The sequence below is a fragment of the Neovison vison genome, chromosome 6, assembly GCF_020171115.1.
Source record: "Neovison vison isolate M4711 chromosome 6, ASM_NN_V1, whole genome shotgun sequence".
Taxonomy (NCBI): domain Eukaryota; kingdom Metazoa; phylum Chordata; class Mammalia; order Carnivora; family Mustelidae; genus Neogale; species Neogale vison.
Genome location: NC_058096.1, coordinates 76,415,519 through 76,487,607, shown reverse-complemented (window position 1 = coordinate 76,487,607; position 72,089 = coordinate 76,415,519). Strand labels below are relative to the sequence as shown.

The window sequence follows — 72,089 nt, the reverse complement described above, 5'->3', positions numbered from 1 at the left end:
ACAATGGAGGAGGCTATGCATGTGTGGGGGCAGGAGATATATGAGAAATCTCTGAACCTACAGTTCAGTTTTGCTGTGAACCTAAAACTACTCTAAAAAAAGTTAAAAAAAAAAAAAATCCTCCTTTCCTCAGCAGCTGCCAACCCAATACCATAACAGTCTTGTTATGGTCAGGCACTATCACTTCCTCCTCCAGGGAGCGGGAGGATGTCCATAAACTAAGTAGACTTTACATCAGATGAAATTCCAGTAGCTTCTACACAAGGCTAGTTTCATGGCTGTGAGTCCATTTCAGAGGACTCAGTGCTTAGCAGGGCCTGCTGACTGGCTGGCTCAGTCAGTTGAGCATGTGAACTCTTGATCTTGGGGTCATGAGTTTGTCCCATCTTGGGGATAGAATTCACTTTTAAAAAGGGGGGAGGAGGTCTGTATTCGGCTTATTAACTGCCATCACCATCTTGAAATTCTTCTTTTTGAACAAGGAACTCCACATTTTTATTTTGCACTGGGGCCATTCCTTCTATGCCCAAGGTGTATCGCATCCCTACCTTCATCATTACCAAACTATTTAAATTCCTTGAGAAAGTCTTTCACTGTCAGTGTTCAAATGCGATGTCTGCCTAGGTTTTATGGTCCAAACATATGATTTCAATCAGGGGCTTGGGGGAGGAAGCACAAGCCAGGGACTTCAGGTTCCTTAAGTGGGTACCAGATGTCAAAGGATGTGGGGAAGGAGGCAAAAACAGAAACAAAAAACAGGCTGGGGGACGCCTGGGTGGCTCAGTTGGTTGGACGACTGCCTTCGGCTCAGGTCATGATCCGGGAGTCCTGGGATCGAGTCCCACATCAGGCTCCCAGCTCCTCGGGGAGTCTGCTTCTCCCTCTGACCTTCTCCTCGCTCATGCTCTCTCTCACTGTCTCTCTCTCAAATAAATAAATAAAATCTTAAAAAAAAAACAAAAAACAAAAAAAAAAACAGGCTGGGCACAATAAAAGATTCTCTCTGGTGATATCACAATTCTAGGACTTGACTTGTTTAGCTTCAAATGAACATGGAAAACAAAACTGTGCCTAGGAGTAAGTTTGCCTTAGTGGAAATGTAAGCAACTCTGCTTTGCTAGTCTTTTAGGACTCTAAAAATACAGCTCCATTTTCTTTGAAAAAAGAACTAAATTCCTAAGAGATTTCTGAAGGTATTCCCAAGTCACATCAGGCTTGATCTGCAACTATCTCGGGGTAACATAGTACCTATTTTCTCTTCCAGGTGTGCTCACCGTCCCTCCATTCCTCCCCAGCTCAAATAAGCAACTGAGAGGTTGCCTGGGTGTGATGACTCTGACCCAATTCCAATGTCTTTCCCTCACTTCTCCCTTGCTTTCCGTCTTCCTCTGTGTATCTCCTGTATATCTTTTTGTCTGTAACTCCTTTTTCTTTTCTTACTGCTTCCATTTTTTGCTTAGTGATCTTAGGAAAAGGAATCTCCTTTCTTTCCTTCATTTGTAAACACCAAATTACCTCAGTTGTAATTAAAGTATAGTGGAAATTTGTATCAAGGAAAAGAGAAGATATGTTTGCATGTATTCAGTAAAGAATGAGTATCTAAAGCACACAAAAATGACCAAAATCATCCTTAGTAATAGCCTAAAAAATATTTTTCTTCATTTAAATCTTTTTTTTTTAAAAGTAGCATACAAAATTTCTAAAGGAATTCTCATTCTATTTGTATATGTTTCTTATTCTGGTGCTAGTTTTTAAAAATTAATTTTTAAGTTGCCTTAAAAAAAAAAAAATGTAGGGTGCCTGGGTGGCTCAGTTAAGCATTTGCCTGCAGCTCAGGTCATGATCTCAGGGTCCTAGGATCAAGTCCCACATCAGACTCTTTGCTCAGCAGGAGAGTCTGCTTCTCCCTCTCCCTTTGCCCCTCCCCCCAGCTTGCTCTCTCTCTCTCTAATAAATAAAATCTTTTTTAAAAAATGTATACATATTTCTTCCATTTAATACTTCATGGGCTCACCTCAGCACTAATAACTAGTTACATTATTACCTCTCTAGGAAAACACATTCCATTTTGTAAATATTTGACCTATAAGTAACCTCCTGGGACATGATTCATTTGCAGCCAATAGATAACTGACAGAATCAGGAGAAAGGTAGAAATAAGTTTGATGGCAAGGGGATAAAGAAGATTAATTCAAGGAACTCGGCAATAAAAAAAAGAAAAAACAGCAAACCAGCCTATTAGACTGGCAACTTTTAAGTGAGTGAGCATATTTTTCAGTTTATGTTGTAAGATTTCTAATTCTTTAATTTCCTTATACAACGCTCTGATTTTGGAGCCCTCTAGTGGCCATATTAAGAATTGTTTAGGTAAAACCAAAGGCTTTGAATTTTCAAATTCACTTAAAATATGATTCTATATGTTATAAACACTTTTAGAAGTGCACTTTTCTGACTCCTGATTTAAGACAGCAAAAATAGGACATGCATTTGGCTCTGTCCTGTCTCAGGATCTCAGAGAAATGCCAGGAAAGTGGTGGTACAAGCAGTACACCTATAGTAATGCTGGGATGAAGGCAGTAGGCTAGAAACTGCAAAAACTCTAGAAAACAGAAAGTAGATAGAGTCATACTAATGGGCTCACCTATCATCTCAACAACATGCCAAGAAAAAGATGAAGTGAAGATAGGAGCTTGTCAAGCCCCAGAGAGGTTTCATTAAGCTTTCACTGTAAATAGTTCCCCCAAACTGCAACAGCATTTCCATGCCTGACTCCTAACCTCACTGACTCCAAAGCTGCCCGAGAGGTCCCCGTAAAGGTGTAACACTGCTGGGTCCTGTGGCTGAGCCCTCGTGTGATGGGGTTACACACAGTCTCAGCAGGACTATGGCTGTCAATGGATTGTACCTATAGGGACACAACTAAGGAGCCAAGATTAAAATGCTTACGATTTACTTTCAGGGAAACCCAACATCTTCCTTTTTTTCATGTTTCACAGACTTTCTGATGTAAAATTTCTTTTGGAATTTATGCATATTAACTTTTACTTGCCAAGGGGTATAAATTCTGGAAGTATTTCATTCAAAAAAGGAATTAGCAGTTTATCTGCAGCAGGTTGGTAGCCCATAAACTCCTTTTCATTAACCTTTTGAACAATAAAGGTTTAAATGGTTCAATCCTTATCAAAATCAATCTGACCATTGTCTTATTTCTTTAAAAAAAAAAAAGGTTTAGTTGTTGAGATGCCAGTTTGCAGTCATTCATGAGATTCACTCAAGTAACTCAATCATACTTTGGTATGGTCTCAGAGTGACAGCAGTACCCAATATCAAAACAGATCAAATAAAAACCCCAAACAGGTGAGGTTGGTGAGGGAAAAAACAATAAAGGGAACATTTACATTTTTAAAAAAGATTTTATTTTTTTGAGAGAGAGTGAGGGAGAGAGAGAGAGACAGAGAGAGAAAGCACAGAGAGAAGAGAAAGACTCCTTGCTGAGCAGGAAGCCTGACATGGGTCTCGATTCCAGGACCCTGAGACCATCATCTGAGTGTAAGGCAGATGTTTAACCAGCTGAGCCATGAGGCACCCTGGGAACATTTAAATTTTTAAATATGATGTGACCCAGCAATTCTACGTTTGGGCATTTATATAGTGGGTAATATAAGAAACAAAATAATGATATACTGTATTATGATAATTTAAATGTTAGTTCGTACTCTTGTAAAGTGGAAGGTAGCAAACTTTGTCTGTAAAGGGCTAGAGAAGAAAAGTGTTGGACTTTGCAAGCCACATAGTCTGTTGTGACTACTCAACTGCAGTTGTAGCGTGAAAGCAGGTATGGCTGTCTTCCGATAAACTTTAAAAACACAGAAAGCTGAATTTCATATATTTTCATGTGTCACCAGATACTCTTTTGATTTCTCAAACATTTAAAATTGCAAAAACTAGGCCCCTTGGGTGGCTCAGTTGGTTAAGTGTCTATCTTCAGTTCAGATAATGACCCCAGGTTCCTGGTATCCAGTCCCATGTTGGGCTCCCTGCTCAGCAGGAAGCCTACTTCTCCCCCTGCTTGTGCTCTTTCTTTCTCTGACAAATACATAAAATCTTTTTTTTTAAAGTGCAAAAACTACACTGTGCTACACAGAAAGTAGCCCAAGGGCTGTCACTGCTAAGCTCTGCTCTCCAGCACCATTTTTTAAAAGGCTGCATGGCATTCCATCCTAATAAGAATTGTCACTGTTTTAAACATCACACATATTTACAGACATTTACTTTCCTCGCATGCTACTTCAGACATCAGGAGATATATTCTGAAGAGTAAATTAATTCCACCCAATCTCCGTAACACTGAGTAATCTTAGAAATGAAAGGTGTATTGTTGTTATATATTGAACTGCAAGAAGACAATTTCTTACTCTGAAGTCATCTCAGTTGATGATTTTTAAACTGTACAAAACTATAATCTTTCTTATATAAAATAATTAATTATAACAAATAAGGCTAACATTCCTTTTGACCACCCTCTACCCTAGTCAATGTCACCCATTTAGTGTACAATCTCATCAAACTTTTTCTGTTAGGTTTACATATTTAAATGTACCCATGGAAACTTCAGTGTTAGTTTGAAAATATTCCGTATCTTATTTTTTGGCAACATACATGGCATTAAAAAGAAATAAAGATTTATTTATTTATTCATTTGACAGACAGAGATCACAAGCAGGCAGAGAGAGAGGAGGAAGCAGGCTCCCCAGTAAGCCGAGAGCCCGATGCAGGGCTTGATCTCAGGACCCTGAACCTGGGCCCAAGGCAGAGGCTTTACCCCACTGAGCCACTCAGGTGCCCCACACATATCATTTTTGACACAAATGATCATCTCTTTTTTCTTTCCTAAGAAAAGAATTCCTTTTTTTTTCAAACAGTAGAGTTGGGTTTTGGTTTTTTTCTCTTCCCTCACTGGGAAACTTGCTTAACTCATAAAAGATAAGGAGAGCCTTTGTGTCTACTTAAGTGCCTCTCCTCAAGACTATAATGTCCTTAGAGGTGATTCTGGTAAATACCAAAAACGTTTTTGAGATAAGTAAGCAAGGGAGATTTTTATGAGAATCTGGGATTTATAGATTTTCTTTTATAATGAATATAGCAATGTATTTAAAATTTCATTCTCAAGCAGACTTTCATCACTTTATCCTCTTTTTTCTATCACCATACTCTTTCTCCGAGAGGATAATATGTTTAAAATAAAAAAATATGTAGTCAAAGAAATCAGTGATTTTTATATTGACATATGCTCAGAAAGAGTTGAATAGATTAAATGATTACAGAAATACAGATAATTCTAAAAATATAAGCTGAAGAATTTTGGTAGGAGCAGTTAGCCTGGAAAAATTTAAACGCATTTGACTAAAACAAAAGTCAACGGTACTATCTTTGAGATAAACATTTTAAAGATAATGTTTACTGTAAATTATTGCTATAAATATGTAATTAATTTTTTAAAAATCGTTAGGCTGCCAGGCCAAAAAATAACTATACTATCTTAGGATGCACTATTTAATATTTTATTAAAAAACAATTTTTAAAAAAGATTTTATTATTTATTTGAGAGAGAGTGAGTGAGAAAGAGAGCACAAGTCAGAGTGTAGAGGCAAAGAGAGAAGCAGACTCCCCACTGAGCAGGGAACCTCATGTCAGGCTCAATCCCAGGACCTGAGATCATGACCTGAGCTGAAGGCAGACACTTAACCAACTGAGCCACCCAGGTGACCCAGTAAAACAATTTTTAAGGTAACACATTGTAAAGGTAATCTATCTGCTTAAGTTTCTATTATCAGAAATGAACTGATATTGAAAGCAATTATATGTGTGCAAATGCACACACACACACACACTTCCATCACACATATACTCTACACACAAAACATTTAAAATACCACAATTTTTTTCTATTTTGTTTTTTTTCTTTTTAAATTTAAATTCAATGGACATATAATGTATTATTAGTTTCCTATATAATACCCAGTGCTTCTTAGATCACATGTCCTCTTTAATGTCCATCATCCAGTTACCCCATCCGTGCACCCTTCTCCCCTCCAGCAATCATCAGTATGTTTACTATGATTAAGAGTCTCTTGTGGTTTGCATCCCTCTCTGCTTTTGCCTTATTTTTTTTTTTCTCTCTTCCCCTATGAGCCTGTTTTGTTTCTTAAATTCCACATATCAGTGAGGTCATACAATAATTGTCTTTCTCTGATTGACTTATTCTGCTTAGCATAATACCCTCTAGTTCCATCCATGTGGTTACAAGTGGCAAGATTTCATTTTTTATGTCTCAGTAGTATTCCATTGTGTGTGTCTATATATACACCACATCTTCTTTATCCATTCATCTGTCAAGTGGACATCTGGGCTCCTTCCATAGTTTGGCTATTGTGGACATTGCTGCTACAAACATTGGGGTGCAGGTGCCCCTTCAGATCACTACATTTGTATCTCTAGGATAAATCCCCAATAGTGCAATTGCTGGGTGGTAGGGCAGCTCTATTTTCAACTTTTTGAGGAACCTCTATACTGCACCAGCTTCCATTCCTACTAACAGTGTAAGAGGGTTCCCCTCTCTTTGCATCCTTGCCAACATGTCGTTTCCTGACTTGTTAATTTTAGCCATTCTGACCAGTGTGATGTGGTACCTCATTGTGGTTTTGATTGTACTTCCCTGATGCTGAGTGATGTGGAACGTATTTTCGTATGTCTGCTGACCATTTGCATACCTTCTTCCCATTTCTTGATGTATTATTTGTTCTTCAGGTATTGGGTTTATAGATTTTGGATACTAACCCTTTATCTCCTTAGACATTTGCATATATCTTTTCCCATTCTGTTGGTTGTATTTTGGTTTAGTCAACTGTTTCCTTAGCTGTGCAAAAGCTTTTTATCTTGATGAATAGCTCATTTTTGCCTGTTTCCCTTGCTTTTGGAGTTGTGTCTAGCAAGAAGTTGCTGCAGTCAAGGTCACAGAGGAGGCTGCCTGTGTTCTCTAGGATTCAGTGGATTCCTGTCTCACACTGAAGTCTTTCACCCATTTTGAGTCTATTTTTGTGTGTGGTGTAAGGAAATTTCATTCTTCTGCATGTGGCTGTCCAATTTTCCTGACAGAATCTGTTGGAAAATACTTTTTACCACTGGACATTCTTTCTACTTTGTCGAAGATTGGTTGACCACAGGGTTGAGGGTCCATTTCTGGGCTCTCTATTCTGTCCCGTTGATCTATGTGTTTATTCTTATTGGTATAAAAATAGCATAAAAATACCACACCATACCATACTGTCTTGATGATTACAGCTTTGTAATAGGCTTGAAGTCTGGGATCGTGATGCCACCAGCTTTGGTTTTCTTTTTCAGCATTCCTTTGACTATTTGCGGTCTTTTCTGGTTCCATACAAATTGTAGGATTATTTGTTCCAGCTCTGTGAAAGAAGTATTTTGATAGCGATTGCACTGAGTATATAGATTGCTCTAGGTAGCATAGACATTTTAACAATATTTGCTCTTCCAATTAATGAGCATGGAACGTTTTTCCATTTCTTTGTGTCTTCCTCAATTTCTTTCATGAGTGTTCTATAGTTTTCTAAGTTCAGATCCTTTGCCTCTTTGATTAGGTTTATTCCTAGGTATCTTATGGTTTTGGGTGCTACTGTAAATAGGATCGGTTCCTTATTTTCTCATTCTTCTGTCTCATTGTTAGTGTATAGAAATGCAACTAAATTCTGTGCATTGATTTTTTATAACCTGCCACTTTGAATTCCTGTATGAGTTCTAGCAATTTTGGGGTGGAGTCTTCTTGATTTTTCACATAGAGCATCACATCATCTGCAGAGTGAGAATTTGACTTCTTTGCCAATTTGGATGACTTTCTTTCTTTTGGTTGTCTGATTGCTGAGACTAGGACTTCCAGTACTATGTTGAACAAGTTGTGATGGCGAACATCCCTGCCATGCTTCTGACCTTAGGGGAAAAGCTCTCAATTTTCCCCCACTGAGAATGATATTCACTGTGGGTTTTTTGTATATGGCTTTTACGATATTGAGGTATGTTCTCTCTATCCCTACACTGGAAGAGTTTTAATCAAGAAAGGGTGCCGTGCTTTGTCAAATGCTTTTCCTCCATCTATTGAGTGGATCATCCAGTTCTTGTCCTTTTTTTTTTTTTAATTTTTAAAAATTAAAAAAAAAATTTAGAAAGATTTTATTTAGGGGCGCCTGGTTGGCTCAGTGGGTTAAAGCCTCTGCCTTCAGCTCAGGTCATGATCTCAGGGTCCTGGGATCGAGTCCCACATCGAGTTCTCTGCTCAGCAGGGAGCCTGCCTCCTCCTCTCTCTGCCTTCTTCTGATCTGTCTCTGTCAAAGAAATAAAATCTTCAAAAAAATAAGATTTTATTTGACAGACGGAGATCACAAGTAGGCAGAGAGGCAGGCAGAGAGAGAGTGGGGGAAGCAGGTTCCCCACTGAGCAGGGAGCCTGATGCTGGGCTTGATCCCAGGACCCTGGGATCAGGACCTGAGCTGAAGGCAGAGGCTTTAACCCACTGAGCCACCCAGGTGCCCCTGTCCTTTCTTTTGTTAATGTACTGTATCACACTGATTGGTATGCGGATGTTGAACCACCCTTGCAGCCCAGGAATAAATCCCACTTGGTCATGGTGAATAATCCTTTTAATGTACTGTTGGATCCTATTGGCCAGTATCTTGGTGAGAATTTTTGTATCCATGTTCATCAGGGATATTGGTCTGTAATTCTTTTTGTTGGGTCTTTGTCTGGTTTGAGGATCGAGATAATGCTGGCCACATAGAGTTCATAAGTTTTCCTTCCACTTCTATTTTTTTGAAACAGTTTCACAAGAATAGGTATTCTTTTTAAAATACTTGGTAAAATTCCCCCTAGGAAGCCATCCAGCCCTGGACTCTTATTTTTTAGGGGATTTTTGATTACTGATTCAATTTCCTTCCTTGCTATTAGTTCTATTCAGGTTTTCTATTCCTTCCTGGTTCAGTTTTGGTAGTTTATCTGTCTCTAGAACTGCATTCATTTCTTCCAGATTGCCTAATTTGTTGGCATATAGGTGCTCATATGTTCTTATATTTCCTCTGTGTTGGTGTGATCTCTCCTCTGTCATTCATGATTTTATTTATTTGGGTCCTTTGTCCTTTTTTTTTTTTTTTATAAGTCTGGCGAGGGGCTTATCAATCTTATTCTTTCAAAGAACCAGGTCCTAGTTCCGTTGATCTGTTCTAGTTCTTTTGGTTTCTATTTTATTGATTTCTGTTCTAATCTTTATTAGTTCCCTTCTCCTGCTGGGTTTTGGCTTTATTTGCTGTTTTTTTCTGCAGCTCCTTTAGGTGTAGGGTTAGGTTGCATATTTAAGACCTTCTTATTTCTTGAAAAAGGCTTGTATTGCTATATATTTCCCTCTTAGGACCACTTTTGCTGCATCTCAAAGATTTTGAACAGTTGTGTTCTCATTTTCATTTGTTACCATAAATTTTTAAAATTCTTCTTTAGTTTTCTGGTTGACATATTCATTTAGTAGGATGCTCTTTAGCCTCCATATATTTGAGTTCTTTCTAAATTTCCTCTTGTGATTGAGTTCCAGTTTCACTGGATTTTATCTCTTTGATTTCGAAGTTTCACTACTATATGTCAGGGTGTGACCAATTTTTGATTTTGAGAGGGGTTCTCTGAACTTGGATACCTGTTTCCCTCCCCAGATTAGGTAAGTTCTCTGCTATAATTTGCTCCAGTATACCTTCTGCCCACCTCCCCTCTTCTTCTGGGATCCCAATTATTCTAATATTGTTTTGCTTTATGGATCACTTATCCCTTGAATTCTCCTCTTGTGATGTAATAGTTGTTTATCTCTCTCAGCTTTATTCTCCATCACTTTTGTCTTCTATATACTAATCTATATCTACTAGTTCTTTCTTCTGTCTCGTTTATCCTAACATCTAGAGCCTCCATTTTTTATTGCATCTCATTAATAGCCCTTATTTCGACTTGATTAGATTTTAGTTCATTTCTCCAGAAAGGGATTCTTGTGTCTTCTATGTTTTCTTCAAGCCCAGCTAGTATCTTTAAAATCATTATTCTGAACTCTAGTTCTGACATCTTACTTATATCCATAATGATTAGGTCCCTGGCAGTCAGTACTGCTTCTTCTCTTTTTTGAAGTGAGTTTTCCCATCTTGTCATTCTGTCCAGAGAAGAAATGAACAAGAGAACAAAAATACTAAAATGGCAACAATGACCCCAGAGAAATATACACTAAACAAATCAGAAGGGACCTGAAAGGGGGAAAGAAAAAAAAGGGAATATAATCAGATGGAACAGACCAGACTGGATCTTGTGTGTATTTTGGTCTGTTTGTTAGAAAGCTAGATCCCAAAATTGTAAAGTTAAGAAAAACTTATATATGTAGTAAAATAAAATAAAATACAATGAAAGCATAGAATATAAGTGTAAAAATGAAAACTGTGATCACTCCTGTCTCCCTGCTCTCCATCCAGTGTGCTTACCCAGCCTGTGACCAAGCGTTTCTATCTCAGGCACATGATCCAGTTTCTAGTCTCCAAACCCTGTAGATTCCTACAGTGCCCACCCATGCAGCTCCTCCCAGGGGAGGTAAGGAGATAGTTTTGCCCTTCTGCCACTTGCTGGGCCCCTGCTTGGAGAGTGGTCACCCAACTGTGCCACAGTTCCTGGTTTATGGCAACCCTGAGCTGAGAACCTACTCCTGGGCTTGCTGATTGCAGCCAGCTTCCCTGCTCCAATGCCTGGGAACTCTGCCATGTGGGCACCTCCCCCTTTCTGTGACCCCAAGGATCCTGAGACCATGCTGTCCCACCTAGGATTCTGCCCCACTCTACCACCTGAGCACCTTTCAGACAGAGACGTTCCTCACTGGAGCAGACTTTATTTTGTTTTATTTATTTATTTGACAGAGAAAGAGAGCATGAGCAGAGGCTAGGGTAGGGGGACACAATGGGCAGAGGGAGAACCAGACTCCCTGCTAAACAAAGAGCCCAACATGGGGCTCAATCCCAGGACCCCAGGATCATGACCTGAGCTAAAGACAGATGCTTAAACCACTGTGACAGATACCCTGAGCAGACTTTTAAAAGTTCTGATTTTGTGCTCCGCTGCTGTTATCACTTGCCCGGGCTGTTGACAGAAGCTCCTTCTCCCCACGGTTTATCTTCCCATTTATTGCCTCAGATTCACTTGTCTGCACCTTCTACCTTACAGAACGTAGTCACTTTTCCATTTGCACAGTTGCAACTATTTTCTTAGATCTTTGGTTGTGTTCACAGGTATTCAGAATGATTTGATAGCTATGTAGCTGAATTCCTGGGACCAAACGAAAACTAAGTCTCCTGCGCCATCTTGGACTATCCCTCCCTGTCAAAATACCACTCAAAATTGTAATGAATTACATTTACATCCTTGCCCTGTAGGGCAAGGATGAGTAATGAATTCATCCTTGCAATGAATTGTAATGAATTACTGATCAATCTTAGTAGAAACTCTGAAATATCAGTAAACTCAGTCGTTTATTCTTCTTTTTTTTTTTTTAAAGATTTTTTTTTTTTTTTTTTTTTTTCTCTCAAGCTGTTTCTGTATTCTTTTACCTATCAGTTTAAAGATTACCTCTGGAAAATGAAAACCTGTATTAAGGCAAATGAAATAAAAGCAGTTTCAAAAGTTAGGGTGTCTGGTTGACTCAGTCAGGAGAGTGTGTTTCTTGATCTCAAGGTCCAATTTCAAGCCCCAAGGCTGGGAGTAGAGATTAGTTAATCAAACTTTTAAAAAAGTGACTTCAAATGTAAACCTGATAAAAAAATTGTAGTAGACATTAAAACTATATATAAATTCATTTTCATAGGTAAGTGTCTTGAATTATCATTACATCTTTTTCTCACCTTATGAATAAACAATCAAAATAATCAAGACTCGACTACAGCAAAATAATCATAGTTCATGTTTTAAAAATATTTACTTCATCCTTGAATCACTAGACCTATTATCTGAAATATCAAAATAAAATGTTTTACTATTTTCTATTTTTAAAGTCTGTATTTACTTTAGAACTAAGCACAAAAACTATTTCAAATACTACAAATAATATGATCAATTTAATGTTTAGCACAATCAGATTTTTAAGGCTTTAATTTAAAATTTGGACAATATAATAATTCTTTAGGATTAAAAAAGCCATTTTACACATTCAAAGGAAAAATTTCCAAACTTGTGTTATTAATTAATAAAGGGCTTGTTAACTTAGGAACTTATAACAAAGCCAACGATGATTAAATTTAAATGTTTTTATTCACATGTATGGTAAATACTGTCCCCTAATAAAAAACCCATAACACTGTCTTTCAATCTTTCAAACTTATTAAAAAATTCATGTGTTTCTTTTCTGTATCATGTGTTGACATGATAAAGAATGCAGGTTGTAAAAATCAATTTAACAGACATTATTAAATAATTTCAAACATAGGCAGAATCTTGGATAAATGGTTAAAATTATAGATGAACATTAAATGTGGGCACATGGATATTTCATGTCCACCAATGGGTTTAACAGAAAATATGTTTGCTGATTTCTGGTAAGAACTTGCTTTCTGTGAATCTTTAAATGCCCAATTCCAAATCTTCCAGCTCCTGGATAAGGGCTTTCTCTTTTTGAATTTTCTCCAACTAGAAAAGTTCAAAACAACAAAGTTATTAAGTAGGAAATGAAATAAAATAATTACTGGATATACAGCCAAAACAGCAAAGGAGAAAAAGTTTATAAAAAGAGTATTTCTGATACTTTAACAGATCTATTGGAAAATACAGATTTAAAAATACAGGGAAACAAGCTCTAATTTTTTTCCTGGTATGAATCAAGGGGGCAAAGGACAGATGCTGTCTTATTGCAACATTGAGGGTCCAAGAAATTTTCCATTCTATACTTGGGCTTCCCTCAGAAGGAGAAAAAAGAGCAAACAGGGCAGTATAACCCAAGATATAGAAAGGAAGAGAATCCTATGTTTATCTATTTTAATAATTTGCCTTTATTTTTAATAGCAATGGCCTTAGTATATCTCTTGGGAATAGTGACTCTCTCATTCACCATGATCTACATCCTATCTTCCCCTATCCTCTTTTAAATGTGAAAACATTTTACCAAATATATGGCATATGTTTTCAAATTAAGTTTTTCAATTATAAGCTCTCCCACTTGATTAAATAATTGTTTATAATAAAAAGAAGAGTGGTAGTAATTACAAGCATAAATGAAACATGTAAAAATGACCTGATTTTTTTCTAGCTGTTTCCCAGCTGCTGCTTGTTCTTTCAGTTGTTCGATTGCTTTCAGTTTCTGTGAATATCAAATATATTACAAGTTAAGAGGAAGGAAGAACAAGTAATTTCAGAATGCAAATTTTCTTAGTAACAACACAATCACATGGATTGGAAAAATTAGTAAGAAAAAACAATTATCTTACCTTTGGATCAAGGATAGTCTGTTAAAATGCTAAGGCAAAATTTTTTGCTTTTTAACTTATATGTAAAATTGAATATGTTAAGAACATGGGATTTGGCAAAAAAATTTTCAAGCTCTCAAGTAATTATTATATTATATATGTACATTTATAAGTATATAAATATATCACCAACTTTACTACTTCTTCCAGCACTTCACTGTACCCAGACAATGTGTTTGGCTTTAAGAGGTATTTTGTAATGCAGCCTGGGAAGGCTCTAGAAACCTGGTTTTACCCCAGGGCCATCATCACAAACTGGCTGCAATAAGACAAATTAATAAACTTCTTTTTGTCTCTGTTTCTTCATCTTCAAAACTGGGATAAACATCTGTTCCTACCTATCTCACAAATGTCTGATGAAATACTAAGTATAAAAGTGTTCAGTGTATTCCTGTACAAATGTACATTTCTTATTACTCCAAGAATCAATAATAAAAACTAATAATAGCTATCAGACATTTGTGACTAGAACTAAAATCAGTTCCCAAATTATAGAATTTCATAGAGAGAAAGCAATAATCAGAACTGCTACAAACTTCTTAGATGCCTCTCTTTATATATTTCTCATGGATTTTTTTAATAAATACATCTGGTTTTTACTTAAGTGTCTCACCTTCTTTAGGTTCTTGATTTTTTTGTCTATTTCAGGGTCTCCAGAGGTTGACTGTGAGACAGTATTTCGTGGTGTGCTCTGTGGGGCAGGAGTAGGTGCCAAATCTGGACTCTTCTCATTTCTTGCTTCCTGCAGGAAACATTTTCAAAAATTCAATTTTCTAAAATGAAAACATTAAAGTACTTCAACCAACACAGTCTTGGTATATAAAATGCAGAAACCAAAATGTGATTTTATCTCTTATACTACATTTTATATAAATGATCTGAATTGAAAGTCTCATGAAGTAGCCACATTGTCCCATAACAGAAAGATACAATGCAGCTTAAAAAAAAAGAAAAGAAAGAAAGAAAAACACAGTATAAGGAGACACCCAAAAGGATTTTACCATGCAATCGTCATAGGGAACACTTTGTTAGGTCTAAAATTTGGAGTTGAAGTAGAATAATAAAATACTAATAAATGATAAATTAATAAATAATAAAAATGATAAAAATAAAATAAAAAATAATAATAAAATAGAAAATAATCCTATATATGAAAAGAAATGAAATGATTGTAGCAGAAAAACACAGGAGGTTTCTGTATCAGCCTACAAGCATTCCAAACTTTTGGGTATTTTGGGATGTGCCACTATATGAATGGTTTAGAAATGTGAGAGGGCCTTTCTAATTTAAGGTGTTTGAAGTTTTACTTTGATGATGTCCTCCAAAAACTCTAGTAAGTATGTATGATCAAGTACATGTAATGGATAATGTTACTAGATAAGCCCTGCAGAGATTTATTTATAATCAGATCAGTTCAGCTGACTTGAACAAATTTAAATTTGTGACAAATTCCTAAGGAAAACTCAAAGGGATATTGCTCTCAATGTAATCAGACCTCTGATTCTGAACCACTTCTATTTCCCCTCAGGTGCCATATACTTGTTTTCTGGCCTCTGTGTGTGCTAGAACAACTTCAGGTTGCCTGGCTGACCCTACTTATCATTTAGGCCTTTTGAAAAATTCTCTCCCAACCCAGAAGACTGGATTAGTTGCACAACATGTGCTATGTATTCCTACTGTAACAGTATATTATACTATCTCCCATTAGATTGTATCAGAGGTTTCTTTGTTCACTGTTCTGTTTGTGCCCCCAGCACAAGACCTGCTTTATGGCACATGCTAAATAAATGAAGTAGTCAAAGAACTACTCTGCCTTTTTTTTTTTTTTTTTTTTTGCTTTTGTAATTATGACAAGACATACATTTTTACAAGAGGGGGGTAAAAGGTTACTTAAGGCTTTATTAGCCCTAAGACAGAACTTCTATTTCTTCCTTATAGAGTTCCCAGTGGAATACATAAAGCCCCAAGGCCACAACTCTTACTCAGAGTTCTGGGTAAAATGGTCTGAATACCAAAGCATCCTAGGGGGACATGAAACACGGTATCACTCGTATCTAGAAATATTTGCCTGAGAGTTTTTGGAGAGCATAGAACTGGAGTCACTTTTTCTTTTTAAAGCATGTTAGTTGTACTTTTTGTATATTCCAGTTCAACAAATATTAACTTCTAACCTTCCATGTGAAAATGCATTACTGAGCAAGCACTTTAATAAATAGAAAGAAACTGTTTAGATTCTAATCCTAAGAAGCCTATTTATTCTAATAATATGTAGTTTGGTACTTTCATAATAGAAAACTAAAGAAGAGTGAGTAAAAGGGGAAGAGAGGTACTGTGCCTATCAAAATTCACTTCTGGGGCACCTGGATGGCTCAGATGGTTAAGCACCTGCCTTCGGCTCAGGTCATGATTCCGGAGTCCTGGGATCGAGTCCTGCATCAGACTCTCTGCTCAGTGAGAGCCTGCTTCTCCCTCTGTCCCTCATGAATAAATAAATAAAATCTTGAAAAAAAAATCATTTCTGATATCAAGTAAGTATTTTTAAAATTTAGTTTGCAAAGAGCTGAGAAAAGTTTTCTTCTAGAAAAGAAGACTAATATCAATACATGTGAAAAACTACTAAGCGAAATACGAAATTTAACTTTCTACCATATTTTTGAAAACCAAGAATAAGTTAAAATGTCTGCATTATTATACTTAAATTCTGGTCATTCTCTAAAAACAATACATATATGGTAAGATTAGATTCTTAGGTTCAATTCCTTTTGGTAGAGTTCATAAGCTTATAAAGTCATCACTAGTTTATAAAAGCAGTTGGTTAGATTATATGTCTCTAACTCCTTTATCTTTGATTACTTAACTCAAGAGTCAGGGCTGAGAAAGTGGCTATTGTCATGGACCATTTACCTTTGTTCTATCACACAACGTTAACTAACTCCAACCATCCATTTCAATAGACATTTTCCCAAAGATGACATACAGATGGCCAACAGACACATGAAAAGATGCTCAACATCACTCATCATCAGGGAAACACAAATCAAAACCACAATGAGATATTGCCTCACACCTGTCAGAATGGCTAAAATCAACAACACAAGAAAGAATAGGTGTTGGCGAGGATGTGGAGAAGGGGGAATACTCGCGCTGATGGTGGGAATGCAAACTAGTGCAGCCACTCTGGAAAACAGTATGGAGTTTCCTCAAAAAGTTAAAAATAGAGCTACCCTAAGATCCAGCAATCACACTACTAGGTATTTACCCAAAGAATACAAAAATACTAATTCAACAGGATACATACACCCCGATGCTTATAGCAGCATTACCTACAAGAGCCAAATTATGCAAATAGCCCACCCAAGTGTCCGTCAACTGATGAATGGATAAAGATGATGTGGTATATATATACAATGGAATTATGAGCCATAAAAAAGAATGAATCTTGCCATTTGCAATGACACAGATGGAGCTAGAGAATATCACACTAAGTGAGGTAAGTCAGAGACAAACACCATGTAATTTCACTCAGATGTGGAATTTAAGAAACCAAACAAACAAGCAAAGGGAAAAGAGACAGACAGAGAAAGTGGCAAACCAAGCAACAGACTCTGAACTATAGAGAACAAACTGCTGGTTACCAGAGGGGAGGAGGGGTAGATGGGTTAAATAGGTGATGGGGGTTAAGGAGGGCACTTGTTGTGATGAGCACTGGGTGATGTATGAAAGTGCTGAATCACTGTATTGTACACCTGAAACATTATACTGTGTGTTAACTAATGGGAACTTAAATAAAAATTTAAAGAAAATCTTTTAAAATAATCTTCTTTTTCTTTTTTTCCTATTTATTTATTTATTTGACAGGCAGAGATCACAAGTAGGCAGAGAGAGGTGGATGCAGGCTCCCTGCTGAGCAGAGAGCCTGATGTGGGGCTCGATCCCAGGACCCTGGGATCATGACCTGAGGTGAAGGCAGAGGCTTAGCCCACTGAGCCAACCAGGCGCCCCCATAAATAAATAATCTTATAATAAAGAGGAAGAAACACCAGTTACAAAAATAAGATTCTTAAGTTGAGTGGGCTTCAGAAAGCCCTTCCATCTCAACGAGAAGGAATCCTATACTGCCACTATGGGCAGATTAGAGGTACCTCAGAAAACTAAAAACAGAGCCTCTATATGACCCTGTAATCCCATTTCTGGAGATATACCAAAGGAAACAAAATCATTATCTCAAAAAGATACCTATATTGTGTTCATTGCAGCATTATTCACAATAGCCAAGGTGGAAATAACCTAAAGTGTCCATCGATGGATGAATGATAAAGAAAATGTGGAATATACATTAAAATGGACTATTATTCAGGGGCGCCTGGGTAGCTCAGTTGGTTAAGTGTCTGCCTTCAGTTCAGGTTACAATCCTGGGGTCCTGGGATTGAGCCTCACTTCGGGCTCCTTGCTCAGTGGGGAGTCTGCTTCTCTCTCTCCCTCTGCCGCTCCCCCTGCTTGTGTTCTCTTAAGTGCATACTCCCAATCTCTCTCAAATAAATAAATAAATATTTGAAGGAAAAAAAAGGAAATCCTCCCATTTGCAATAATATGAATGAACATGGTGGGATTATGCTAAGTGCAATAAACCAGACTGTGAAAGAAAATACTGCATGGTATCACTTATATGTGAAATCTATTAAAAATAAAGTAAAACTCTTAGAAACAAAGAGTAGAATGGTGGTTGCCAGAGGCTATGGAGTCGGGGGAATGGGGACAGACTGGTAAAAGGATACAAACTTCCAATTACAAGATGAAAAAGTCTGAGGATCTAATATATAACGTGACCACAGCTGATAATACTGTATTGTATAACTGAAGTTTGCTAAAGAGTAGAATTTCAGTGTCCTCACCTCTCAAAAAGCAAATATGTAAAGTGATGGATGTGTTAATAAACTCAATTGTGGGCATCTTTGCATCTTTTCACAATGTTTGCCTATAACAGCTTATCACATTGTACACTTAAAATTTTTTGTCAGTTGAAAATATTAGCTAGGAAAAAAAAAAAGAGCTCTAATCTACCAGTACTTAAAAGGATACTACTAACTTGTAATATTCAGGGCCAGTAAGAGATTTCTACTCACACTGATGAAAGGACAATTCCTGCTTTTATACAAGTCAAATACATGGAATAGATCATTGTGCTTAGAATGACCTAAACCTGACCTATTTAAAGATTATCTCTGGAGATGAAATATATCAAGTACAAAAGAGCACACTGATTTTTTTTTAAGCTCAGATTTTAGCCGACTGGTTGCATAATACAATTCTACGACTTAAAATAGTAACTGCCTACCAAAACATAAGCAACCTAGGTATGTCAAAATTCCAGCATTACCAGCAAGACTGCATTATCTGAATCTTAAAAATGTGATCATGATGACTTCACTAACCAGATACTCCTAGCTTGGCTGACTGCAATATCACCGTAAGCCATATACAATCGTCATTTATCAATTATTACACTGGTGTGGTTTTTTATCTATAAAATCACATAGAAAAGGGGTGCCTGGGTGGCTCAGTCATTAAGCATCTGCCTTCAGCTCAGGTCATGATCCCAGGGTTTTGGGATTGAGCCCCGCATCGGGATCCCTGCTCGTAGGGAGCCTGCTTCTCCCACTCCCACTCCTCCGCTTGTGTTCCCTTTCTCACTGGGTCTCTATCTGTCAAATAAATAAAAATCTTAAAAAATAAAATAAAACCACATAAAAATTATTTTAGAACAATTCCATTGTTTTGGGTACTTCTGTTGTTTAGACTCCCAGTTGAACAATTTCCTACAGTAATATAATACTGAGTAAGAAAATGGCTTTATGGTCATATAATTTCTGATCTCTCTTAACAAACACATGCTTTCAGAGAGCAAACCATACCACTTCACACTCCAACAGAAGGGTCTATAACAAGTAACATACCACATAATCCCATTAAGGTTTCGGGTTTTAAGATCCAGTTCCCTCACTGCCTCATTATATAAACAGAACTACCCAGAAAATCATAGGCAAATACAAAAGAAAGACATTCTGGCTATTTAAGTCTAACTTCAATTACATTTTACAACACAGTAGTCAAATCTTAGGGTGCCTGGGTAGTTCAGATGGCTAGGTGGCCAGCTTCTGAACTGGGCTCTGATCATGATCTCAGGGTTCTGGGATCAAGCTCCGCGTTGTCCAGCTCCATGCTCAGCAGGGGAGTCTGTTTGATGATTCTCTCTCTCCCTTTCTCCTCTGCCCTTGCCCCTGCTCATGTGCATGTACACACGCTTGCTTTCAAATAAATAAATCTTAAAAGAAAAAAAACCACACACACCAAAAAAACCCACAATAGTCAAGTCTTTAGGACTACAATCTTTAAACTTTGAGGCTTAAATTAAGCTAATTTAACTGGTTTTATTTTGTTTCAAAAAGATTAGTGTCCCAAATACCTGTTTCGCAGCTTTCTTAGCCTCATGCTTCCTTTGATTTTTAAGGGCTGTTTTTGATAATGGCTTATCACTTCCTGCTTGTGGTTTCATATTCTGAGGTGGTTCCTCCTCATGCTGTCGAAAATGTAAAATAAACAACTGTGAAATGGAATCCATGTTTTTAAAAACATGTATCAGAAATTATACAATTTTGTTACTGTGGGATAAATGTATTTTATTAAATTTATTTTAAGATCACTGGTAAAGGATATTTTAAAACTCAGTAGTAGGCACATTCCAACTATCATGGATTTAATGAGGATCTGATTATTAGTGGATATATGATGTTTTTCAGTTATACAGTGCTGGCAAAACACAGTATAGTTTTGTTAAAACAATGGAACTTTTCTTAGTACTACTACTGACACATGCTTCATAGGAAATCAGATACTAACAACAGCTTCTTCCAGGCTCTTTTTGGATCTGACTACTGCCAACTGAAACCCAGTTACCTCATTTGCTTTCTTTACACAAAGAATTACTTGCTAGGTCTTTACATGCAAAATCAGAGATTAGAAGATTAAAAATAAAAGCAAATTAAAAACTAAAACAGATCAAAAGGAAAAAAAACCAAACAAACAGCAAGTGGTAACTGTGTATTTGTAAATCCAGGATTAACATAATGAAGAAGTTCACAAAAAACTAAATAACTGGTCAGACTATAATAATAAAAAGAGAAAATCATTTCCATCAGGAGATATTTATATAACCATCCATCAACTATATTCCACAACAGAAAGGATCACTTAAGGATAGGATCAAGGAGAAGCTAGCATAGAACATGGTGACTATGGTTAACAACACTGTATCATATAACTGAAATTGCTGAAATTTGCTAAGAACTCAAATGTTCTTACCACAATAAATGAGGTGGTAGATTCATTAATTATCTAGATTAATTAACTATATCTCACAATATATACATATATCAAATCACCATGATGTATACTTAGATATCTTATCATTCTACATGTCAGTTGTATTTCAATAAAAAGTATATATACACAGGTTTAAGTCATCTCCACAGTTGCTTGAGGCCACATGAAGCATGCGTGGTTGCACCACAGCTTCTTAACAGGCTCACGTTTACTTATTGATTTCCCTCCAAACTGCTGTTATCTCAGTGTTAATTGTCTCTTAGACTCTATCACACTCAGCACATCTAAAGAACCAGATCTCTATGAAGTTTCCTAAGTACTAGATATCAGACCCCTGTGGTACTTGTAAGTGCTCTAAGGAGATGGGCAGGGCTCAAACACTGAAGGTACAGGAGGAAGAAATAAGAAACCATACTGTGACTTTATCTTAGCTGCATCAACTATTTCAGGTCATCAAAGTTCTTGGTGTGTACATGCTCTACCTGAAGTAACTGAGTACCTGCAGAACAGACAATTTGATGGCAAGTCTCTTTCACTTCTTTGTTATCCACACTGCATACAATATTAGTTAAGACATAGCAGTATTTGCTGAACATGTGTTTTATACATCAAAATTCTTTCCACAGTGGGCTCTCCTACAGTACCTTGCTTTGGGTGAGAAGCTTCTAGTCATGAGAACGTCAAAAAAATGAAAAAGCAATTAAAAATGATGTAAGGAAGGATGAGTAATAAGGCTCTTCTATACCATGAACACTATATAGTCACTGACAGACTTTCATTTCAGACACACAAAAAATCCACATGGCTACTACGGATCATGAGCTTTTCTGGCCATAGTATTGTGCCCACCATAATTTCATCCCTGTTAATAAAATTTGTTTTTTCATTTATGTCAATTATTACCAGACTGTTTCAATGAGTACACTATAAAAGTGAAGGTTTTCTGGAAAGCCAAGAAATACTTAAGTAGAATTCATTTGTGAATTTTTATTTATAAAAAAAGCTAGGAAGTTTTTTCTTGAGAGAAAATTCCATCTCTTTTTTGTCCCTTTTGCTATCTAACCCACCTCCCTTGTGAAGTTATTTACAAGAATGTCTTTGTTTCTATTAATTTCTTGACTATTTTTTTTGCCACTTAGCTCATTTCTAGAATTTGATACAAACAAAAATTTCTCACTGGACATATAATTCCTTCAACTAAAATGATTTGATAGGATCACATAATCACCATGTCACATACAAAAACAAAAATTTGGTGGAAATCTTAAATGTTACAACAATGCTGGTTTTTTAGTTCTTACAAAGTTTTATCAATATTTTCAAAGTTTATCTTTCTCTTCCTCTCCCTATAAAAACAAATTAGTTTTATGAATCAGAGAATAAAAATACATATTGACTTAAAATTTATTCCTCTTGTGCAACCTTACAGATATTTAGAAGCCAGGATATGTTGAGGCTGTTTCTGTTTTTATCTTAGGCAAGGAACATCTTAATATAGAGAATAAGACAAATCCAAAGACTACTGTAGCTCTCTTTTTTTATTCTGAATGCCAAGTATCATAAATGGGGCTTAATTTGTTCATGTATTTTTATGTTTTTAGTAAATAATACAAAAGGATGTTTAAACAGGACACTTCAATGAAGTCAAGAAGTTACAGACTACTGCTAGGTTTTGTGGAGGATGGCTATTCTTTTGTTTTTGAGAGGGTTAGGAGTGGCATGAGGGAGGCATAGGAATATTTATCCTCTGAAAAAGTATTTACTTCCCTGACTGCCTAATAGTTAAGTGACTATATAGCCCTCTTTACTTGGTTCCAACTTACACCGATTGTATGGTCACCACTATAATTCTAATAATATTATTGTTCATTCTTGCAGAACAGCTTCATTCCTTAACCTCATCCCAGAGACTCAGGTCATTAGTAAATGCTTCTCTGAGCTCTGAGATGCTAACATTTTAAAGCATATCAGAATCTGACCAATGCTCTGGTCCTAAATTTATGATATAGATGGGAACGAACTGCCTAAGGAAAACAAATACGTTTTGTTTGACCAACAGTGTTTTAAAAATTGAGAAATTTTATGTAAGCATCCAGACTTGTTCTGCCTTGAAAAATCAGACATTTTGGCAAACTGTGCCCAAATCTCCTATGGAAACAATCAGCTCCTGCTGTGTAGTTGCGGCGGCCTTTAAAGAGGGCATGGTCTCTCCCTTGCACCATTCTCCCCCAGTCACCAAAGCCTTACATTACCAGCCTCGCCTGACAAGCATCTGAATTTGAGCCCATGATCTCAATAAAGCCAATATGTTATACTCCGTTCTCTTTCCCACATATGTAAAACATGAACTGCTTTCAATTGCTACTTTGTCAACTTGACAATGCTAACTGTTCATGATCTTCAGCAGTAGGTCCACCATGATTTCTACTCTAGGGTTTATATTCTAATCAGGTACTAAGTAACGCAAGAAAATGCATGAGAAAAAGGTCTCCAGAACTCCACGCACTGAAAAATCTTTTCCCACCAAAGTAGTAAAACTTTGCTTACCAGTTTGGAATTGGTGATTGGCTTATTTCTTAAAGCTGGGGGTCTGTAAGCTGTTGCAGCTTTAGGTTCTTCACTGGGTACATCACTTGGAACTGCTTGGTAAGTTATTGCTTTTACTGGAAATATTCCATCTAAAAATGGCTGCCAAGAAACCTGCCATAATTCTCCACTTGACGGGACATCATACTTGTGCAAGACAGAGCCAGTATAATGCCAAATCTTGTATCCATTATTAACACGTAACCTGGGAGCACACGTGGCTGTTAAGATATGCTCACCATCAGGGCACCAAGCAAAATAGGTAGAATCAGAGGCTACTGGTTTAGAAATAAGTTTATAGTTTTTAACATCCCATACTTCCATTTGTCCCCTCAGATTTCCAAATCCAGCCAGTACTAGTATATGTCCATGTGGGCTATAGTAGGCAGCATTACGGGGACCAGTTCCAAAGTCAAACACAGGATCACATTTCAAGTTGAAAATTGTTGCTTTGGCAGGCATAAAACCATAAACAGCACAAAACTCAGTAGAACTAGAATTCCAAACAACATCATAAATGGGGCCATTTTTTGCTAGAAAAAAAATTAAAAACCCAAATTAGCAATAAATCATTACATGAATACAATATTTATTAGCCAAGTTATAACTGTATAATACTTATAAACATGTCAAACAGTAAAAAAAATCCAAAAATTTCAAGATATGTTATAATTAAAGTATTATATGATATACTATGGCAATTAATGCTTTATCTTAATTTCTTTTAAATATTTTGGCAATGTAGGCTCATAGAAACATACATTATTAGTCCTATTAATAAGCTAGTTTTCATTAGAAGAAGTAATATAGGGACATAGTAATAAAAATACAAATTATATAAAATGATATGCCACAAAATAAGTCCCTCCACACATAGGCAACCCTCTGTTATATCCTTTGTATATGCTTTCAAAATATTTTTGTTGAAATTAAGCATCTCTCTTGAACACACATATACACTCACACTGAAGTTCTTTGCTGTTTCATTTGGTACTCTATCTTGGAGATTTTTCCACATGAGCACATTTAGATCTGCCTCACTCTTCCAGTGGTAATATATTCCTGTATACTCTCAACTGTGAGTGTATACAAACACATCTGCAGGAGTGAACCTGGCTGCTCAAAGGTTATGTACCTTTACTTGATAAAGCCAAAATGCCCCTCAGAGAAGCTGTACCACATTACACTATCGAAAGCATTTTTTTTTAAGATTATTAACTTTTTTTTTGCAATCTCTAATCCCAGTGTGGGGTTTGAACTCTCAACCCAAGATCAAGAATCACATGCTTTTCTGACTGAGCCACCCAGGTGCCCCATGAGCAGTTCTTTTTTTTTTTTTTGAGCAGTTCTTGAGTGTACATATTTTCCCCTCAGTCTCCCTCACGCTGTGTAGTTTCATACTTTTATCTTTGCCAAGCTACTAAGAGAAAAACCTTTCTATTTCTTTTATTATAAACTAAGTATCTTTTAATATATTTATACATAATTTTGTTTGTTTCTGTGGACTGTTTTTTACTGTCCCATGCTTATTTTTCTCTCCAGTTATTGTTCTTTTACTGACTTACTTGATAGAGTAACAAAATTCACCTTTCTCACATTTATCTCTTGTCTGTCTAAAAATTTTTCCCCAATTTTTTTTTTGTTTTGCTTAATTTATGGGCTTTTCTTCCTCCTATGTAGAAATCTGTATTTTATATATTTGCTTTCCTTTATTCTTCTGCCATGTTAGAAAATCTTTTTTCACTTTCAAGATTAGAAGAGAAGGTTAGGGTGCCTGAGTGGCAGATCAATTAAACATCAGACTTGAGTTCAGATCATGATCTCAAGGTCCTGTGAATGAGCCCTGTCTTGGGTTCCCTGCTTAGCTGGGTGTTTGCTTGTCCTTCTCCCTCTGCCTCTCCACCTGCTCATGCTCATTCATTCTCTCTCTCAAATAAATTAAAGAAAAAAGATTAGAAAAAAAGAAAAAAAAATCAACTTTAGAACCAGTTTACCTAGTTTTAAAAAAAAAAAAGACAACAAACCCTGGCTTTTTAATTTTTAGGTTAATTTGGAGAGAAATGACATCTTCATAAACACTTGTATTTTTTTTTAAGATTTTATTTATTTATTTGACAGGGAGAGCAAGCACAAGCAGGGGGAGCGGGAGAGGACAGGCTCCTGGCTGAGGAGGGAGCTTGATGCTACTGAGCCGCCCAGGTTCCCCTATGAAACTCTTCTTTTTTTTTTTTTAAAAGATTTTATTCACTTGACAGAGATCACAAGTAGGCAGAGAGGCAAGCAGAGAGAGAGAGGAGGAAGCAGGCTCCCCACAGAGCAGAGAGCCCGATGTGGGGCTCGATCCCAGGACGCTGGGATCATGACCTGAGCCGAAGGCAGCGGCTTAACCCACTGAGCCACCCAGGCGCCCCTGAAACTCTTCTTAATAAAGGTCACATTTTGCCTCTTAGAAGTTTTGAAGTTTTCTTCCCATTAGTCCTATGTATTTCTGCCTTTTGTTAGTTTCTATGGGATCTTTCCTTTCATTATGTTTTTCAAGTGGCTATTTATACTGTGACTTCATGTATATGCACAGATATGATTCTGTTTTCTCCTTTCAGAACTGTATATTTATTCTTTTGATCAGTTACACTGACTAGGTCTTTCACAATATTAAATTATAGTAGAATCCCTGATGACTTCAGAGGGAATACAGTTTTTCTTTTATAAGGAAGTACCTTACTTTTACATGTTCAATTCAAAATGAAAAGTCAGGGGCGCCTGGGTGGCTCAGTGGACTGAGCTGCTGCCTTTGGCTCAGGTCATGATCTCAGGGTCCTGGGATCGAGTCCCACATCGGGCTCTCTGCTCAGCGGGGAGCCTGCTTCCCCTTCTCTCTCTGCCTAACTCTCTGCCTACTTGTGATCTCTCTCTGTCAAATAAATAAATAAAATCTTTAAAAAAAAAGAAAAGAAAAGTCAAGGAGTTGCCAGAATTTTAGAACTGTAATATTCTCAGTAATTTAGCTCATCAAAACAAAAGATGAAATGGTAACATTCCTTAGTTCTGAAGACAGTGCTAAACTCACTAGACCAACTTACTGTCATAATAAGCAAGTCCCTAGAGAGTACTACAACGAAATTACCTCACTCAACAAGTTCTCCAGAACTAAATAAACTGGATTTTGTCAAAATAATCTATGTTTGGGGATGATTTTAGGTTTGTTAATTAAGAGAAACTTTAAAGGTTATTAAAATATTTGAGTTTTATCATGTGATCAAGAATTTGCATTAGATCCTCTTTATGGCATAGTGCTCTATTGTTTTATCACAAGAAGACAAATGAATACTCACGCAATTGCACAACAGCACTTTCTCCATTCGCTGCAATGTAGTGCAGTGTTTGTTCCCCATAGTAGGATGCTCCTGTTTTGTCAACATCTGTACTAGCTATTACTAACACAGCAGTAGCTATAATAGCAAAAACTTTAGTTAGATTTAAAACACAAATTAACCTAATATTGATAAGAAAAAAATTCCAAAAAATGTAACAGAGCACATTTTCATTAAATAAGCATCGCTATTCTTTTTTTCTAAATATACAGGAATATGTCAATATTTCATAAATGAAATATAATTATCATACCTTTTTTATTCCATAGCATTGTAACCTTATCAGCTTTAAAGAAACTTTTATTAGCTAAAGCTGCATGAGGTCCATCAAAATTAGGGTACTGATACAATCTAACAAATGAAGGTGCACCCTTACTTCCCGGAACATAGACAGCCACCTGAAATACACACATATAAATCATTACTTAGTTTTTTCAGGCATATAAACTAAGATGGACATGTTTTTACAGTCACTAAGAACCAGGAAAAAGTTTAATCTAGTTACATTCCACATGAACAAAAACAAAGAAATTACCTTATATGGTTGGGGTCCAGGCGATAACACAAAATCATTAATTTTTTGCAAATGCAATTTATTTGCAATTGTGTCTGAAAAAAAGCAAATAGTGTTAGATGGACGAGAGAAGCTAATAGGAACATGATCAATTCTGAATGCATTATAAAAGATTAACTTAACTACACAGTGATACTATTCATTACAGTCTCATGTTAGGTAAGGCGTACGGTGGAAAAAATGTGGAATGGGAACAACACAGACCTAGATTTGAATTCCTACCCAGTCACTTACTAGCTGGGTGACCTTGGTGAGTAATGGGACTGCACATCTAACTCCCACTGATGATTTTAAGAAAACAGTGTTCTTTCTTTTATAATTGGTCCCAATAGGTAACCAAGTAGTAGATGGGGGAATTTCTCTTTATAAAAGTAATATAGCTTATAAGTGACAGGGAAGCTGGGGAGACTTTGAACATCAATTTGCAACCACTCATAAAATTATGGATCCAAGCACTGAACATTAATGTCAGCTAATCCTACAAAATTGAAGACCATAAGATGTTATGTGCTTCTTGATAAAAGAATTGAGCACCGCTTATGAGGTAGATTTGCCCTCATTACCCCAAAAAAGAAGAATCTGAAGCTGACCAGCTCTAGATCCAAGTAGCTATTTAAGGGACAGATGAACATGGTAAACTACAGGATAGGATACAGTGGCAAAATTCAACAATGAGAAAAATATATGACAAGTAACCTTGTTTCTTTACTAATAAATCTCAATGGGGGGCAGAGGAGATGGGAGTGGGAATTAATAGCTTAAAAGAAACTTAAAGATACATATACCAATTTACAATGTGAGGAGCCTTATTTGGAGCCCAAGTTTAAAAAAAAATTGTAACATTTGCAATTATTAGAATTTGGATACTGACCAGATATTTTATAATCTGTGATAATGGTATTGTGCCTAAGTCTTAAAAAATTAAAGAGCCCTAATCCTCAAAGATACATACTGAGATGCTTATAGGGAAAATGATGCTATGTCTAGGATTTACTTTAGCAGAGTAAGAGAGATAGATGTTAGGTAGAGAGATATATGGATAAGGCAGGACTGGCAATGCACTGAAAGTTATTGGGACTAGGTGTCGACTTTTATGTTTCAAATTCTACATAACAAAACATTTTAAAAATCCATATCACAGAACTTTGACAGCAACTAAACACAGAAAGAGTATGCAAGTGTTTTAATTTAATAGCAATTATTAGATAATAAAAGCTTATTATAAAAAAATCTTTGTTGTAGAATTTTAGTTGGCACTTAGACTTTTTACAAAAGTTATCCAAATGAATTAATGTAACAATGATTATTAAAATATTAACAGTATTTAGGAGAACCCTATGATGCCATATAAGGCAATTAAACTATATACACTTAGAGTAAATAATAAACTTAGTTCATATATCCATACTAAAATTGTTGTTCTCAAAGAAGTGAACTTCGTTGTTAACATTTCGGGCACAGACAGTTTCATCTTCTGACCAAGATGGACACCTATGTTGAAAAGTAAGAGTATGAACAAAATTTAGACAGGTACAACCTCAGTGTTAACATGCTGAAGTTAGTGATATTGCTTACTATTTAAGGAAAATTACTGATAAATATGTCAAGTCAGATCCCAATAGCTTTAGTTATTAGCATTTGTTCTAGAAAGACACCATTGTCTTTCATTCAAATACTAAACGAAAGAAAGATCAAGTTTTCCTCTGTTACATTCCCACACACAAAATCCCTCAAGATCTAGATTTTGGTCGGCCAAGTTATTTTCTATTTTAGTACCTGAGAAAAAATATTATACAATACATTTAAAATATTTTGTAAATAATTAGTATTTTAAAGCATTTATTTACCAATTTTGCATTTTTTTCTGGATGAAAGACTTCAAACATGTACCAGTTTTCACATCATAAAGTTGTAGGTTGGGTATCCCAGCTGTGCCATCTTTAGAAGCTAAAATAAAAACATTTTTTTTGCAGTAATTGTCTCCTAACGCTAGTAAAAAGAATTCTTTCAAAGAACAACTTTGAACAAGATTATAAAGAGCAAGTGAAAGAGTTGCTTTGAATCAACTTTTTCTCTTAGCTTTAATTATGGATTTAATCATCCCTTCCTAAAGCCACAATTTGACAGCTGTTTGAGCCAAAGTTTAGCATTTGTGAAATGAGTTAATTACTATAGATTTTAAGAATACTTAAGAGACTTGTATTAAGTTTGACATGGTTTGCAGTTAAATGGATTAAATTCTGTTATTATGAAATCTTATGTCTGTAAGTCACACACATAAACACACAAAATCATATTAATTACTCATGATCCTCAATTTCCTTTTTATTTACTTGAAAATGAACATTCATTCAAGTCTATGCCTCTTGGAAGAACAAACCTAGAGGGTTTATAACCCAACAAGGGGTTAATATATTTAACTTAACATATGCCCATGTTATTAAAACATGTTTAAAAAGCCCCTATACCAGTTCTAAATTATTATTCATCTATGAAGCACATTTATATAAAATGTTCATATAACATATTATTTTATCTTTAAATGTGTTAAAAAATGGCACATTTCCTACTCTTTGTCACACCATACGCATTTCTTATCTATTGTGTCTATTTACTTCCTCTTTGAGTGACAATAATTATTTACTTATTTGTCTTTTAAAGATTTTATTTATGGGGCGCCTGGGTGGCTCAGTGGGTTAAGCCGCTGCCTTCGGCTCAGGTCATGATCTCAGGGTCCTGGGATCGAGTCCCGCATCGGGCTCTCTGCTCAGCAGGGAGCCTGCTTCCTCCTCTCTCTCTCTCTCTGCCTGACTCTCTGCCTATTTGCAATCTCTCTCTGTTAAATAAATAAATAAAATCTTTAAAAAAAAAAAAGATTTTATTTATTTATTTGAGAGATCACAGGTAGGCAGAGAGAGAGGCGGGGTGGGGGGGGAGGCTCCCCGCTGAGCAGAGAGCCCTATGCAGGGCTCTATCTCAGGACCCTAAGACCATGACCCAAGATGAAGGCAGAGGATTAACACCACTGAGCCATCCAGGCGCCCTTGACTGGCAATGATTTTTTTTTTCTTTTAAAGATTTTATTTATTTATTTGACAGAGATCACAAGTAGGCAGAGAGGCAGGCAGAGAGAGAGGAAGGGAAGCAGACTCCCTGCTGAGCAGAGAGCCCAATGAGGGGCTCGATCCCAGGACCCTGGGATCATGACCTGAGCTGAAGGCAGAGGCTTTAACCCACTGAGCCACCCAGGCAACACCTGGCAATGATTATTTAAAATATTTTTCATTTAAGGGCCATTATTATCCTTAATTTTTGAGATCTTCTCCAACCAGTGGTATTCACTTGAGCTTTTTCTTTTTCTCTATCTCATGATGGATCTTTTCACTTACTTACCATACCTTCAAATTACTTAAAGTATATTATATTGTGGCCATACAAGATTCATTGTTCAGTGAAGACACTCACAAACACTATTTACTATCTAAAGATTAATTACTTTTATATAAGGTTTTAAACCTTCTCTCTTTTATTCCCCCCACTGAACTGAACTGGTCCTGTCAATATTTTTACAATTGGAAAATACTTACTAGTGTAAGGTTGCCATGTTGCCAGGACAGTGTTTTTTGGTGAGAACTCAAGGCAAACTGCCTTTGGGAGGTCGAAGGAGTGCAGAAGTCCCTTGTTAGTGACATTGATAACATTTATTCTGGTTTCAAAAGAAAGTACTTCAGCAATGAAATACTGTTTTAAAATAGCCAGCAAGATCCAAAACATTCATGCCTCTTTTCAAATACAAATTGCTATAAAGTGGTCATTTTCATAAAAATCAATTTTCAGTTAATTCTAGAAAATATCTAAAGAACACCTTAAAAACAACAACAAAAACCAAGTGTATATTTTACCAAAATGCCCCTATATAAGGTTGGTATTAGGAAACACAGACTTAACAGAAGGATATAATAGATGATTCCATTTTTAGCTGAAAAGAAAATAGGCCTTTAAGTGGACAGAGAGATACAGATAAGCTGACATGTATCAAATCAAGGGAAAACAGAAGTGCTAAACTGAAAGTATATTTTTAAATTTGACTAAATGGAAGTTGTAGCAGCTGTGAAATCATCAAGGAGACTTTTGATGTCTATTAAAATCTCAGAAGTAATCTCCAAAAAATAAGACTAAGAATTATGGTGATATGATAATGATAAAAATTATAATAATTATATAATAAAAGCCGTTCCACTTTTTGGATGCTTTCTATGAACCATGTTCTGGTCTAACCACTTTATATACATTTTCTCATTTAATCCTCACAAGAGACTTAAAAAATAGGTATCATTGTCTCTATTTTACAAATGGTAAAAGCGAGGCTTAGAAAAATAAATAATTTGATGATTTGTCCAAGATCATACTATTGATAAATGCCAGAGTCGAGTTTTAAAACCAGTTTGGCTCGACTTATCTTATGTACTCTTATAGGTAAAAAAAAAAAAAGATACTCCATCTCACTTTAGAAAATTGCTTAAAGTTACTTTGTTCTACTCAAGTTTGAGCCACTGGTTTAGGATAAGCGAAGTTGTTAAGAATGAATAATTACTGCATACTGTTTAAACACACACACACACACACACACACACACATACACAGGATTTTTTACAAGTTATTATAAATTACATATTTTAGAATTACATGAAACTTCCGTTTTTCGTTGTTGTTGATAGCCTTTAATAGTTATTCTTAGTTTAACAGAGTATTTATTTACACTAAAAATCCCACATATTTAAGGAAAAATCAGTTATAGTTTCTGATTAATTAACTATGACTTCAGCAAAGACCACAATCAATACACTACATCTGTTTCTCTTGTGCCCAGAAACATTATATGTTGTTGTGGTTGCAGAAATTGAAGGAAATAAATGCTAGAACCAGGGATAGAAAGTATCTATTAAAAAGATGGACACAACAAATGGGCACATATTAAAAGGTCTGAGAGCTGAATACAACAGAAAGCCAACTGGGGATATGAAATACATAAAATAAATAACTGTGAAGGTGAAAACAGACTTACTCAAACAACTCTAAGCTAGTAGAGTAAGGGATACCTCAAAAAGATAATAGACAATGAAAGGAAGTATATTATGTTTCATTAGTAAATTTCTATTAGCTTATTACAGTATAAACTAAAATATAGATTTTAATTTTTTTTCAAAATTACCCTTAAAATATACATCTTAAAAAATAAGGGATGCCTGGTGGCTCAGTTGGTTAAACGTCTGCCTTCAGCTCAGGTCATGATCCCAGGGTCCTGGAATCGAGTCCGGCATCTGGCTCCCTGCTCAGCCGGGAGTCTGATTCTCCCTCCACGTGCTGCTCTCCCTGCTTGTGCTCTCTCTCTCTCTGACAAATAAATAAGAAAATCTTAAAAATGAAACAAAATAAAATAAAACTCAAAAACTGACAAAAGGTCACACCAAAAATAAGAAAATTTGAGAGTACATTCTTTGAGACTGAGATTAAGACTCTGTTAATATTGTGGATAAGACCCAATATGATCATATTCTTTTTTTTTTTTTTAACGATTGTATTCATTCATTTGAGAGAGACAAAGAATGAGTTGGGGTGTGGGGGGAGGAGCAGAGGGAGAGGACCAAGCAGACTCTGTTTAACATGCAGACCCCAACATGGGGCTCAATTCCAGAACTCTGAGATCATGACCTGAGCCAAAATCAAGAGGAAAACACTCAACTGACGGACCCACCCAGGCACCCCCAATATTATTATATTCTTACTAATTTATGAGTAGTAGTTTACTGGTTGGCTTCAATAACTTAAAAAAATAAGGTGGTTAACATTTTTAATTACAAAAACTAATTCTGCCAGCTACTCATAGTTATCCAAAGTGAATCATCTAATTCAACACAATCTTTTTAGCATTAATTTAAAAAAATCAGGTGTTTAATCCAATCTGACTTTAGAATCCATCATCACTGTGTAACAAACAACATTTAAAATGTACTTTTCATATTAATGAATACATTTTCTACCTTGTAAAAAACCTAAGGTATTATATCTGGTTAAAAACAACAACAAGAATAACTTTAAATCAAGCAACAAATACTTAGGCATTTTCCTGGTTCTTTGAACTGAAATGTTGTAGTGACTATGGAAAAATTGTGCGTGATTTTCTTAGTGAAATTATGAGTATTTAATCAGAATACTTTTTTTTTGCAAAACCAATTTTGTAATCTGATTATTTTATGAAACAGAAACTACACTAATGTACTTTTGAATAATTTATAAAATACTTAAATGACATACTTTTATATATAATAAAACTCAAAGAAATAACTGTTGTTACTAATTTAAAAGCAAAGATATAAGTATCTAAGTCTAAGGTAAACGAACAAGTTATTCTCTAAGTGTTAGTGCAGAACTGAAGAAACCCTTACCAATAACATAGAGCACTATTTAAAACAACTCAGCTTCTCTAGCATTAAATTAATTGCCTCTTTTAATATATTACTTTTTAATCCTAAGAAACTATGGTAAGTCAAGTGATGGCATATAAATAGAAGTTAATAACTTTAGAGTTCTAGGGGAGCTACACTGGAGATAATATCTAACTACATCATGACATTAAAAGAAGGACTTTACTAATGACATCCAAACACTGTTATTCAAATAATGCCACTTATGTTTTATACTGATAAAAAAATATATTATATAAAGAAACACTAACTTTTCTCCGTTGCCCCAGGCAAACAAGGTGCCATCCTTACTAAAAGTATAGACTTTGCAATTTTTCCCAGATTCCCTGAAAATGACAAGAAAAAAAGTTTAATAAGCATTATTATTTTTCAAAAAAAATGATTAAAAATTTACAATCTTACTACTAATTTAATGATTATGAACTTACATAAATTTAAGAAGTAATTCCAAAATGCTTTAGTCTACCCAATGCCTTATCTCTTAAAATGCAGTGCCAACAACCACTGTAAAGTAAGGTGGAAACTGATGTTACATCAACAGATCAATCTTAAGAAGAAAAGAGAGCCCTTTTGGGTGAATAACTAGTTTGTGTGAAAACTCAAAAATGTAAGTGAACATAGAAGTCACCAGCTGTCAGCCCTAATCTTGAGAGGGCTGAAGGATTTCAATATGGAGACTTTGTGAAGAATGCCCCATATCGCCGGCACAACAACTTAACTATGGATAGAATACCCTCAACCCTCAAGAAACCAATAAGTGGGGACGCCTGGGTGGCTCAGTTGGTTGGACGACTGCCTTCGGCTCAGGGCGTGATCCTGGAGTCCCGGGATCGAGTCCCGCATCGGGCTCCCAGCTCCATGGGGAGTCTGCTTCGCTCTCTGACCTTCTCCTCGCTCGTGCTCTCTCTCACTGTCTCTCTCTCTCAAATAAATAAATAAAATCTTTAAAAAAAAAAAGAAACCAATAAGTGCCCCTGGATTTGAAGGACAAAGATCTTCCATCAATTTCCGATGTACAAAGACAAGAAGTGTAACAACAATAAAAGGATCTTCATGTTAAACTGTGGATGCAAGATTCTCTATAAGAACAGACCTAGGAAATCAGACTTCTTGGCAATATTCTATCCAATGATCAAAACTCTACATACTGTATCTCTCAACTGGAGATGGCTACTAGGAGTACATCTCCCAGCAATAAGGAACATACAAACAGAAATGTGTATGTGGGCACATGCAGAATGTCCATATGTGTAGTCACATAAAACCAGAACTTCATCAGCTAACAAGCATTTGAATTATTAAATAACAAGCATTGAGAACTGACCAGGACATCCCCCTTAAACTGGATACTATCTTTATATTACTAATTCATCTGAAGATGGTATCTGTGTTTCTGCAATCACATAATAATGGTAGCTTATACTCAGCTTGTGGTTACTGAAACATTATTTTTTGTCCTCTTCTCACATAAACAACTATGACCAAGAAGTCCTCTATATTCCACCTGTGCTGCAACTTTTATCATTTATTACCCAGTCCTTGGATATACAGGTTTTTAAAAGCTCCCCATGCCATTCTAGTGTGCAGCCAAATTTGAGAGCCACTCATCTACAATCTCGACTAAGGTCACAGGAATCAACTTGGGGGGGGTCACACTAACCTTAAGATGGGACACTTTGAGCAATGGAAAGAAAAAAATCACGAATCCATATTGATATATGCAAGTCTATCCTTTCATTCTCATGCTGAAAAAAAAAAACTTGATTTCTAATATGTTACATATTTATTTATTTATATCATAAAATGGATTTAAATGGCGTATCAATTTTCTGTTACCAAGAAGACAACTGAATGCATTTCAGAATTTTGCATGTCATCATATGGTTATGCCACCAACTTAAACTTAGTATTTTTATTATAATTTACTGTTTACCCATTCATTGTTTTTTTCTAGGAAAAAATATATCTGTATCTACCTAGTTATATATCTATGTATTTTCTATTTCCTTGCTTTCCTATACCTTTTCCATTCTCTGACTTCATGAAGACTATAGCCAGTGGTTTGGTCATCACATTTGCAAGTTTTTCTTCATCCCCCAAGATAAGATTCTTCGAAACTAAAGGCTTGAACTCAAATATACTAATGTCTACACTTTTTCTTTTAAACAAGCTGAATTATTATTTTCACATCTAAAGATTGATCATTTTTCTCGATAAAGATTATGCATTCTTTCCATCTTCTGTTGATATTACATAACACACCCCAAGAAACCAGCCTATCTGTTCTTTCTTTCTTGTTCAGAATGAAACAGCAAAAAAATAATTTAGGATGTATCATATAGTTCCCCATAACCTTAGTCAACAATATAAACCATACCTTGGAAACAAAGTGCTTTCTGTAAAATGTGGTGGTCCATTTACCATGTACAGTCCTTCTGATCCTCGGACTAAAGAAACAAAATGGAAAAAACCATCATCAGTTTATTAATAAATACTCAGTAATCACAAATATTTTAAAAAACAAAAAGCTTTCAGGGGCACCTGGGTGGCTCAGTCAACTGAAGCATCTGCCTTCAGTTCAGGTACTGGGGTCCTGGGATAGAGTCTGAGTCAGGCTCCCTGTTCAGTGGAGAGCCTACTTCTCCCTCCCTTTCCCCCAAACCCTGCTCATGTGCTCTCTCACTCTCTCAAATAAAATCTTAAAAAAAAAAAAAAGCTATCAAAGTATCAATGAAATTATTAAACATTTCCTAGAACTATAGAATGTTAGCATTAAAAGAGTACCTTTTTCTTTTCTTTCTTTCTTTTTTTTTTTTTAAAGATTTTATTTGTTTATTAGCAGACAGAGATCACAAGTAGACAGAGAGGCAGGCAGAGAGAAAGAGAGGGAAGCAGGCTCCCTGCTGAGCAGAGAGCCCAATGCGGGACTCGATCCCAGGAGCCTGAGATCATGACCTGAGCCGAAGACAGCGGCTTAACCCACTGAGCCACCCAGGCGCCCACTGGTACCTTTTTCAATAAATAAATAAATAGGTACATTTTTCTTAACCCTATTGCATGAAATCCTGCAACTGCTGGGAAATCAATAGGTACTGCAATGGAATGAATGTTTATGTCCCCCCACAAATTCTCATATTGAAACACTTATCCCAATGTGATAGTATTTGGAACTGGGACCTTTTGGAAGTAATCCGATTCATGAGGGTAGAGACCTCATAAATCAGATTAGTGTCCTTCTAAGAAGAGCTCCAGAGAGCTAGCTAGCTCTCTTTCTGCCATGTAAGGATATAATAAAAAGTTGGCAGTCTGCAACCTGGAAGAAGAGGATATAGAAGAGAAAGCAGGATAGCTGTGTGCTTTATTTAAAAACAAAACAAAACAAAACAAAACAAAAACAAAACCATAAAGATACAGAATATATTCAAAGTTCTTTAAAAAGTAAGGTATTATTAATATATTTACAATTTCTCAAACTAAGAGAACAAGTGGGATGAAACACATTTACTATGTTTCCAATAATGGTAAAATCCTAAAAACTAAAGTCAGAACAGAATTCAAGATTAAGCAAAAACATCGACTGAATTATATATATATATTTTTTAAAGATTATTTACTTATTTGACAGAGAGAGACAGTGAGCATAAGCAGAGGGAGCAGCAGGCAGAGGGAGAGGGAGAAGCAGGCTCTTCCCTGAGCAGGGAGCCCAATGCAGGGACCCAGAACCCTGGAATCATGGCTTGAGCTGAAGGCAGATGCTTAACGACTGAACCACCCAGGTGTCGCAGATTAATTTTATATTTTTAAATGGCTGACTTAGAAGCTTCTAAAGCTGAATCAAAGAAATTGATTTGTTCATTTGAAAAATGCTTCCTGGGGGCGCCTGGGTGGCTCAGTGGGTTAAGCCGCTGCCTTCGGCTCAGGTCATGGTCTCAGGGTCCTGGGATCGAGTCCTACATCGGGCTCTCTGCTCAGCGGGGAGCCTGCTTCCTCCTCTCTCTCTGCCTACTTGTGATCTCTCTCTGTCAAATAAATAAATAAAATCTTTAAAAAAAAAAAAAAAAGAAAAATGCTTCCTGAGCAAAAATAAAAACTACCTCCCAAACCTTATGTAGAGTACTGATGATACAACAGGAAGGAAAATCAGCCTTGTCCCTAACCTCATTAATCACATAATCAGTCAAATACATGGAATTCTCTAAGTGTGCTTAGTGCTATAAAGTAAAGATTTATGGAGCTAATCCAGTGAATAACAGGGAGTTTTGATCTAAAAATGGAAGATTAGGGAAAGTGTCATGGAGTACAGGATTTGTGTGCTGAGTTCTGGAGGGTGGATAGTAGTTAACAAGCAAAGAGAACAGCAACAAGTGCAAAAAATCCATGGCAAAAGAGATGACAGAGCATCAGAAGCAACTAAAGGCCTTTATGGAAGTAACTGAGCTGGAGAAGAAAACTGGGCTCAGACCAAGCACTATCTCTTGTGGCCTAAGTTAGGCAACGTTGGTCTATGGCCTAAGGTGGGAAACTTCTAAAGGGTTTTAGGTAAAAAAAAAAATTTTTTTAAAAGATTTTATTTATTTATTTGACAGAGAGATCACAAGTAGGCAGAGAGGCAGGCGGGGGGGTGGGGAAAGCAGGCTCCCCGCTGAGCAGAGAGCCCAATGCGAGGCTCGATCCCAGGACCCTGAGATCATGACCTGAGCCAAAGGCAACGGCTTAACCCACTGAGCCACCCAGGCGCCCCTAGGTAAAATTTTTTTTAAAAGATTTTATTTATTTATTCAACAGAGAGAGAGAGAGAGAGATCACAAGTAGGCAGAGAGGCAGGCAGAGAGAGAGGGGGAAGCAGGCTCCCCGCTGTGCAGAGAGCCCAATGCAGGGCTCGAGCCCCGGACCCTGAGATCATGACCCGAGCCAAAGGTAGAGGCTTAACCCACTGAGCCACCCAGGCACCCGTAGGTGAATTTCAAGAACCAGTTTTGCATTTTGAAAAGGTCAATCTGGTCCAGCATAGAGAATAAAACTGGAAGAAAGACTGGATAAGACCATGCAAGACAGTTCTGCAGTGGTCCCACAGAAGAGTATGGATACTTGGACTGGTGGGGTACAGTGGAAATGGGGAGTGTGTGTTCAATACTTAAGAGATAAGACTGGTAGAACCTGGTGATGAGTTACTATTTTGTCAGCTAAAATTCTTGCTAGCAGCAACAGTTAAGCACTGAATAGAAGAAAAACTTATACTAAGGTTCATGGTTGTAATTCTATCTGCTTCCTTTTCTGCCAGCTGTTCACAAATCTTCCACTCTTCCTTTTAGTGAGAAAGCAGCACAGTTGGTAAACAGGGCCACTCTTGGCTCCATTTTCCTTCTCAAGGTACAGTTCTCATAACACTGATTTTCTTTTTTTTTTTTTCTTTAAAGATTTATTTATTTGACAGAGACAGAGAGGGCGAGAGAGAGCACTGGGGAGAAGAGAGGGAGAACCAAGCTCCCCATGGAGCAGGGAGCCTGATGATTCAGGGCTTGATCCCAGGACCCTGGGACCATGACCTGATCCAAAGATAGAGACGTAACCAACTGAGCCACCCAGGAGCCCCATCATTACACTGATTTTCTACCTGAGAATTAACTAGTTCAATTTTCAGATATTGAAAGTAATATAGGGACGCCTGGGTGGCTCAGTTGGTTGGGCAGCTGCCTTCGGCTCAGGTCATGATCCCAGGGTCCTGGGATCGAGTCCCACATCGGGCTTCTTGCTCGGCAGGGAGCCTGCTTCTCCCTCTGCCTCTGCCTGCCTCTTTGTCTGCCTGTGCTCACTCGCTCGCTCGCTCTCTCTCCCTCTGTCTCTGGCAAATAAATAAATAAAATCTTTAAAAAAAAAAAAAGAAAGTAATATAACTTATAGTCCCAAAGTAAGTAATTTAAAGTCAGGAAGTTATTAAGGAAAAGAACCACTGATGAACAAGACAAAAAAAACTATGCCCTCATGGAGCTTCCACTCTAGTGGAGGGACCAAGATAAAAAAACACACAACTAAACGATGAGTTGCTTGTTAGATATCTACAAGTACACAAGTCCATACCATGTTTCCTCACATGCAAGCACTAGACTGAATGGTCAAACTGTTACAGGTCATTTGGCCTTGAATAGAATGAAGCCTAGGGAAGTGTTCTGCGTGTATCAAGATCTAAACTTGTAACACTACACAGCTTACAAGGCAAGGGTCTATATGATCTGGTCCCTTCACAGCTCTGTGTGCTAGGCATGAGGGATTTAAAAAAATGAATCCAGGGGCACCTGGGTGGCTCAGTGGGTTAAAGCCTCTGCCTTCGGCTCAGGTCGTGATCCTAGGGTCCTGGGATTGAGCCCTGCGTTGGGCTCTCTGCTTGGCAGGGAGCCTGCTTCCTCCTCCTCTCTCTCTGCCTGCCTCTCAGCCTACTTGTAATCTCTGTCTGTCAAATAAATAAATAAAATCTTAAAAAAAAAAAAAATGAATCCATAACTGCATTCAAGGCAATAATTTCAAAGGAGCTCAGTCTATTGCTATGCCTTGAATGAAACACTGAGATTTTAAAACTATGAACTATAATTCTCTAGCATCAAAATTCTCAACTGCTTCTCAGTTTTTTGGCTAAGATCAAGGGTAGCATCAAAATTCTTTTACTACACAGGCAAAACAGTGCTATTTCTCATCACAGAATCATTTGTTGTAACGTAAGGTATAACTCATTAGCATTTAGAAGAGGCCATTCTTTTCTTTAACCAACTGAGCCACCCAGGCGCCCCAGGCCATTCTTTTCTTAATACTATAATAACAGTTTTAACATTTATCTCAGGGTTTAATAAAAAGTGAATTTACCACACTAGAGAGTTTAGTTTCCAGATTACACTTTAATACTAGGCTACATACAACTGTCGGCCTAATGAGGTCCCTCCCACAAGCTGCTATTGTGGTTTAACACACTAAGGGCTCTCTTACAGAATTTACATATAGGCCTAGGAAAATAAAACAGCATATCGTCAGTGAAGTCCCAATGAAGTTGCAGTGTAATGAGAAAATGTGCCACAAGATGATGCAATCAAACCATGTTCTGTTTTAACTGCTGACCCTGAGAACATAATGCCTGAAGCGGCTGGTAAAACAGAAAAAACAAGCTTTATCGATCTCCTCTCAGCCTCTTGTGTTCTCATGAACTTGGAACTAGTGACTTGGTCCTCCATATTTGTTCATTTTTCTGTTATCAGCAACCACAATGTTATAGTTGGGGTGAAATTCAAAGTTTTTGTACATTATGCAGTTGACCCCGGAACAACAGAGGGGTTAGGAGTGCTGGATCTGGTGTAACTCAAAATGCGTGAATAACCTGACTCCCCCAAATATTTAACTACTAATAGCCCACAGCTGACCAGAAAAGCCTTTCTGCTGATATAAATGATTAACACATATTTTGTATATTTCATATCTTCATACCAAACTAAGACAGGTGGAAAACTCCAAAGGATCTACTCCAGACCGTTTACCACCCACATCATTCAAATGTTGAAACTTAATCCCCGATGTGGTGGTATCTGGAGATAGGCCTCTGGGAGGTGATTAGATTCCGACAGCAGAGCCCCCAGGAATAGCATTAGCACCCATATAAAAGAGATTCCGGAAGCTCCCCCGCCCCTCCTAGCCCTACACAGCAGACAATGGCTCTCTTTGAATCAGTAAACAGATCCTCACCAAACAATCAAATCTTCCAGTACCTTGAAGTAGACTTTCCCAGACTAATAGAAGTATGGGAAATAAATGTTGTTTAAGCTACCCACTCTATGGTATTTTTGTTACTGGAGCCTGAATGGACTGAGACAGAGTAGCAGTGAGAAACAAAAACTACTTAACCCACCCTCTTTCATACAGATTGTTAACTCAAAATCTTAAAAGGCAACACTGGACAGAAAAGTCCGTGTAAGAAAGTGTCACTCTTGAGTGTCACTCAAGAAGCATTCAGTCTCATGTGGTTTTCAGTTCCTGATTTTAGTATGCTTCTGGAGAAGCAAAATCTTGAGTGAAATTGATCAACTTCTTTTCAACATGCACATGTTCACATTCTAAATAAAGAGTTTTAAAACAAAAATCCAAAAAGTTGTATGTTCTGATTCCATTTATAAAACATTCTTGGAATGACAAAATCACTGAGGATAGATCAGTGGCTGCCCATGGTTAGAGTGGAAAGAAGAGTATGACTATAAAAGGGTAGCATCTTTTTCTTCTTTTTTTAGAGAGGGAGCATATACAGTGAGGGGTAAGGAGTAGGGGTTGCGCAGAGAGACAATCTTATGTAGGTTCCACACCCAGGGCAGAGACTGACATGGGACTTGACCTCACCACCCTGAGATCATCATCTGAGCCAAAATCAAGAGTTGGATGCTCAAATAGATGAGACATCCAGGATCCCCAGGGTAGCATCTTCTTTGCAATGATGGAGCAGTTCTATGTTATGACAGTAGTGGTTACATGAATCTACATATGTGATAAAATTTCTTAGTACCATATATACACACAAACTGGTGAAATCCAAATAAGGATTATAGTTTAGTAAATACTCCTGTACAAGCATCAATTTCCTAGTTTTAATAATGTACTATGGTTATATATTATCACTGGAGAAAGCTAGGTGAAGGGTACACTAGGAACTCACTTTATTGTTTTTGTGACTTTTTTTTTTTTTTTACATTTTAAGATTTTATTTATTTATTTGACAGAGAGAAATCACAAGTAGATGGAGAGGCAGGCAGAGAGAGAGAGAGGGAAGCAGGCTCCCTGCTGAGCAGAGAGCCCAATGCGGGACTCGATCCCAGAACACTGAGATCATGACCTGAGCCGAAGGCAGCGGCTTAACCCACTGAGCCACTCAGGCGCCCCCGTTTTTGTGACTTTTTATAAGTCTTAAATTATACCAAAATATAAGGCTTTGTAAAAGACCACCATTTTTTATAATGCTTTTTCAAAATATGGCAAGAAATTAAGCCAATCAAAAGTCTGGAAAAAAGGTGTTTTTTTTTGTTTTTGTTTTTGTTTTTTAAGATTTTGTTTGTTCGAGAGATACACAGAGGGAGAGTGAAAGGGAAAAGGAGACTGCCCGCTGAGTAGGGAGCCCAAGGTGAGGCTTCATCACAGGACCTTGAAATCATGACCTGAGCGGAAGGGAGATGCTTAACCGATTGAGCCACCCAGATACCCCTGGAAAAAAGTGATTCAACATTTCTCAAGAATGGATTTGCTTCGGAATACCAAATAAAAGTGTTTCATTAAAATAAAAAATTGGGGGCGCCTGGGTGGCTTAGTGGGTTAAAGCCTCTGCCTTCAGCTCAGGTCATGATCTCAGGGTCCTAGGATGGAGTCCAGTGTCGGGCTCTCTGCTCAGTGGGGAGCCTGCTTCCCCTACCTCTCTCTGCCTGCCTCTCTGCCTACTTGTGATCTCTGTCAAATAAATAAATAAACTCTTAAAAAAAAAAAAGAAAAGAAAAGAATAAATAAAATTAAAAATTGAATAGATCAAGATTTTTGTACTAAGATAAAGTCCATGAGACAAAAGTACAAACCAGAGCTACTTTAAAAAACTGGTGATACTAGTGGTTATATTCTTATAACAGATATGTCTATTTTAGGGGGACTAATTATCAATTGAATTCATCATAAAAATCACATTGGGTCACTACAGTCTTGTTCATACATACAATCACTATTTTTTTTCTTTTCTTTTTTTTTTTTTAAGATTTTATTTATTTGACAGACAGAGATCACAAGTAGGCAGAGAGGCAAACGGGGAGAGGAGGGAAGCAGGCTCCCTGCCAAGCAGAGAGCCCAATGTGGGGCTCGATCCCAGGACCCCGAGATCATGACCTGAGCCAAAGGCAGAGGCTTTAACCCACTGAGCCACCCAGGCGCCCCTACAATCACTATTAAAGCAAATATTTTATTTCACACCTCCCTACACAGAAGCATAACTAAAATGCTTAAATAAAATAACATTAAGTGCTGTAAGACATTTTGGAACCACTAAGATACTTTACTGGATTTAATCAGGTTCAGTAACTTATACAAGAATAAATGGATATGCACAGTGTATTAGAAGACACAAAATCATATTCATAACAGAACATAAATTGTATTACAAGTTAACAAAAGCAAAAATATAAATATGAATATAAAGTTCTTTTTAGTATGAAAACAATTTTTCTACATTACTTTTAATGAGGAATTCGTTTTATTTATTCTTATTTTTTATTTTTTTAAAGATTTTTATTTATTTATTTGACAGAGAGAGATCACAAGTAGGCAGAGAGCGAGGAGAAGCAGGCTCCCCACCAAGCAGAGAGCCTGACGCTGGACTCGATCCCAGGACCCTGAGATCATGCCCTGAGCCGAAGAAAGAGGCTTAACACACTGAGCCACCCAGGCACCCCGAGGAATTCATTTTAATTAGAAATGACTGAATGCAAAACACTGAATAGACTGTAGAAATAGTTTAATATAGTGTACTGAGAGTTGCTATGATCTATTTTTAATGATCTTCCCCTGCAATCAAAGGGGATCTGGAAACATGCTCTATTAGAAAGAAAAACCTAGAACGTGAACAGCTCTTTTCAGTAAAGCAACAAATAAATGCCAGAGTTTCACACAGAAAAACTGTTTAAAATCAAGAATATTAAATATTGTATTTAAATAATCTTTTTAAAAATTAGTAGCCTTTCTGGATACTCATGTACCATTTATTGCTCTAGGCCTCAATTAATATGAGAAAACTACTAGGTTTCAACGAACCAGGGTTCTATGCCAGGGATATGGTAATCATTACAATGGGATACTTTTTCCAATCCTTATATCCACTGCAGTACCTATCAATGTAGGACAATGACTTCATTTTGTTTTTTTTTGTTTTTTAAATTTAATTTTATTTATTTATTTGACAGACAGAAATCACAAGTAGGCAGAGAGGCAGGCAGAGAGAGAGGAAGGGAAGCAAACTCCCCGCTGAGCAGAGAGCCCAATGTGGGGCTCGATCCCAGGACCCCGGGATCATGGCCCGAGCCGAAGGCAGAGGCTTTAACCCACTGAGCCTCGCAGGCACCCCAATGACTCCATTTTGAATAAATTAACTCAGTGGCCTCAACTAGGTAAGCTGATTAGAAATATGGGTTTCACATAAGGACCACTGTTTTACATGCCTGGCATCCAGAATCCACCTTCTAGAAGGCTCTAATTTTCCAGGGAAAACTGTCCAAGCGTGAGAATATAATTTGGTCCTGGTGATTCGATTAACAACTGAATGATTCAAAGATAAGCAAGATCCAGGCCAAGTCCAGCCTAACAGATAGCATTAAGATTGGCAAAAAACGTGCTTTCCTTTGGGGCTGCTGAGCTGGTTGAATGTAAACATGGAGAGCATTAGCCTGAGAATGAATTTTGTTTTAAACATTTATTTATTTATTTAGAGTGCACACATGCAAGCAGGAGGAGGGGCAGAGGGAGAGAGAAATGGAAAAAATCACAAGCAGATCACCCACAGAGCACAGAGCCCAACTCAAGAGAAGCTTAATCTCATGGATTAATCCAGTTGAATGCTCAATGGATTGAGCCACACAGGTGTGCTTTGGCTTTTTATCATTTCCAATTAAAAGTTATATCTACCAAAATTTACTTAACAATGTCCAAATTATTTTAAACTCTAAAATTCCATGAGTCTAAGCTTAAAAAAAGATGTTAGAAGTAAAAGAATCTATTATTGGCTGAAATATCTATGCTAACAATGTTTACAAAATTAATATGTGTGTTTAAGTAAAAGAAAAATGGACCATGGAATTGAATGACTAAATATAATCCTGATTCTGCCAACTTGGAATAACAATCTCTCTGGGCCTCCATGAATATGAGAATATGAGAAACAGAAAGACTAGTTGACCTTTAAGCTCTTACAAAGTCCTTGATTTTAAGCATTATAAGAAAATTATCATTCTTAGTTAATTTGACTGTAAATGAAGTGATGATCCTTCATTAACTTATTCCTCCATCAAACCTTTAGAGTGTCTATTATTTACCATGCACTGTACCTGGTACTGAGAAGTCAGGGAGGAGTAAAACTCTGCCCCCACTACCAAGGAGTTCACAGTCTAGCAGGGCAGAAAAGCATCTAAACAACCAGATAATTAACCTATGTGGAAAAAAAAAATTCAAGTATATATGAAGTACAAAAATAGCCTAGGACTGACTGATCATCTGGGAAGAGTAGAAAAAAACTTCAAAAGGCAATGATGTTTGAAATGAGTTTTAAAGATAAAAAGTAAGTCAAATCAAGAGGAACAGGATAATCCTAGACTGAAGAAGTTATTTCTCAAGGGTTTTATAAGCAGTTTTTTAATAAGCAGTTTAATACTGATGGAGAACAAGCCGGATGTAAAGAGCTTTTCAAGGATTATGAAGGGTTCCACATTCTATGCTAAACTGGAATTTACCCTGTAAGCATCCAGAAGACCCTGTAAGGATTTTTAAGGAGAAAAATTTATAGATAATTTTAATGTACTATTTTTCTATTAGAGTTCAAATAAGCATTTAGTATTCCAAAAATGTGAACATACAAGTTATCTTTATGAAGCCAGAGGAAAAAATTCATTTAATTATGTAATTATTCCTTTTAAAACAGTATCTGCCTGGCATAATCACCTAACAAATTATAGTCAGCATTTGATAAATATCTGATGAAGGAACTGCGGTAGCCAGACTGATATGAGTGGACGTGGTGCTTAATAATAAAGATCTTAAAATGAAGAATGGGAAAAAGGTCAAGTTTTTAAAGGTTCCTTTCAAGTCTCAAGGGGACATAACCCCCTTCCTCAAAAGCAGACAACCTTGGGGCACCTGGGTGGCACAGTGGGTTAAGCTTCTGCCTTCAGCTCAGGTCATGATCTCAGGGTCCTGGGATTGAGCCCTGCATCAGGCTCTCTGCTCAGCAGAAAGCCTGCTTTCCCCCTCTCTCTCTGCCCGCCTCTCTGCCTACTTGTGATCTCTCTCTGTCAAATAAATAAATAAATAAAATCTTAAAAAAAAAAGTAGACAACCTTTCTGTTAATGACTTTCTCCCTTCTACATAAGCTGTCCACGACTTTTAGAAAGCCTCTATTCTTTTCTTTCCCAACACCCTTCTCTTTATTTGATAGTCATATGAGAATCCCAACCGTTATGTAGTCCAGTCTTCTCGGACACAGTCCAAGACTAAGTTAATTATCTTTTCCAAAATTATAAACTCTAACTCCACTTCAAAATCTCAGGAATCCTCTCATGTTCAAATTCGAAAATGCTCATAACCATTTCAGCATCAAACGTTGCCAGATCATTTCTATAATACTCACTGCTACAATCCCAGAGCACACTTTCATCACTTTAAATCTACACTAATACAGTTCTACTCTCTCTATTCTGTTTTCTATTCTAATCTAATTAAAGCAAGGCGCACAGAATTTGGTATTACTTAAGTTCAGATGTATTTAATATGAGTGCTCATTCTAGGGACTTAATTATTTGTTTTTGTTTGTTCCTTATTAAAGGGATGAATGATTTCTGTCAACAAGGTCTGTCACCAGATGAAGGTTCGTATAAAATCAGTGCTGCAGACCCGGGGTAACAAATTCAACCAGCACTTTCTGATCTCATCTTCCTTCCCCAATTCCAGTGAAACTTGAAGCGACAGGGAGGAATGATGGATGGGCCAAACGGATGGGTAATGCTGGGGCCCAGAGGCTGGGGCCTCACTTCCGATTGCCACGCTACACCAAGAAACCCAAAAGGCCTTCGAGATCTTCCACAACCCACAAGGAAAAGTGCATCAGACACCAATTCTTCTCGGGTTATCCCCAAGAGCAAAGGCACAAAAATAAAGTGCTCTGAAAAACAGTCCCTCGCTTGTTCAGGACTCACCTGTCAGGAGCGGCGTGGACGGCGCCATCTTGTCCCGGAAAGAGAAATCCACCCGCTTGGGTCAGAGTTCACGAGGGCCAAACCCGGCCCCAACACGTCTCTTCAAGCGTGGAAACCGCGCAGAGTTGTTTCCGGTATCACAAGCCTCGGGTCCAATTCACTTCCGGTTGGAGAGAGTAGCGGACAAGAGCCCGAAAGCGCACGCGCAGCTCCCGGGCAACACTTTTAAGAGCCTCGGGAGACTAGGCTTCGTCCTCCCTTTTCTGTTTCAGCAGGCGGAGCCCGCGCTTCCGCGGGGCGGAGCCCCTTCAGTGCTGACGTTGGCAGCCGAACCCGAAGTAGTTCGAGGTTACGGACGGCACTGCCCGGTTGTTGCGTTGCATTTCCTTCCTCTTTCACTCCACGCTCCCAGCGGCGGCCAGAGCGGCGGCGCAAGAATATCCCGGCGGCCCGCTGTCGTCTCGCGCGCCCGCCTTTGGCCGGCCAGTCCGGCGTCGTCAGTCAGTCGGCTGCCCGCGCCCCGCTAGCGCTCGGCACTCGTGCTTTCTTAGCCCAGGCCCAGCGGCCGGAGCTAGTGCCCCGCCTGAGAGCCTCCTAGCTCCGGCGGCGCAGGCACCGGGAGCAGAGCGTCGCGGCGGCCCAAGGGGAGGCGAGCGTGCGCGTCCAAGGGGTGCCGGGGGCAGGTGGTGGGGCCGCGAAGATGGTCGCCAAGCAGCGAATCCGTATGGCCAACGAGAAGCACAGCAAGAACATCACCCAGCGCGGCAACGTAGCCAAGACCTCGGTAAGGAACGGGCAGGCGCCCCTCGGTCCGCCAGCCCAGGCTCAGGCCCGGGTCGTAGGGCCGCGTCGAGTTCTCCCCGAGACCCGAGGCCAGGGGACCGGGGCCGCGAGCTGGACTCCAAGTTGGCGGAGGCAGGCTGGGGCGGGGTAGGGGAGGTTCGGGAAAGTGGGTGCCGGAGCTTGGTGGTTCGGGAACGCAGGGCAAACCTGTGAATTGAGAGGACCCGGCCACCTGGACCGAGGTGTAGGCAGCAGGAGCCTGGGGTCGGAGCGGGGTTTTGCATTTGAAAAGGGAATCTTCATTTTTACAGAGAAATGCTCCCGAAGAGAAGGCGTCTGTAGGACCCTGGTTATTGGCTCTCTTCATTTTTGTTGTTTGTGGTTCTGGTAAGTGTTTGGGGGCTACCATTGGGTAGGGCTTTGGATGTACGGTTTGGGATGACGTGGTGACCCATAAGTAGTGACTCCTACCAGCGTAGTTCTCAATTTATCTGCCGGGAGCCCCACGTAAGTCTCCTTCATATGAACCGAATTACTTGTCCCACATATGCACAGAGGATGGTGCTCCAGAAACTTCTCACAGGTTGATTTGTGCTCACAGGAGATCAGAAAAAGAGGTCAGGTCCTTAGTTAGTAATGATCAAGTTGGAAGAAATTTAGACCAAAACAAAAAGGCCTTACGGAATGAGAATTCAGAATGTTTCGCTGCCTCATTATCGATACATTTGCAAAAAAGCTTAGGAACATGATGTATGTTATGGACGTTGAACTTAGTTTAATGTGTCCCAGAGTCTAATGTCTTAATGTCACAATTGGGTATCTTTTATAAAGTAAAGAAAGCTCTTGCAAAGAATTGATTCTGTATAAAGAAAACGGATCTGACTGGCAACTTAATATATGAAATAAATGTTTTTAGATTAAAGAAACGTTTGACATATGGTAGGAAAAATAATCAGGTTAACCTGCTGTTAAAGTAATAGATTCTTGCCTCTACAAATTACAGAATATCTTTTCCTCTCTTCATTTATTAATATACAAATTGTTGCATATTAAATTGTTGATATTGAAGTACACGTTTTTGTTTTTTACATTCTGATATTCTAAAGTTACTGAGGTTTCTCTTAAACATTTCACTTTGCCTCCTTCCTAAACTTACTAGTTAGAAGCTTTCTTGATAAATGGCTAAGAGCCAAGCAATTTACATAACCTAAGGATTATCAAATTTCAGCTTTGTGAGAATGAGGAAACATGATTATATTACAGGCCAGACCTTAGAAGGACACTTAATATTTTAGGGATAAATCAGAATAATTCTATGCTAGAAAACCTGTTTGCTTTGGTGCTTGAAGTTCTTTCTGAAATGATTGCGTATTGCAAAATCTCTTGGACATTAAGACATAAAATTCAAAGAGGCTGAAATTTAAAAATATAATTTGACATTCAGTTGTTTAGAATAGGCTTGTCTTTATTTTTTTTATTTCAGTGAAGTTGCATAGCATTTACAAGTAACTGAAAAGGTGCTCTTGGGTTCTTGTGAACTACCTTAATAAGTATTTATCGTGCCAGACCTATTTTATTCAAAGCATGCTTACTAAAACATTTGCTCTTTCTCTTTACAGCAATTTTCCAGATTATTCAAAGTATCAGGATGGGCATGTGAAGTGACTGACCTTAAGATGTTTCCATTCTCCTGTGAATTTTAACTTGAACTCATTCCTGATGTTTGATACCCTGGTTAAAAACAATTCAGTAAAGCATCCTGCCTCAGAATGACTTTTCATATCATCCTTCATTTGTCATTCCAAGGTTTCTTCACAGGTCATTCCAGGTTTTCTAGTCCATACCACAGTGCCTTGCAAAAGCACCACATGAATAAAGCAATAAAATTTGATTGTTAAGCTACAGTAGTGGACCCTACTTATTCAGTCAGTAAAGAGTAAATTTTTTTAATGTGGTTATTAAAACAGTATCCAATATAGATAATTAGATTAAATTTATGTAGACAGGGTCTAGATTTTGTTAACCCTAATGTGTAAATGCAATTAGCTTAATTTAAAATTTGGAGTTATAATTTTTATATAGCTAGGCACTTTATTACTGTATCTTGAATTGAAAGCACACTTCCGTATAGGGTCATGTAACAGTCCTTTAATAAAGTGCTTATAATGGAACAACTACACAGTTAGCCTAGTTTCCCATAACCTTTAGCACCTAAATTTTTTAAAAGCTTAATATAAAAGGAGATGCTTATAGCTACAACATCTATTTTAACAATATTATTTCTGTTACACTACCTTGGATTTTGCATGAGTAATTATACTAACCTGAAATGCCATAAGAAAACAACTTGATTGAGCATTTTGTAACTTAATTAGTCAATTTATTTTCACCAAAAGCTACCGTGGTGGAGTAAAGTCGGGAAAGTATGTCACCATTAAATTCACCAAAATTATTTTAATATATCAAAGGGGTCTACTATGCTAGACAACATTTTAGGGAAAAATACTACTAAAACTGGGTGTCTCATCGGGACATACTGATGAGTCCAATGTGCCATAAAACATCTTAGCACATGAATAGCACTTTTAATACCAAAAAAGGCACATCAACTAAAAACTTAGTTTGGAAATAATTTTCTAGATCTATGATTAAAATTTTGTTAGGGTACTAGATACATCAGACTAAAGTGCCATCTGGAATTAAAATGGATTTACTGATAAGGATCAGTGTTTAGTCTTCCCTTTGTTTTGTAATTCTATAGGTTATGATCAAAGTTTCTTTTTACTAATGGTAAGGGTGAGAAGGCAGGTTTTGGGTTTTCTGGTACCAGAAAATTTAAAGTTTAGGCTAATTTAAATATGTAGTCATAACTTGATTTAAAAAAAAAAAGGCATGAGAGTGTATCAGTGAATTGGAAAGAAAGCTGCTCATCTGCTTTGTTAATTGTCTCAGGATATCTCTTTTAAAATAAACTCTTAAGAGGAACAGAAGGGAAATCTACCTAGTCATGCACAGTGTGAACCTCAGAGAGAGCTTCTGATACCCCTAAATACAGGGGGAGAATGAGGGAGAGGAGCAGGTAAGAATGTTTAGGAACTTTACTCAAGAACAGGGAAGGAATCAGCTGACTTTGGATCAGCAGGGTTTTTTTCTGCATTATTAACCTGCCTTTCTCACCCAGGAAATCAACCCTACACTTGTTTCCCTCTTTGAAGCAAGTGTCTTGGTTGACTAATTCTATTTTATTGTAACTTTAAAAATTAAAGTTTTTGTTCTAAATTTATAGCAGGTGCCTTATTCTTTGCTTTGAGTGAAACCATTCCATATCCCCTGGTTTACTATAGATAATTGGCTTTAAGATGTTAGGGTGTTTTTTTTTTTTTTTTTAATTGTACGTGTCTTTATTAATTTGACTGTTAAATTGCTATAGCTAGCAATCATTTTACATATGTAAAGTTGCATTCCCTTTGTATTTCATGTGTAATTTCCTAATTGAGTACATTTTATATTAAGGATGGATTATGCATGTTTGGGTCAATGAAAGCTATGTCTTATTTGATTTGTCCTTTAAAAATAAAGTTCCCTGAATATTTGATGCCTTCTAAAAGGAAATGATTTTACAGATTTCTTATCGGAGTGTACTTTTTATAGTTAGTAGAAAATTATTTTAAAGAATGCCTACTATTATGTTGTATTTGAGTTAAGTAAGTACCCAGAGACACAGATTAAAAGTTTATAACTGGGAATAAGTAGCAAGAAATACATTAAAAGCACAGTGAATTAAATACTTCCTTTCCTAGGGTTTATCCTCATCTCATTAGCCAAGTCTCATTCCAGGAAAAATCATAGTTCCTTCGGTCTCCCTTTCCCAGTTGAATTTTATGTCATGCAGTGTTGAACACAGTGTGATAATATTGGGGGATTGTCTACATTATCCAATTACTCTTTGTCATTTACCTTTAACATTTCTAGGAGCCGTCAGTGATTTCATTGTATCCATTGGGTTGTATATAATGTTACTTAAAATAATTGAGTGGGCTTCCAAAATAAGGAAAGCTTTTCATTGTAACAGGATGTATTTGTAATGGGCTTTGACTTAACATCAAAGAAGTGTGTATCTGAATTCAACAGCTGGGCCATTGCTCTTCTCACTGAGATTACTGGGGTTTTGCTGGCACAAAGGAATATCATGGAGATCTGGATTGTGTTCTTGGGAGGTTCATCATCAACAAAATTTTATTGCTCTTAGAGTATCTAAAAATTTAGAGCCTCAAATTTTCCACTTAGAAATTGTTTTGACGTTTGATTTGTCTTTACATACCTTTTGAGTTTTTTAACATAACTGTTTGAGGTGCAAACCAGAACTTGAAGAAGCCAGGAGTTGGGTTCAACAGCAAATTCTCTGTCCCTCCCCTTAGAGAATCATTTCCTGTCAAAACTTCATCCCACTCTAGCTACTTGTTCTGTGTTAGCTTCAGGTTGGATTAGAACAGAAATTTCCTAATTTGAAAAGACCAATAATGAGCAGTAAAGGCTCGAAGCCAAGCTAAAGGGTAAAGTTCAGTTGTCTGGACTCAGTTAATTCAAAATAAGTTCATCTGTAGTACAGAATCCTAAAGATAGAAAGGACATGGGTAGTTTAGTCCAACTGCCCCAGTTTACAGGGGGAAAAAAAATTTCATTTATTCTGTAAATATTGAGCTACGTGCCAGATACAGAGTTAGAGCTGTGAATACAGAGTCCCAGCACTCAAGTTTATCTTTCAGTCCTGTAGTAGAGGGGAAAAGACCGTAAAATGAAGACTATATTTGTGGTTAGTGTTTCAAAAGAAAAGTAAAATCAGATAAATGGTGTCCACTCTCTCAGAGCTCGTTGAGGTAGAGCAGAAACTAGAAGCAAGATTTCCGGACTCAGCTGTATCCCAGAGAAACCATAGGAATGACTGCAGAACGTCCACACACAACACTTCTGTTTTCATGAGCTCTTTACTTCTGCTTTTATGAAAACCAGTAATTTAAAAAAAATTTTGCATGTTGCAAACTTAAAAAAAAAACTTGTCCTTTTATAGATGTAATGTCTTTTGAAAATGAATTTAAGTGACAAATTTACTATTGATATTTCCTGTACAGCACAAAAATAGGTCAAATCAGTAATGTTATTCACTGTAACATATCCAAGAGTACATTTTTAAAAGGTATTTTGTTATATAACCTTACTGTATTTTGTTTTAAAAATTTTCATCTGTGATGTTGAAAAATCAGTCTGGTAGCCCCCCAAAAAAAGAAAGAAGGAAAATGGAGTCATATATCCTACATAGATTCTTTTTATTACAAAATTTTAGTGAATAAATCATGTGTGACTTTTTTTCACAGTGTGAACTTCTACTTTGGGATGCAGATAGAACAAATTTGCAAATTTAAATAAAACTATGATTTCAATGTCATTAAAAGCACTAGTAACAGGTTTTTCTTCTTTTTTCATTGTTATGAGGAAGTCTGAACCAGGGAAATGAAAATAACTGATTTTAGACCAAGAAGGAACTTTGGAAATTATCTTGATTAGCCCTTTTATTTTACACTTGGGGAAATTATGGCCTAGAGAAGTGATCTTTCCCATTACCAATGAACCATTGACAGAACAAGGATTAGATAAATAGTCTTGTGGTGACCTAATTGGCTCTTTTAATACGTTGAGTGCAAAAGAATTCTGATTCTTCTAGAATGTCTTTTTTTTTTTTTTTTAAGATAACATGTTAAAATCTCATGAAACCCTTAAGAGTTCTATGAAGGTAAAATCTGAATACCTACTAAATTTCAGTGGCTTCCTGCTGCCATTGGAATGAAATGTCTCTTTAGCTCTGATTTTTTCAGGAAACTTCACAGCATGGCCCTACCTTTTCAGCTTTGTCTCCCACCGCTTCTCTCCTCAGTCAAGTTAGCCCAAAAAGTTCACTTTTCAAATACCTGTGCTCTAGGTGTTTTTGCTTATTTTCCCTACATTACAATACTACTTTCCCTTCAATGTCTAGCTTAAGTATCACCTCTGTGAAGTTTTCCTATGTCATGGGAATTAGAAACACTCTCTTTGGGATTGATGACTCTGGACCAGTTAGCATTTATTATGTTGCCATGTTTTATTAGCATTCTCACTTTCCTAGCTAGAACATGAAATCCTTAAGAACAAATGCCACATTTTTCGTAATTTTTTCATCTACTTCCACCACCCTTGAGGCTAGTATGAAACCTTTTTTTTTTTTTTAAGATTTTATTTATGTATTAGCACAAGCAAGGAGGAGCAGGAGAGGGAGAAGCAGTCTCCCCACTGATCAGGGAGCCTAATAACGGGGCACAATCCCAGGACGTTGAGATCATGACCTGAGCTGAAGGCAGCGCGTAACCAACTGAGCCACCCAGGGGCCCTGAGGCTAGCATGGAACTTTACACACATGAGGGGAGCTCAACATTTTAGATGAGTGATAAAGAGAGCACCAAATGCCCTATCATATTAGAATAATCTTTAAGAACATGTAAAATAATCCACCCCAATACAAAAGCCATCCCAACTACTTCCAATCTTGGCAACCTCTGCTTGATGGCTGGGCTCAGTGCCATAATCCAAGTTTACCCTTCAAATGAACTCTCTTAGGATAGGCTTGATGTTTGGAAATATATCAACAGTTGTATTTGTCCTTCAGGCATATTTGAGAACCGTTCATTATAAGTGTCATTGAGAAAACTATAAAATGTGCTTTATAAAGAGAGCTGACACCTCACCACACCAGTCTGCCCAGTTATAAGGAAAGAGTCTGACAACACTGTTCAGAGCAGGTGCCCGTGGGCTGTTAGCCGCCCTCTGTCCCAGGCCCCCATCCTATAGCACAGAAAGGGACAAGGATGTCACAGTGGGCACCTTTCTCCAAACCAGCCCACAAACCCAGATGGCTCTGTTCTTCCCAAACCAGATCCAGTCCCTGAAAGGGACAGCTTATTCTCTTCACAAAGAAATTCCCTACAGCAAGGCCATACCACACCACACTGGTGAGCTTTTATCATGTCATGTGGTTACCAAACCAGATCTCCGACATTGGACAAAGGAAACTCTCAGGGCCCACCTGGGAAAACGTCATCCATGCAGCCATGTGGAAAACCACTTAATTCCTGACACCCGGGAGCACCGTGGGACTAGGATGAACCACCAAGATTCACGAGTTTGTGTTCTGTCTGACACTTGAGCCACCAATTAATGAACAACTGTAGATGCCAAGGTTCAAATGCGTCTGGGATTGAGATAGAGCTAACAAAGCCCAAATCATAAAGATAAACACTGGCAATATCCAAGCATATTTCCACCTAGTTCCACCCTCGGTTACAGGTGCACAACTTCCTGTTAACCACAGATGGATTACATGAAGAAGGAAGGTCTAACATTCATTTCTGCTTGATTGAGAACAGCATCAGAATGCTTTTCAAGGGCCACCTGGCTGGCTCAGTCAGTAGAGCATGTGACTTATTCACAGGGTTGTGGGTTCGAGCCACACTTGGTGTAGAGATTAGTTAAAAATAAAACCTTTAGAGACGCTTGGGTGGCTCAGTCGGTTAAGTGTCTGCCTTTGGTCAGGTCATGATCCCAGTGTCTCGGGATCGAGTTCTGCATGGGGCTCCTTGCAGAGTGGGGAGACTGCTTCTCCCTCTCTCTCTGCCTGCCACTCACCCTGCTTGTGCACTTTCTCTCTGTCAAACAAACAAAATAAAATAAAATCTTTAAAAAAAAAGAATGCTTTCCAAGGCCAGATCCCTTTCTTTTCTAAACATTATGTTAAAGCCCATCTGTACTGACAAGTACCTGCAGGGAAAGTGGACCAACAGAGTTTAATAACCAGCCTATGTCAATGGTCTTATCTATTATTCAGAGTGGGGCCAACAGACCCACGGTAACCTGGAAGTCTGTTAGGAATATAGAATCTTGGGCCTCACCCAAGGCCCACTGTATCAGAATTTTCATTTTCACAGGATCCTTAGGTAACCCATATACAAATTAAACTTTGAGAAGTGCTGAAGAGGTCTCAGAGTTCTGGTTCTGAAATGGATACCTAACTTCCTTGGGTCTTATTCTCTTTGGCTACAGAAAAGAAAGCACTTACCCTCCTGTTTGATGCAACTGTTGTGAAAACTTGATGGTAAAAGCACTTTGAAAAGCTAAAATAATCTACATAATAAGATCCACTAATTTTACAAACTGCAAAAACAAGCTATCTCCCATAGGCTGAGGGGCCTTCCTTGTTGAAAACAGAAAGTATCAGTAGCCTCTGTATTGGACTTGGCAGAAGTCACCTACTTCTTAGGGTCACTTGCTATTCATATATCTTGAACTAAATCTCCCTTTCCCAATCTTCTGCCTTCTGAATGGCTTTTCAAAACTTACGGGACTGTGAATCCTATCCAGCTAATCAGGATTGGAATAAGAAGACATATTATATTTGGAAAGCTGAAGAGAAACCGGGGGGTACATGGGTCTCAAATGAGACTGAGCCACCAGGCATCCCACCTTCGCTCATTTTAAAAATAAACATAGGTGATGGGCATTAAGGAGGGCACATAATGTGACGAACATTGGGTGTTATACACAACTGACGAATTATTGAACACTATGTCTGAAACCAATGACGTATTTTTTTATTAACATATAATGTATTATTTGCCTGAGGGGTACAGGTCTGTGAATCATCAGTCTGACACATCCCAGAGCACTCACCATAGCACATACTCTCCCCAGTGTCCATAACCCAACCATCCTCTCCCCTCCGCCCCCACTCCCCACCTCCACCACCACCTCAACCCTCAGTTTGTTTCCTGAGATTAAGAGTCTCTTATGGTGGGACACCTGGGTGGCTCAGTGGGTTAAGCCTCTGCCTTTGGCTCAGGTCATGATCTCGGGGTCCTGGGATGGAGCCCCGCATGGGGCTCTCTGCTCAGCAAGGAGCCTATATCCCCCTCTCCCTCTGCCTGCCTCTCTGCCTACTTGTGATTTCTTTTTCTCTGTCAAGTGAATAAATAAAAATCTTAATTAAAAAAAAAAAAGAGGCTCTTATGGTTTGTCTCCTTCCCCGGTCCCATCTTGTTTCATTTTTCCCTCCCTACCCTCCATGACCCCCTGCCCTGCCTCTAAAATTCTTCATATCCGAGAGATCATATGATAATTGTCTTTCTCTGATTGACTTATTTTGCTCAGCATAATACCCTCTAGTTCCAACCACATAGCTGCAAATAGCAAGATTTCGGGGTTTTTGATGGCTGCGTAGCATTCCATTGTATATATATAATATATACCATATCTTCTTTATCCATTCATCTGTTGGTGGACATCTAGGTTCTTTCCCTAGTTTGACTATTGTAGACATTACTGCTATAAACATTCAGGTGCACGTGCCCCTTTGGATCACTACTAATGATGTATTATATGTTGGCTAATTGAATTTAAACAACAACAAAAATTTAGATTTACAGAGAAGTTGCAAAGATAGTACAGACAGTTCCTTTGTACACTTCACTCAGCTTCCCCTAATGTAAATGTCTTATGTAACCATGGTACACTTGTCGAAAATAAGACATTAACACTGGAGCAATACTATTAACTAGATTAGGACTCTGTTTGGATTTCACCAGTTTTACTACTAATGTCCTTTCTCTATTTTAGAATCCAGTCCAAGCTACCACATTGCAATTTAGCCCTCATTCCTTTTTTTTAATGAGTAAACTGCACCTAATATAGAATATTATGCTCTGGAGTTTTAAATATTATAATTGTAAAAAATTTCCAATATACACAAAATAACATGAGATGTCTACATGTCATCATCAATATGCCACAGTTGTTAAAAATTTGCCATATTTGCTTTAAATCTCTTTTTTAAGTAGAAATAAAATGTTAAAGATACAACAAATACACCCTTTGCCTTATGAAGTCAATGTAGGCAATGCTTATGCATTTTTGTACCCTTACTACACATATATAAATTCATAAACAATACATATTCTTGTGAACTTTTAAGATTTACATAGGTAGTGTCAAACTGTACATTTTATATGCAATTTTACTTTTTACTCAGCATAATTTTGAGGTTTCCCCAGTGGATCTGATTCTTTCATTTTAGTATATGTGCTGCCGAAGCGAGCACTGATTCATTCATTTTAATTGCCACATGGAGTTTACCTATTTTGAATAAGCCACACTTACGTGTCCAGACTCCTGAGAGATGTTTTTATGTGTTCACTGTTACACTCTGGGCTGCAATGAATGTGGATAATTATACCTTATTTCCTCTTTTTAAATTTTTTAAAAGATTTTATTTATTTATTTGAGAGAGAAATCACACAAGCAGGGGGAGCAGCAGAGGGAGAAGGAGAAGCAGGCTTCCTGCTGAGCAGGGAGCCTGATGCGAGTACTCTATCCCAGGACCCTGGGATCATGACCTGAGCAGAAGGCAGACGCTTAACAACTGAGCCACCCAGGAGCCGCTAAACGTTGGCTCCTTGTATAAGTATATGGAGAATTTTCCTAGTCTAAAAGTGGAACTTAAAAAAAAAAAAAGATTTTACTTGTTTATTTTAGAGAGAGAAGGGGTAGGGGCAGAAGGAGAAAAGAATCCCAAGCAGACTCCCCACTCAGTGTAGGGGGGAGCCAAAAGCAGAGCTTGATCCCATGACCCTGAGATCATGCTCTGAGCCAAAATCAAGAGTCAGGTGCATAACTAACCAAGCCACCCAAGCACCCCTAGAAGAGAAATTTCTGAGCATGAGGTATATGCATCTTCAGATGTGTTAGGTATGGTAAATTAACTATCCAAAAAAGATTGTGAAAAATTAAGTTTCCATCAGCAATATGTAAGAGTTTTTATGTCCTTGAGAGCTCACTAAAACTTTATCTCATCAGACATTAACTTTTGTCCTTTTAAGAAGAGGGTAAGTTGATTCAGAGTTGTTTTAATATGCATTTCTCTGGTTACTAGCAAGGTTGAGCAACTTTTCTTTTTTTTTTATTTTTAAAGATTTTATTTATTTATTTAACAGAGAGAGATCACAAGTAGGCAGAGAGGCAGGCAGAGAAAGAGGAAGAAGCACACTCCCTGCTGAGCAGAGAGCCCAGCCAGGGGCTTGATCCTAGGACCCTGAGATCATGACCTGAGCTGAAAGCAAAGGCTTAAACACACTGAGCCACCCAGGCGCCCTTGAGCAACTTTTCAAGTGTGGCTCTAGACTCATTTGCATTTATTTATTTATTTATTTATTTTTCCACTTTGTTCCTTTGTGACCTTGGGAAATCTTTTCAATTCTATTTCTTCAGTTACAAAGGAATTAAATGGGCAAATGTAGATAATGCACATAGAAAAGAGACTGGCATAACAGGGTGTCCCAAATTCACCTGAGATACTTCCTTCCCTAGACTTGGAACTGTCATCTATGGTTCTTTTTACCAGGATACCAGGATATGGTATTTAGAGATTACAGTCTAAACCCTAGGGGAGTTTTTTGCAACTGTGTTCTCATTGTTACTAAGACTATTAGTGAACAAAACTAAAAAAATAGGTATTTTTAAGGGAAAGTACATCATGATTTTATATTGGTATTTCAAATTCAAACTTAAGATGACAGGTTTTCACTAGTTTCTTGAATTTTATATTTGCATTCTTTTTTTCCCCCTTAAATTGAAAATCTTGGTTCCTAACAGCAATAATGTGATTGCTTAGTCACTTTATCCTACTAAATACACTATAATTTCAAAATATGACAATTTTATTAACAATATGGCTATTGGAAGCAGTTTCTAAAAATATATTTATTTATCTTTGAAGTCCTTTTTGTCGTTGCAGTATTTCATGAGGGATATAGAGCCAAATTATTAGCCTTTATTTGTATGTATGTCTGTATTATGTATGTATGTACGTTTCACAGTGCTTGGGTTTTATTTAACATCATGTTCACGACCGGAGGCCAGCTTGGAATCCACAGTCAGGACAGAGTCACATGGTCTGGGGCCCACCGGGACGCCTGTTCTGCCAGTCTACCTTGTGCTGACATAAGCCAAGGGGCCCCCATGAAGCAGGCACGGAACTCAGTTCACTTGCAGGTTTTTAGAGCCCTTGTAAAACGGATCCCCAAAGTAGCCGCTTCTCCCGGAAAACTGCCCGCGGTGGTGCGGTGGGCCAGGGTGGGCTCCCAGGAGCTGGTCCTCCTTGGTTGTGGTCTAAGCTTGTCCCAAGCTCTCCCCGGGGCCCCTTTCCCCATGAAGAAGGTGATGGCAAAGTTACGCTTGTATCAGTCTCGGTTATAATACACGTGCTTCAGAACATTTTTACTTAGAAATCCCTTGTAAAGGTCAGCCATTTCTTCGGCGTGTCGTGTTGCTTTATGACCGGATCCAACTCTCAGTTCCAGTCCTTTCTCCGTTAGTCTTGAGTGAATAAATTCGTCTTTTTCCTTATGAAATGTCGAGTTCTGGTTTGCCCGAAGCTGTTGGAGCCATTCTTGTGTTTCTTGCCCTCCTCGTCTTGGCTTTTGTTCCAACGGTGATTCGTCTTCGGGGAAGTAAGAGTGAACGGGCCGAGGGCTTGGATGTTTACTGGGGGTCTTACCCACTCACGGCCAGATTTTCTAGGAGGGCAGAGAGCGCAGACCCGGCTGGAGAGCGCAGACCCGGCTGGAGGCCGCCTCCCTGCGCTCTGCGCCACGCTCGCTGGGAGCTGACCGGGCCGCGAAGCCTGGGCGCAGAGCCGAGGCAGAAGGGCCCTCCCCTGGCCGCCTCGGCTCACGACAGCAGATGACTAGCTTCTAAATCGTCTGAAATTTCTCTGTGCGATTGTGCCACTACCTTGATATCCAATTAGGCTCACTCGTCCCATTTGACTTTGCTTTTCAGGATTTGTTTTTTTCAAAAGCAGCTTTTTGGAGATGTAGTTCGCAAATCATTCAATTCACCCATTTAAAGTATGCCCTTAAGTCGTTTTCAGCGTGCAATGAGTTGTGCAATGATCACCATGGTCAGATTTTCATAACCTCAAAAGGAAATCTAGTATTTCTGGGCTTTGACCACTCAACATTCCCCGCCATCCCCCACGCCATAACCTAATGCAACCACTAATTTCTTTTGTCTCTATATTTGCCTATTATGGACTTCTCATATAAATGGAATTGTTGACTATGTGGTATTTTGTAACTAGCCTCACACATGTTGTAGCATGTATCAGCACTTCCTTCCTTTTTAAGGCTGAACAATATTCCAGTATAAGGATATGCCAAATTTTGTGGATCCACTCACTATTTAGTGGAGATTTTAGTTTTTTTGCACCTTTGACTCTAACGAATAATGTTGTTATAGACACTTGTGTACAAGCATTTGCGTGGACATATGTTTACATTTCTCTTGGATATATACTTAACAGGAGAATTGCTTGTCAAATGGTAACTCTATGTTTTAACTTTTCTGAGCACCACTAGAGTGTTTTCCAAAGTAGATGCACCACTTTACATATCAGCAGTGTATAAAGATTCTAAGTTCTCTACATCCTTGTCAACCTTTGTCAAAGAATGTCAACATCCTCTGTTATTAACTTTTTTATTCTAGCCGTCCTAATGGGTATGAAGAGTTATCTCATTTGTGGCTTTGATTTTCATTTCCAGGATGGCTAATGACTTTCATATGCTTATTGGTTATGTATATATCTTCTTTTTTTTTTTTAAAAAAAAGGACCCTGGGATCATGACCTGACCTGAAGGCACAGGCTTTAGCCACTGAGCCTCCCAGGTGCCCATTACATATCTTCTTTAGTGAAATATTTTTGGAGATCCTTTGCTTAGTTTGCTTTATTAAGAATACTTAATAGTGGCGCCTGGGTGGCTCCGTGGGTTAAGCCTCTGCCTTCGGCTCAGGTCATGATCTCAGGGTCCTGGGATGGAGCCCTGCATCAGACTCTCTGCTCAGCAGAGAGCCTGCTTCCCCCTCTCTTTGCCTGCCTCTCTGCCTGCTTGTGATCTCTCTCTCTGGGTCAAATAAATAAATAAAATCTTAAAAAAAAAGAATACTCAATAGAGGGCACCTGGGTGGCTCAGTGGGTTAAATATCTGCTTTTAGCTCAGGTCATGATGCTAGGTCCTGGGATCAAGTCCCACATTGGGCTCCCTGCTCAGCATAGGACTGTATGCTCAGTGGGGAGTCTGCTTCTCTCTCTTCCTCTGCCCTCCCCCCTGCTCATGCTCACTAGCTCTATACATGTCATTGCAAATGGGAAGATTTCATTCTTTTTTTTGGCTGAGTAATAGTCCATTGTATCTATATGCCACAGCTTCTTTACCCATTTATCTGTCAGTGGATACGTGGTCTGCTTCCATAATTTGGTTACTGTAGATAATGCTACTAAAAACAACAAGGTGCATTTATTCCTTTGAATTAGTATTTTTGTATTCTCTGGGGAAAGTAGTGCAAATGCTGGATCATAGGGTAGTTCTAGTTTTTAACTTTTTGAGCAACCTCCATAGTTTTTTCTACAGTTGCTGCATCAGTTTGCATTTCCACCAACACTGTAATCAGGATTCCTTTTCCTCCATATCCTCGCCAACACTTACTGTTTCTTGCGTCTTTGATTTCAGCCATTCTGACAGGTGTGAGGTGATAGCTCATTGTACTTTTGATTTGCATTTCCCTGATGATGAGTGATTTCAAGCATCTTCTCATGTGTTGGTTGGCCATGTCTTCTTTGGAGAAATGTCTATTCATGGCTTCTGCCCATTTTTAAATTGGATCATTCATATTTTGGGTGTTGAATTTTATAAGTTCTTTATATATTTTGGGTACTAACCCTTTATTAGGTATATTATTTGCAAGTATCTTTTCCCATTCAGGAGGTTGCCTTTAAGTTTTGTTGACTGTTTCCTTCATTGTTCAGAAGCTTTTTATTTTGATGTTTATTTTTGCTGTTCTTTCCCTTGACTCAGGAGACATATCTAGAAAAATGTTGCTCTGGCCACCATCAGAGAAATTAGTGCCGGTGCTCTCTGTTAGAGTTTTTTTGGTTTCAGTCCTGATATTTACATCTTTAATCTATTTGGAGTTTATTTTTGTGTGTGGTGTAAGAAAGTGATCCAGTTTCATTCTTCTTCATGTGGCTGTCTAGTTTCCCAACACCATTTGTTGAAGAGACTTTTTCACCTTATATATTCTTTCCTCCTTTGTTGAAGATCAATTGACCATATAATTGTGGATTAATCTCTGAGTTTTCTTTTTTTTTAAGGTTTTATTCATTTATTTGGCAGAGAGAGAGAACAAGTAGGGGGAGAGTCAGGCAGAGGAAGAAGCAGGCTCACCACTGAGCAAGGAGCCCAATGTGGGACTTGATCCCAGGACCTTGGCATCATGACTGGAACCAAAAGCAGATGCTTAACTGACTGATCCACCCAGGCATCCCTATTTCTGGATTTTATTTCTGTTCCACTGATCTATGTCGTCGTCTTCTTCTTCTTCTTCTTTTTTAAGATTGTATTTATTTATTTGACAGAAAGAGAGAGAGAGCGTACAAGTAGGGAGAAGCAGGCAAAGGGAGAGGAAGAAGCAGGCTCCCCACTGGGCAGGAGCCTGACATGGGGCTCCATCCCAGGACTCTGGGATCATGACCTGAGCTGAAGGCAGACGCTTAACCAACTAAGCCACCCAGGAACCCCATATATCTGTCTATTTTTGTGCCAGTACCATACTGTTTTGATTACTACAGCTTTGTAATATACTCGAAGTCTGGAATTGTGGTACTACCAGTTCTGTTGTTTTGTTTCTCTTTTTAAAGAATGCTTTGGCTATTCAGGGTCATTTGTGGTTCCATACAAACTTTAGGATTGTTTGTTCTAGTTGTGTGAAAAATGTTGTTGGTATTTTGGTAGGGATTGCATTAAATCTGTAGGTTGCTTCGGGTAGCATAGACACTATGACAATGTTTATTCTTCCAATCCATGAGCATGGAATGTCTTTCCATTTCTTTGTGTCATCTTCAATTTCTTTCATCTGTGTTTTATAGTTTCCAAAGTACAGGTCTTTCATGTTGGTTAAGTTTGTTCCTGGACAGTTTATTGTTTTGGGCGCAATAGTAAATGAGATTGCTTTCTTAGTTTCACTCTCTGGTGCTTCATTATTAGCATATAGGAATGCCACAGATTTTTTTTTTTTTTTAAGATTTTATTTTTATTTATTTGACAGAGAGAGATCACAAGTAGACAGAGAGGCAGGCAGAGAGAGAGGTAGAGGGAAGCAGGCTCCCTGCCGAGCAGAGAGCCCGATGCGGGACTCGATCCCAGGACCCTGAGATCATGACCTGAGCCGAAGGCAGCGGCTTAACCCACTGAGCCACCCAGGCGCCCGCAATGCCACAGATTTTTGAACATTGATTTTGTATCCTATGACTTTACTGAATTCATTTATTGGTTTTAGTAGTTTTTTTTGTGTGGAGTCTTTAGGGTTTTCTCTATGTAGTATCATGTCATTGGCAAATAGTTTAAATTTTAAGACTTCCTTTCCAATTTGGATGCCTTTATTTCTTTTTGTTGTCTGACAGCTGAGGCTAGAACTTCCAGTGCTATGTTGAAAAAAAGTAGTGAAAGTGGACATCATTGTCTTGCTCCTGACCTTAGGGGAAAAGCTCTGTTTTTCCCCATTGAGTATGATGATCGCTGTGGCTTTTTTTGTTATATTGAGGCATATTCCCTCTAGACCTGCTTTGTTGAGGGCTTTTGTCATGAATGGATATTGTACTTGGTCAAGAGCTTTTTCTGCATCTATTGAAAAGATCATTTGGTTTTTGTTCTTTCTCTTATTGATGTGATGTATTACATTGATTTCTGAACATTGAACCACAATTGCATCCTGGGGAAAAAATCCCACTTGATTGTGCTGAATGATTTTTAAAAATGTATTATTGGATTCAATTTGTTACTATTTTGTTGAGGATTTTTGCTTCTATGTTCATCAGAGATATTGGTCTGTGGTTCTCCTTTTGTGTTTGTGTGTGCGTGCGTGTTTGTGTGTGGTCTCTTTATCTGGTTTTTGTGTCGGGGAACACTGGCCTCATAAAATGAATTTGGAAGCTTTCCTTCCTTCTCTATTTTTTGGAATAGTTTGAGAAGAATAGGTATAACTCTTTAAATTTTGTGGAATTTGCCTGTGAAGCTCTCTGGTCCTGGACTTCTGTTTGTTAGGCGTTTCTTTATATTACTGATTCAATTTCATCGCTGGTAACCAGTTTGTTCAAATTTTCTATTTCTTCTTCCTTCACTTTTGGTAGGTTATATGTCCAGGTATTTATCCATTTTCTTTTTAGGTTTCCAATTTGTTGACATATAATTTTTCATAATATTCTGTTACAATTGTTTGTATGTCTGTAATGTTTTTTTTATTTCATTTGTGATTTTGCTTATTTGGGTTCTCTCTATCTCTCTCCTTTTTTATGAGTCTGACTAGAGGTTTATCGATTTTGTTAATTTTTTTTGTTTCATTGATCTGTTTGTTTTCTTAGTTTCTCTATCATTTATTTTTGTTCTAATCTTTATTATTTCCTTCCTTCTGCTGGTTTAGGGTTTTGTTGCTCCTCTTTTTCTAGTTCCTTGAGGTGTAAAATTAGATTGTTTGAGATTTTTCTTGCTTCTTGAGGCAGGCTTGTGTTGTGTTAAACTTCCCTCCTAGAACCACATTTGCTGCATTCCAAAGATTTTGAAATTACGTGTTTTCATTTTCATTTGTTTCCATGTATTTTTTTTAATTTCTTTGATTTCTTGGCTGATCTACTCATAGTTTAGTAGCATGTTACTTAACCTCCATGTATTTTTCCTCTTTCTAGATTGTTTCTTGTGCTTGATTTCTAGTTCCATACTGTTGTGGTCAGAAGGTGCACAGTATGACTTTGATCTTTTTTAATTTGTTGAGGTTTGTTTTGTGGCCTAATATGTGATCTGTTCTGGAGACTGTCTCATGTGCAGTTGAAAAGAATATATGCTCTGCTGTTTTAGGGTGGAATGTTCTGAATATATCTGTTAAATCTATCTGACCCAGTGTGTCATTCGAAGCCACTCCCACTGATTTTCTATTTGGATGATCTGTCCACTGATGTAAGTAGCATGTCAAAGTCCCCAATTATTATTGTGCCACTATCAATTAGTTCCTTTATATTTGTTATTAGCTGCTTTATGTATTTAGGTGCTCCTATGTTGGGTGTGTAAGTAATTATAATTCATATGTCTTCTTTTGGATTGTCCTCTGTAATATTATATAGTGTCCTTCCTTGTCTCTGTTATAGTCTTTGTTTTAAAGTTTATTTTGTACCATATAAGTATTGCTACTCTGGCTTTCTTTTGACATCCATTTGCATGCTGGACGTTTTTTTATCCTCTCACATTCAGTCTGCACGTGTCGTGATGTCTGAAGCGAGTCTCTTGAGGCAGCAGATAGATGAGTCTTATTTTATTAATCCACTCTCTCATCCTATGTCTTTTGGTTGGAGCATTTGTTCCATTTCATTCAAAGTAATTGTTTTTTGTTTTGTTTTGTTTTGTTTTTAAAGATTTTATTTATTTATTTGACAGAGAGAGATCACAAGCAGGCAGAGAAGCAGGCAGAGAGAGAGGAAGGGAAGCAGGCTCCCCGCTGAGCAGAGAGCCCGATGCGGGACTCGATCCCAGGACCCTGAGATCATGACCTGAGCCGAAGGCAGCGGCTTAACCCACTGAGCCACCCAGGCGCCCTCAAAGTAATTGTTAATAGATGTGTATTTATTGCCATTTTGTAATATGTTTTGTAGTTTTTCTCTGATACTTCTCTTGCTTTCGTTTGTGGTTTGCTGGCTTTCTTTAGTGATATATTTGGATTCCCTTCTCTTTATGCATATCTGTTCCTGGTTTTTTTGAACAGAGGTTACCATTAGGTTTTATATAACATCTGTATATAATAGTCTATAGTAAGTGGATGGTTACTCAACTTTGAACCCATTCTTTACTCCTCTCCCCTTCCATGTTTTAGGTATCTGATGTCATATTTTACATTCTTTTATTTTATGAATTCCTTGACTTTAATGAAATACTTATTTTTAATGCTGTTTTGATTTTTCTTTTCACGCTTTCACTTATAGTCTCTCTTTTCTACTCAAAGAGTCCCCTTTAATATTTCCCATAGGGCTGGTTTAGTGGTCATTAACTCTTTTAGTTTTTGTTTGTCTGAGAAACTTCATACCTCTCCTTATATTCAGAATGATAGCTTTGCCAGATGGCTATAGATTTTTTTTTCCCTTTCAGTGCTTTGAATAGATCAAGGCACTTTTTTCTAGTTGTAAAGTTTCTGCTGAATAATTCTCTGATAATGTTATGGAGTTTCCCCCTTCTATGTAACTAACTTATTTTCTCTAGTTGCTTTAAAATTTTTTAATTTATTGCTACTTTTTGCCATTTTAATTACTATGTGTTGACGTGGATCTTCTTGGGTTGATTTTTCCAGGGGGATTCTTTGTTGTCTCCTGGATCTGGATATCTGTTTCCTTCCCCAGGTTAGGGAAGTTTTTAGCTATTATTTTTTCAAATAAATTTTCTTTCCTCTTTTCTCTCTTTCTCTTCTTTTGAGACCCCCATAATGGGAGTGTTATTATATTTGATGGAGTCACTGAGTTTCCTAAGACTATTCTCAATTTGCATGATTTATTTTTTCTTTCATTTGCTCAGCTTGGCTACTTTCCATCACTTTCCAAGCCTGATGTTATAGGGATTTGTCTTCCCTGTGCAGGCTCCCTGTTGTGATAGTCTGTTTCTCATTCTTCTCTGAGACCTGCCTCTCTCTCGGCCATGAATGGCCATGGTCCCTTTTGCTCCCAAAGCACATCTTCACCCTTCTTACTTTCTTCGATGTGGCCTTTTCTCTGCCTTTAGTTGCAGAGTCTGTTCTGTCAGTCTTCAGCTCATTTTCTGGGTTATTTACGCAGATGTGAGTGTTATCTAGTTATATAGGTGGGATGAGGTGAGCTTAGGGTCCTCCTACTTGGCCATCTTCCCAGCCTTCAGATGTGCAAATATATTTTTGAGATAAATTCTTAGAAGTGAGAACTTTGGGTCAAAGAATATATACAGTTAGACATTAACAAATTCCCTTCCATTCTACTTTACATTCTTAGCCAGTATCCCTATGTGGTTACCTGTTATAATGTGCTATATAGGACTGAAAATAACTACGTGTTTTCTCTAGTTTTTTGTGCCAGTCCCATGGTTGTTCCTTTGGTCAAAATGTTAATTATGTTGTTTAAATATATATTTTTATTAATTTTTTAACTGTCTTCCAGGTGGTCATTAATTCATTCCTCTGCTTCCTTTAGCCTGCTATTTATTCCCTCAGGTGTACTTTTAAATTTCACTTATTGTGTTCTTCATCATTGACTGGTTCTTTTTTATCTTTTTTTTTTTTTTTTTTTGGACACAGAAAGAGAGAGATCACAAGCAGGCAGAGAGGCAGGCAGAGACAGGGGGAAGCAGTCTGCCCCCTGAGCAGAGACCTCGAAACAGGGCTTAATCCCAGGACCGTTAGATCACAACCCGAGCTGAAGGCAGAGGCCCAACCCACTGAGCCACTCAGGGACCCTGGTTCTTTTTTAGGGTCTTTTTAAGGTTCTTTTCAAGGGTGTCACTGATGTCCTCCTCTCTTTTCTCAAGTCCTGTGAGTACCTTTATGATCATTACTTTAAATTCTCTATGGGGGGTGGCTCAGTGGGTTAAAGCCTCTGCCTTCAGCTCAGGTCATGATCCCAGGGTTCTGGGATTGAGCCCCGCATTGGGCTCTCTGCTCAGCAGGGAGCCTGCTTCCCTTTCTCTCTCTCTCTGCCTGCCTCTCTGCCTACTTGTGATCTCTGTCTGTCAAATAAATAAATAAAATTAAAAAAAAATTCTCTATGGGGCATATTACTTATACCTGTTTCACTTATGTGTCTTGCTGTGGCTTGGTCCTGTTCTTTTATTTGGGTCATATTCCTGTCTCCTCATTTTCTCTACTCTCAGTGTTAGGAAAGTTAGCTATGTCTCTTGTTCTTTAAGGTAATGGTCTTACGAAGAAAAAGTCCTTTGGTGTCCTGTAGTGCAGTGTCATCTGTTCCCTGGGACCTGGCACTTCAGGGAGCATCTCTCATGTTTGTTGTGTAAGCTCTGCTCTTCAGGCCTGGACACTTTTTCCTTTAGTCCAGTCATCTGCAGAAGCTGCCTTTGCCTGTTGTGGGCCGTGTTTGGTTCCTGCTGGGTGGGGCACATTTTAAGAAGGTATGCACTAGTCTGCCTGTGAAATGAGACCCGCCACCATTGCTGCCAGAACAGAGGTCCTGCAAAAGGCAGGTCTGAAGACACAGTGCTGGTGAGGTTTGTGCCCGTCTTCTGAGAGTGGGGGTGGGGGTTGCTGCAGTGCTGGGACTGAGGCATGACTGGTAAAAGTGGCTCTGCCAAAGTGCAGGGGGCAGGGCTTGGTGTAAGCAAGTTAGGCAGCAGGTGTCCACACTGCACTGGTTCCCACAGGTGGCCTTGTCCTCATGTTGAGGGGAAGGGAGGGAAATGGCACCTGCCAGTTTCTTTGTTCCCAGAGGAGTCTTCCTGTGACCACTGCTTCTCAGGGCCATGCTCTGACATGAGTAAATCATTCTCTGTCTCATTTGCCACATGTGTTTTTCAAATTGCTGCTTCTATGCTGTTTTTCTGCTGGCCATGGAGCTATCTCTTTAAGGTGGGGGGTTTTCTCGTTAAGGTGGGTTTAAGTTTTCTCTAGTTTTTGGCTTCCTCATGCTCTCAGGCTCTCCCGTCACCCACTAATTTTTAAAATTCCAGGCATTAAGTTCTGCTGGTTGCAAGAACTCATGAATTTCAGCCCTTCTTGCTTTCCAAGCCTGATGTTATAGGGATTTGTCTTCCCTGTGCAGGCTCCCTGTTGTGATAGTCTGTTTCTCATTCTTCTCTGAGACCTGCCTCTCTCTCGGCCATGAATGGCCATGGTCCCTTTTGCTCCCAAAGCACATCTTCACCCTTCTTACTTTCTTCGATGTGGCCTTTTCTCTGCCTTTAGTTGCAGAGTCTGTTCTGTCAGTCTTCAGCTCATTTTCTGGGTTATTTACGCAGATGTGAGTGTTATCTAGTTATATAGGTGGGATGAGGTGAGCTTAGGGTCCTCCTACTTGGCCATCTTCCCAGCCTTCAGATGTGCAAATATATTTTTGAGATAAATTCTTAGAAGTGAGAACTTTGGGTCAAAGAATATATACAGTTAGACATTAACAAATTCCCTTCCATTCTACTTTACATTCTTAGCCAGTATCCCTATGTGGTTACCTGTTATAATGTGCTATATAGGACTGAAAATAACTACGTGTTTTCTCTAGTTTTTTGTGCCAGTCCCATGGTTGTTCCTTTGGTCAAAATGTTAATTATGTTGTTTAAATATATATTTTTATTAATTTTTTAACTTCTTGGTAAAAGTTTATGGGTTTATTAATTTCTAATATTTCCATACATATTTACTCTAAATATTTTGAGAATATGTCAGATGTATTTTATTTTATTTTTTAAAGATTTCATCCATTTATTTGACAGAGAGACAAAGAGCACAAGCCGGGGAAGTGGCAGGCAGATTAAGAGGGAGAAGCAGGCTCCCTGCTGAGCATCATGGAGGCCAATGCAGGGCCCAGTCCTGGGACCGTGGGATCATGACCTGAGCCCAAGGCAGATGCTTAACCGACTAAGCCACCCAGGTGCCCCTGTTAGGTGTATTTTAGTTCAGGGATATCTTTTTGGATAGGTTTTTTTTTCATTATGTAGTATCCATCCTAATAATGCTTTTTGACTTAATCTATTTTATTTTGTGTGTAAATATATATATATTCACCTTTCTTTTGGATATTGTTTGTACAGTATATTTTTCTATCCCTTTATGTTTAATCTTTCTGTGTCATTATTTTTTGTGTCTTGTTTAAATAGCATATACTTGGATTATCAAATCCAAGATTATGTTTTAACTTGTCTTATCATCCTCCTCCTCATCATTTTATTTTGCTTAGTTTTAACTTCCATTTCTACCTTCTTTTGGATTGATTGGAACTTTAGCTTTCTGGGGCTTTTTTTTTTTTTTTAAAGATTTTATTTATTTATTTGACAGAGAGAGATCACAAGTAGGCAGAGAGGCAGGCAGAGAGAGAAGGAGGAGGAAGCAGGCTCCCCGCCGAGCAGAGAGCCTGATGCGGGACTCGATCCCAGGACCCTGAGATCATGACCTGAGCCGAAGGCAGCGGCTTAACCCACTGAGCCACCCGGGCGCCCTTTCTGGGGCTTTTTAAGGGTGAAAT

The 72,089-nt window shown here is 37.9% G+C and overlaps 2 protein-coding genes across 3 annotated transcripts; one reads left to right on the top strand and one right to left on the bottom strand.

Moving 5' to 3' along the window:
• Positions 1-12,018: 12,018 nt before the first annotated feature.
• On the bottom strand, positions 12,019-48,045 carry EIF2A (eukaryotic translation initiation factor 2A). 2 transcript variants are annotated; one of them, XM_044251598.1, is made up of 14 exons: positions 47,936-48,045; positions 36,360-36,429; positions 34,234-34,308; positions 31,085-31,203; positions 29,345-29,444; positions 28,906-28,988; positions 27,459-27,532; positions 27,177-27,321; positions 26,885-27,001; positions 23,514-24,085; positions 20,050-20,163; positions 14,200-14,328; positions 13,355-13,420; positions 12,019-12,753 (listed from the first exon to the last, which is right to left on the bottom strand). In XM_044251598.1, exons 1-14 carry the CDS (start codon positions 47,961-47,963, stop codon positions 12,688-12,690), a joined length of 1,758 nt encoding a protein of 585 aa, XP_044107533.1. In that variant the 5' UTR covers positions 47,964-48,045; the 3' UTR covers positions 12,019-12,687. The 2 variants fall into 2 exon arrangements, with proteins under 2 accessions (XP_044107533.1, XP_044107534.1); XM_044251599.1 differs by lacking the exons at positions 36,360-36,429; positions 47,936-48,045 and adding an exon at positions 34,411-34,486.
• Positions 48,046-48,116: 71 nt separating this feature from the next.
• Positions 48,117-54,082, top strand: SERP1 (stress associated endoplasmic reticulum protein 1). The gene is made up of 3 exons (XM_044251600.1): positions 48,117-48,719; positions 49,030-49,105; positions 50,338-54,082. Exons 1-3 carry the CDS (start codon positions 48,636-48,638, stop codon positions 50,376-50,378), a joined length of 201 nt encoding a protein of 66 aa, XP_044107535.1. The 5' UTR covers positions 48,117-48,635; the 3' UTR covers positions 50,379-54,082.
• The last annotated feature ends 18,007 nt before the right edge of the window (positions 54,083-72,089 follow it).

What these genes read in the sequence shown, in the direction of transcription:
- EIF2A (XM_044251598.1), bottom strand. Translation starts at nt 47,963, where the DNA reads ATGGCGCCGTCCACGCCGCTCCTGACAG. An exon ending in GAAAGCACTTTGTTTCCAAG is followed by an intron (nt 34,309 to 36,359) that starts GTATGGTTTATA and finishes TGTCATTTTCAG; the next exon opens with GGAATCTGGGAAAAATTGCA. An exon ending in CTGGACCCCAACCATATAAG is followed by an intron (nt 27,322 to 27,458) that starts GTAATTTCTTTG and finishes TGTGTATTTCAG; the next exon opens with GTGGCTGTCTATGTTCCGGG.
- SERP1 (XM_044251600.1), top strand. Translation starts at nt 48,636, where the DNA reads ATGGTCGCCAAGCAGCGAATCCGTATGGCCAACGAGAAGCACAGCAAG. An exon ending in GCAACGTAGCCAAGACCTCG is followed by an intron (nt 48,720 to 49,029) that starts GTAAGGAACGGG and finishes TCATTTTTACAG; the next exon opens with AGAAATGCTCCCGAAGAGAA. An exon ending in TTTTGTTGTTTGTGGTTCTG is followed by an intron (nt 49,106 to 50,337) that starts GTAAGTGTTTGG and finishes TTCTCTTTACAG; the next exon opens with CAATTTTCCAGATTATTCAA.